Raw genomic sequence first — 52,500 nt, 5'->3', positions numbered from 1 at the left:
TACATATATATATATTATATATATATATATATATATATATACAGCCTTGGCCAAAATTACGGAGCAGGTACGAACAAATACAGAATATGATTGAAGCACATTTACTTTATAAGTGAAAACAGCATAATAAACATTCTAGAGTTTATTGCATCAATAATTAGCATTTCATGTGTGCTTTTGATTTTATAAACGCTTGTATGCTTCTTTGCAAACTTGAGACTACTTTGGTGCAAGTGGCTGGGTCAATTTTCTGCCAGACTTTATGAATTTTGGCTTCTAATTCGCTCTCTGAAGAACAGTTGTGCACCCTCACTCGTGTATCTAAATGTGACTACAAATATTCAATAGGGTTGAGGTCTGGTGATTGAAGGGGATGAATTTCATCAACCTCATCCCATTCTCCTGAAACCAACCCATTGAGTCACTGGATGTGTCATATAGAGCTGTGTCATTTTGAAAATTACACTGTCTGTGATGTTATCATTGCAAATGTTTGCTAAGGAACGTTGATAAAATTGGTGTAAGTATTGGAATTCATTTTGCCCGCAAAAGTAAACAACAGTTCGAGACTTGAAGATGACACGTAACTGCAATCAATTACGCTTCCGCCTTCAAATTTGACTTTTGGTACCACACATCCAGGATAATAATTCTCCCCAACTCCAAGGCGAACATAAACAGCTCCAGGGGTTCCAAAGATCTGAGGAGGAAAAAAAATACCGATCACTTTTGGTATCCAATAAAAATATGTACAAATGTCAGAATTTCAATTATGTCCTGTAAAGTAGTGGAAATGAATGTGGAGAACTTGCCTTAAAGTTATTTTCATCAGACCAAACAGCTTTAAACCAATCATCATCAGTCCAATCTTCATACTCTTTTGCCCAAGGCAATCGCTTCTTTTTGTTCACCTCAGACAGCAACGGCTGTTTCCTGACCATACATCGTTTGAGCCTAGCTTCAAATATCCTTCTTCTCACAATTTTGTATGTTGCCTCCGGAAACTCAGTACCTACAGCAAAAGAGGTATTTTTCCAATCGGCCATAGATGTCCTCTTCAGCAACCTGTTTCCACCTCGCTGTTGTACACTTTTTGCGAGCTCGTCTCTTATGGTTTTGGAAGAATTGGACTCATTGTACCTTTTGATGGATATCTTTTCTCAAGCATTTCTTAAAATTTCAACTTGGGAAAATGCTTCACTAGATAATTCAATGATTTGTGCAGCTCGAGCTTCAGTCGTTTTCTGAGTAAAAGTTTTCAACAAATATTATCCACTGATAAGTTATTTATAAGATATTCACTGAAAACATTGAAATAAAAAAAACTCAGTATCACACATATGAATGGCAGAAAATTGACGCAGACACTTGCACCAACTTAGTTTCAAGTATACAAAAACGCGCGAAAGTGGTCGTATAAGCAAAAGGAGGGCATATCAAATACTAAATTATTGATGAGATAGATTCTAGGATGTTTATTATAGTGTTTATAAATATTAAGTAAATTAGTTTCAATCATATTCTCTATTTTTTCATATGTATATATATGTATATATATATATATGTATGTATATATATATATATATATATATATACGAATATATATATATATGTATATATATATATATATATATACATATATATACAAATATATATATATGTAAATATATATATATATATATATATATATATTATATATATATATATATATATGCAAATATACCTATCTGTATATTCATATATATGTGAAGGGATATATATATATGTGTGTGTGTGTATCTCCTCTGTGTCAGTGTACGTGTGGTTCTATACATTATATGTCCTATCTATGCGCGTGTTTGTGTGAGAGTGAATATGCGCGTGAGTGTGTAAGTGTGTGAATGTGCGTATGTGTACATGCATGTGTGCATCATGGTTTTTCCGCTAATATGATCCGAGTCAAACTTTTGGCTAACAAAGTCGAAAGGAACGAAAAACCACCCACCCTTAAGGAAGGGATCATTTCTTCCTCATGATTATGGCCGTCCCCACACTGTACAAGTATTCAATGTTGTCTCAGAGGAACTTGGCTGGAGAAAAATTGCTCTAAATAACATAATTTAAATACTCTCAACACTGTATTCATTTTTGACGTATAAATATATACGACAGTGGTACCTCCGATAATGTCTCTGCGTTCTTGCTTGACCAGCAAGGAATAGTTGCTAAAATCTCTTCAAATTCAACCCAATTTTCATAGAAATTAGGCGACACATTATTTGAAAATATGATGCGATGGTCATGGCTGGAAAATCTCTGAGATCAAACAACAGCAGAACGAAAACATAATATAAGGCCGTTGTCTAAAGACTCCAGTGTATTTCACAGTGAAATATATTTTAACATCATTTACTTTGCACGAACCAATACATATCTGATGAGAATGAACTAAAAAAAAAATCATCTAATCATTACAAAGTACAAAAAATAAATCAAAACGAAATCTAAATAATGTTTTCAAAGTCTTCTTTGCTTTAGAATATTTTTTTCTTGAATAAAGAACCATTAAAATATCATAATTATTTAATTTTCCAGTGCTTCTTTAGTTTTACTTTCATTTTTATTTATTTTTTTATTTTCCTTTTCAATATGTTATTTCACTGGTTTAGGCTTGGGTTTAATTTTTCAGTGGTTTCTTCATATGTATTTTTTTGTCTTTACTATTTTTTGAACACTAGGCATTGTTATTGATTTTGTTGTTTTTCCTCTTTTGCACTCCGCTTGTATTGTTTGTCATTCCGAAACTAGAGACTTCTACTGTGTCATTCCCCCCACCCGCTGCTACCGTTAGTTCATTATTTGTTATTTTTGATGAGTTTTTTTCTTGTTTCTTTCTGTTTGCTTTATATTTATATTTATAGATTTTTGTTGGTATGAGTTTATCCTCTATTTGTTATGCCTCTGCGCTTTTCCTCCCCACTCTTTCTCTCTTCATATACATATATAAGCACAAACACACACATCTATGTGTATATATGTGTACGTATAAAAAAATTATATTTTTTCCTAATTGTTTCTTACGGTGATTTGTTATTCTACTTGTGTAATTTCGGTTTATTGTCATAATAATAATAATAATAATAATAATAATAATAATAATAATAATAGCAAATATGACCGTCGCCATCATCACAGGAAGAATTACAATTAACAATAGTAGGAGTGCTGAAGCTACAGCAACAAAAGCAGTTTTAATGGCAGTAATAAAGATGATATCAAATTTTGACACAAGGCCAATAATTTTAGGGATAGGGGTAGGTTTATGAAATTGACGCTAATTCTCAACTGGTACTTATATTATTGTTTCCGAAAGGATGACAAGCAGAGTGGACCTCAGCAGCATTTGAACTCACAGCCTGAGGCCGTAACGAATGTTACTAAGCATTTTCTCCGGCACGTTAACACCTTATATATAATTGTAAACATAGGTCATTACATAGATACGTTCATTATGTGTATCGTTAAAGCATTGGAAAGACATAATTCAACATTGCTCCTGATGAAGTTGTAGACGTAGTAGTATACTCCAGCGTGATGTAAAGTCCGCAACGGTAGGTTTTAGATGTTAATTATATATAAATAATGAATGTCAAATATAAGTTTTATCGATTCAATAATATCACTGTCCTACTGTTAATTGGAATGATGATAACGATTTTGAAATTGAAGCAATGTCCCAAAAATTTATATTTAACCAGAAGTAATATTTACATTATTTACATTTGACGGATATTTGTCCTCATTTTGTTTGATGTGAGCACAACGTTTCGGCTTATATACTTTCCACCCTTTACTAGGTGTCTTGGGGACATTTCGAACCTGGGTTCTCATTCCTTTTTTTTTTATTCTATATTATTATCATTATGCTCACGGGCATATGGCGTAGTGGTTAAAAACGCGGGCTACTAAACCAAAGATTCCGAGTTCGATTCCAGGCAGGGACCTAAATGATAATAATGATAATAATAATAATAATAACAACAACAACATTGAAAGATATTTGCTGTTAATTCAAGATATTTCACTTAGGAATCGATCTTTTGTTCTCTAATAACGCCTGGAACATATTTTTGCTCTATTGCAGTATTCACACTTCACACACACACGTATATATATATATATAAATTCAACAATATAAAGGAATGGCCCTGGTAGGCCATTCGTCTCACCAGAGCAGCCATACTCAAACCGCTAAATAGTAGTAATTCAGAAATCAAAGGAAAATCAAAAACATTTACTTAATCATCCTTGGACAATGCATTGTTTCGACGTACTTTATGGCAAACCAGCCTAATTAAATTAAATTAAATTTAATCAAGTCAATCTACCACTGGCTCGTCTCATCGGCAAGGAATATTTATTCCTCCTGACTTCCTTGCCGATGAGACGAGCCAGTGGTAGATTGACTTGATTAAATTTAATTTTATTTAATTAGGCTGGTTTGCCATAAATTACGTCGAAACAATGCATTGTCCAAGTATGATTAAGGTAAATGTTTTTGATTTTCCTTTGATTTCTGAATTACTACCATTTAGCGGTTTGAGTATGGCTGCTCTTTCTGGTGAGACGAATGGCCTACCAGGGCCATTCCTTTATATTGTTGAATTTATATATATATAGTCTATGACTATTTTCTCTTTCTCACTGGACCGCTGGTGGCGAAAAAAATTTCTATTGAATTTTTTGCTACCCTTATATTGATTAATATGTATATACAAAACGGGCTTCTCTCAGTTTCCGTCCACTTGCAAAAAACACTTGCCCAAAGTGCAAGACAGTGGGACTGAACCCGGAACCATGTGTTTGAGAAGTAAGCTTCTTACCAAACAGCCACGCATAAGCCTGTGTACATGCGCGCGCGTGTGTGTGTGTGTGTACATACATATAATTTGAGTATTAGTAATATATCTTGACATTTCTGATTTCATAGTGTATTGTGACAAAGTCTGCATGATGCAACTAACTATATTTTCCAAAAGCTGTGAACAGAACTACGCAAGATATGCATTCGTTATGTAAAAGAAACCTAGAATTAAGTATCTAATACTTGATACGACATATCAGTTTTTATTAACTTACATCTCTATTTCTAAATATCACCAAATAAAACACTTATTGAAACAGTACACAACACTTTTATGGCGGAATTAAAAGTCAAAAACATCCAACCGATATCTGATAACTTAGGTGCACAATAGTTATATACTTTATGCATCTGACATTGGGTTTCAATTTTTGTGAGTTACTTGATACAGTTAATGTCTGATTTTCGGCATTCATCAATTCATTACAAAATGTATTACCTAATAATCTGCAAAATAGCTAAAGTAAATCTAAATACTCAGTGAAATAATTAATTATTTGGCGCCCACCAGCTTGTAACTAGGTTTAGAAACAGCTCGCTCATAATTCCAGACAATCAGGCATGGTTATCCATTTAACAACTCGTTTATTACAGAATGTGTTAGCTGCTGTTTTAAAAACGCTATAAACTAGCCTTCACTGAGAGAATGAGATTATTTATCAATTTTTGGTTGAGTCATATCAGTATAAATGGTGTTTACATGTGTCATTATCTTGCCAGACGGCTGTCATCTGTCTACATGGAGATACGAATGATATGTTGCTGCAGCTATTTTTAACGTGTAACATCACAGTCATTTTTATTGTTTCAGCACATCCTGCAAAGCACACAACCGCTTCAAAAAACTTATACGCACAACCAGATACTCACATTTATACACACACGCACGAACACACACACGCACGTACACACACACACATACACACACATGCTCACACACACACACACACTCTCGCTCTCTCTTTCACCGTATTAATGATAATACTATTAATAATAATGATAATAATAACAACAACAACAACAACAATAATAATAATAATAATAATATAATAATAATAATAATAATAATAATAATGATAATTATTATTATTATTATTATTATTATTATTATTATTATTATTATTATTATTATTATTATTATTATTATTATTATATTATTATATACGAATTCAGAAAGCTACTATATCATCTTAAATGTAAGAAGACATCTGCTCGTTACAGTAATATAGGAGGGAGTGCGATGGTTGGAGATAGCACGTATGTATAGACATACACATTCGTATACACACACACACACACACACACATATTAATATATATATACATACACAGAAACAAACACAAAACCTTATACCATTCATATTCAGTAGCACCATTAGTCCAAAACTACAATGCAATGATACTTTCTAACGAAGATTATAGCAAACGAGTATTACTCCCCAATATCTGGTCGAGTTAAGGCGGCGAATGGCAGAAAGGTTAGCAATTTTCGAAAATTTTTTCCAAAAACTTTTGAAAATTTTTCCCATAAATTATACCCAAAAATTCTTCGAAATGTTTCCCCAAAATTTTTTTTAATTTTTCCCATAAATTCTTGAAAATTTTCTCCGAAAATTTATGAAAATTTTTCCCAAAAATTATTGAAAAATTGCCGGAGATTACCGGAGATTGACGCAAATTACCAGAAATTTCCGGAAATTTCCGGTGATTTCCGGAAGTTGCCGGAAATTGCCGGAAATTGCCGGAAATTGCCGGAAATAGCCAGAAATTACCGGAAATGGCCAAAGATTGCCGGAGATAGCCAGAGATATCCGGAGATCGCTTCCAAAATTCTTAAAAATTTTTCCCAAAACTTTTCCAAAATTTTTCCCAGAAATTTTTCAAAATTTTCACCAAAAATTTTTGAAACTTTTTCCCAGAAATTTTTGAAAATTTTCCCGAAAAGTTCTTGAAAATTTTCCACAAAAATTATTGAAAATTTTCTCCAGAAATTTTTGAAACTATTTCCCCAAAATTATTGAAAAATTGCCGGAAATTACCGGAAATGGCCGTAGCCGGAGATATCCGGATATTGCTTCCAAAATTTTTGAAAATTTTCCCAAGAGTTTTTTAAAATTTGTCCCAAAAATTTTTCAAAATCTTCCCCAAAAATTTTACAAAATTTTTCCCGAAAATTTTTCAAAATTTTTCCAAAATTTTTTCAAAATTTTTCTCGAAAATTTTCAAAAATTTTCCCTACAAATTTTTGAAAACTTTCCCCATAAAATCTTGAAAATTTTCCCACAAGATTTTTAAAACTTTTTCCCCAAAATTAGTGATAAGTTGTCGGAGATTACCAGAATTTGCCGGAATTTAGCGCAATTTGCCGGAATTTACCGGAAATTACAGGAATTTGCCGGAGATTGACGGAAGCTGCCGGAGATTACCGGAAATTAGCAGAAATTGTCGGAAATTACCAGAAATTGAGGGAGATTGCCTAAGTTTGTCGGATATTGCCGGAAATTGTCGATGATTGCTGGAAATTGTCGGAAATTACCGGAGATTGACGAAAATAGCCGATGATATCCGGAGATTGCCTCCAAAATTTTTGGGGTAACTTTTGAAAAATTTTTCGGAAAAATTTTCAAGAATTGTTTGGAAAAATTTTCAAAAATTATGAGGGTAAATTTTCAAAAATTGTTAAGGAAAATTTTGAAATTTTTCAAAAATTTTCCCCCAAAATTTTGGAGGCAATTCCCTAAAAATATTTGAAAATTTTGTCCAAAATTGTTGAAAATTTATACCAAAATTTTTCAAAATTTTTCCCAAAAATTTCTCAGAATTTTTCTCAAAAATTTATGAGAATTTTTCCCAAAGATTTTTCAAAATGCTTCCCAAAAATTTTTCAAAATTTTTCCACAGAAATTTTTGAATATCCTTCCCAACGAAATTTTTCCCCAAAATTTTTCAGAATTTTTCTCAAAAATTTTTGAGAATTTTTCCCAAAGAGTTTCTAAAATGCTTCCCAAAAATTTTTCAAAATTTTCGCCCCGAAATTTTTTAAAATTTTACCCCCGAAATTGTTTAAAATTTTAACCCCGAAATTTTTCAAAATTTTACCCCCGAAATTTTTTTTAATTTTCCCCAAATATTTTTGAAAATTTTTCTCAAAAACATTTGAAAATTTTTCAGAAAAATTTTAAAATTTTCCCCAAGTATTGAAAATTTTTCCAAGAATTTTTGAAAATTTTTCCCAAAACTTTTCCAGAGTTTTTCCCAAAATGTTTTCAAAATTTTTCCCAGAAATGTTTGAAAATTTTTCCCAAAAAGTTTTGACAATTTTTCCCAAATTCTTTGAAAATTTATCCCCAAATTTTTCAAAATTTTTTCCAAGAATTTTTCCAAATTTTTCCAAAGAATTTTTGAAAATTTTTGTAAAACTTTTCCAGAATTTTTCCCCAAAAGTTATTTCCCAAAATTCATGAAAATTTTCCCTTAAAATTTTCGAAAGTTTTTTCTAAAATTTTTCAAAATCTTTCCCAAGTATTTTTGAAATTTTTTTTCCCAAATTCTTGAAAATTTTTCTCAAAAATATTTCAAAAGTTTGCCCAAAAATTTTCGAAAATCTTTTCCAAAAGTTTTTGAAAATTTTGCCCAAAAACTTTTGAAAATTTTTCCCAAATCTTTTTGAAAATTTTCGCCAAGAAATTTTGAAAATTTTTCCCAAAACTTCTTCACAAGTCTTTCGCAAACGTTTTTTAAAATTTTCCCTAAAAATTTTTTAAATTTTTCCCAAAATTTTTTCAGAATTTTTCCCAAGAATGTTTGAAAATTTTTCAGAATTTCCCAAAAATTAAAAATTTTTTTTTCTTATTTGCCGGAGATTACCGGAAATTACCGGGGATTTCCGAAAATTACCTGAAATTGCCGGAGACGGCCGGAAATTACCGGAAATTGCCCGAAATAGCCAGGAATTACAGGAAATGGTCGAAGATTTTCAGAGATAGCCGGAGATATCCGAAGATTGCCTCCAAATTTTTGAAAATTTTCCTAAGTGTTTTTGAAAATTTTTCCCCAAAATTCTTCAAACTTTTTCCCAACAATTTTTCTAAATTTTCCCCAAAAACTTTTCAAAATTTTTCCCAAAGATTTTTGAAAATTTTCCTCTAAAAATTTTTCAAAATTTTTCCCAAAACTTTTTGAAAATTTCCCTAAAAATTTTTGAAAATTTTCCCCGAAAATTATTGAAAATTTTCCCCGAAACATTTTGAAACTTTTTCCCTAAAATTATTGAAAAATTGCCGAAGATTACCTGAATTTGCCGGACTTTAGCGCAATTTGCCGGAATTTACCGGGATTTACCCTAAATCGCCGGAGATTACAGTAATTTGCCGGAGTTTGCCTTAAATTACCGGAAATATCCGGAAATTACGCGGAATTGGTCGCAATTTGCCGGAGATTACCGGAATTTGCCGGAGTTTGCCGGAAATTCCCGGAGTTAACCGGAAATTGCCGGAAATTACCGGAAATTACTGGAGATTTCCGGAAATTACCGGAGATTGCCGAAAATTAGTGCTCTAGTGCCAAACTTCGATACCAATATTTCGCTGTTACCAATATTTCATACATTAACCCTGACGACTGCAAAATTAACTATAGAGTTGGTTAATTACAAGAAAATGTTAGAATTTACACAATATATCTAACAAATTCCGATCTAATATTGATGACCTCTACTAGGAGAAAACGCAGTATAATATGGAAGATCTGTTTGTGCATAGCATTCACTAACACGACCAGCAACTTATGTCCGATGCTAGACCAGTGCAATAGCAAACCATTTTCAAATGATAAAACGTCGTGTGATGCAATGAACGTACCTGCTGTCTATTGAACACTATTTACAATATATTAAATACGTCAGTTGTGGAGGCATATGACCTAGTGGTTAGAGCAGCGGACTCGCGGTCCTGGGATCATGGGTTCGAATCTCAGACCAAGCGTTGTGTGTGTTTATGAGCGAAACAATTAAGCTCCACGCGGCTCCTGTAGATGGTAATGGCGAACTTCTGCTTACTCTTTCGCCACAACATTCTCTCACTCTTTCCTCCTGCATCTTTTAGCTCACCTGCGACGGACTGGCATGTAGGTGGGGAACCTACACGCCAAGGAATCTGGGAAACCGGCCCTAATGAGCCAGGCATGACCCGAGAAGGAACAAATACGTCGATTACTATAGAAAGGTGAATAAAGAGTGTTTTACGGAAGCAAATATATCCTTTTCTACTCTAGACACAAGGCCAGTAATTTCATGGGAGGGCGCCAGTCGATTAGATCGACTCGAGCACACAATTGGTACTTAATTTACCGACCTCGAAAGGATGAAAGGTAAAATCAACCTCGGTACAATTTGAACTCAGAACGTATATACAGAAGAAATACAATTAAGTATTTCGCCCGGTGTGCTAACTTTTCTGTCAGCTCGTCGCCGTAAATGATGATGATGATGATGATAACAATAATTAGTCAAGCAAATATATTATTTTGCTGTTTTACTTGCTTTGTGCATCGACATCGACCTCAACTCAAAAAAATGTTTGTTCCTTCTGGAGCCATGCCTGGCTCCTTAGGGCCGGTTTCCTGGTTTCCATGGTGTATAGGTCACCCACCTGGATGGGGACGCCGGTCCGTCGCAGGTGAGCAGCAGGATGCAGGAGGAAAGCGTGGGAGAATGTTGTGGAGAAAGAGTCACCAGAAGTTCGTCATTACCTTCTGCCCTAGCCGTGGGGAACTTAGGTGTTTCGCTCATAAACACACACATTGCCCGGTCTGAGATACGAACCCGTGATCTCTCGACCGAGAGTCCGCTGCTCTAACCACTAGGCCATGTGCCTCCACACTAAAAAAATACCGATAAATATTTGGTCCAGCAACTGTAACAATTCTTTCATTTCGCTATCACAACATATGTATTGGTTTCAAATTTTTGTACAAGGCCAGCGGTTTCAAGGAGAGGCTAGTCGATTACTTCCATCCCAGTATTCAACGTGTACTTATTTTTTTACTTCGAAAGACCAAAAGCAAACTCGACCTTGACAATATTTGAACAGAGGACCTAAAGGAGAGAAATACTGCTAAGCTATTTACCCGGTGGGCAGGAGGCTCTGCTAGCTCACCACCTTTGCTTTAATATATATCGTAATATGATAAGTAACTTAGTGTTATGATTCTAAATTCATTGGCGAAAGAATTTTAACATATTTTACCGCGATTGTGAAGATTTTAAGAATTTTATGATCGTTTGCGTCTCAGACTCGAAGTTAGTAATTCCGAATCTTTTATCTATCGGAAACTTATCCTTACATCAACCGATTCTTTACTTTATATCCTTCTAGTCACATTACCAGCAACAGTATCTATCTCTCTCTCTCTCTCTCTCTCTCTCTCTCTCTCTATCTATCTATCTATCTATCTATCTATCTCTTTCTTTTTCTTTCTCTCTCCATCCCTTTCTCACCCCGTCTCTCTCTCTACCTCTCTATCTATCTATCTATCTATCTATCTATCTATCTATCTATCTATCTATCTATCTATCTATCTATCTATCTATCTATCTATCTATCTATCTATCTATCTATCTATCTATCTATCTATCTATCTATCTATCTATCTATCTGTCTGTCTTTCTCTCTACTTTATTTTATTCCGAAGGTTTACAGAGTTTTCAGAATTTTCGGTGACATGCATCCTGTTTTCAATACACTAAACACTGAGGACACCATGTTATGATATTTGTTACTTTTAATATATTTTCCGTTAAACTGAATTATAACGTGTTGTTATCATATGTATTAAAAGAAAAAAACACAAGTCATTTTCGAAACCTAAGATTATCCAGATTACTCTGAAACATAATTCTCTTTTGTTATTTTTATATGTTATCAGCCAACAGCAAACTCAGTTTTCTAAGTGGAGTAACCAATAAGCATCTCAATCGAAAATATTTTCTTTCTCACATATGTATGCCCAAAATATTTCAATTTAGTTCCTGCTATATTTTTCGTTCGCAGTAAATACTTCATTTGTATATATTGTTGAGATCTCTTATAAAAACTGACTGAGCCGTTGGGCTTTTCAACAATTAGTTTTCTTTTTTCTTTTTTTTTTAGTTTGTGCGTAATTTCTGGCATCTTTTCCTTATCATTTCTGTTTTCCTATAGACTCCTTTTACTTTCTTAATTTTTATCTACATCTATCCAATTTCTTTTTTCTGTTTATTCATATTCATAAGTCCTTCGCTAATTTGTTCGTATTTATATTCTTTCTATAAAAGTGTCTGCTTTTTCATACAATTACCTAATATTTTTCTAGTTCCCGTTGAGTATTCATGGCTACAAGTTATATTTCTTCTCTACTGAATAGAAAATTATAATCACTAAGACTTTTCTCAACGTAAAAATAAAGCATGAATAAATACCTTTTTCAAACAGGAATATATATATATATATATATATAATATATATATATATATATATATATATATATATATATATATATATATATATATATGAACATGTATTCTGATGTCCGTAAAAACAAGACTATGCATATCCACAATGGATAGCAAGGCTACTAACTCGGAGATCAGCTAAAAGATAATTTTTAACTTCGTAACTATTAATAGTTTATCCAGCAGTCCAAGAAATATATACACTCAAATGTTTGTGTGTTTGTGTGTGTGTTTGTGTGTGTGTGTGTGTGTGTGTGTGTGTGTGTGTGTGTGTGTGTGTGTGTGTGTGTGTGTGTGTGTGAAGTAGCAATAACTGAAATAAGGCAACACAAGTAGGACAAGTTTTAACCAGCGCTCAAAATAAAGGGTGTCTTAACGTATCGAACAATAGCCATTCTTCTGAGAAATAGAGGGAAATATTAGATTGAAACAATGAAAATATTCTTCGCTCTACTTCCAGTAGTCTTGTATTTGTTCTCCAATGTTTTCTCTATAAGTGTATCCAAAAAGAGCAAACTAGCCGTTAAATGGTTCTGAGCTTCGTTGAGCAACTCAGAGACATCCAACTTGGGTTAAATACCTGAAGACATTTCCGATCCTCCAACCATTCCATCCAACATCTTTCCCACATCCCTTTCCTGCATCCCATCTATTTCCTTCACTAGCAACACTGCGTTTATACCACCCTCACTACCTTCATTGCTACACACGTATCTTCAGTAGGCCAACACCGTTTCCAAATAAACACATTTTCCCGTACATCGCCTTACTTGCAATTTCATATCACTTACACACATATATATACAAACCTGATTTCCTTTACCAACTTGTCCCCCGGCGCACACACGTCCAGAAGCATGTATGTGTCTCACATACCCCCATACACCATGTTGTTGGAACATGGCTGTCCTCATATATTTACTCTTCGCACATTTATAACCACAACACATATCACCGTTCATACAACATCTCTCTTTGACACATGCATACGAACACACTATCACGCGTTCCTACATTTTCTCTGGCTATACGCACAAACATATACATGGACTCACAATGCGTAGGAATTTAGCTCCACATACACACCTCTGCACACATACGCGCACACTTAAGCACACTCACACACACACACACGTATTTTCATTCACTTAGGCACATTCTTCCTCCATTTGCGACTCTCAAATATCTCTACAGTCTTCTACCTCTCCCGCCTTCGCTGTGTTTTCTTTAGAGGTTTCCATCTCTACACCTCACCATTTTCCTTAACTCCATGTGAATCTAACATTTCCATATCTAACGTTCATACTTTATTCTCCGCAGAGGTTTTACTTAATTCTCTTCCATGTGAGTTTTACTCATTTCTCGTCCTTATTCCCTTCGGGTTTTCTACTACTTATGACTTATTATTTAAAGGTATCTTTCCTCTTTTTCCATGAAAGCACGCCTTGCACTCCAAACGTGCGCACACATCTATTACGTTACTCTTAATCTCCAGATAACCCACCCGGCTAAATTTGTTTTAGCATTTCCTCAACATTATAAAACTGCTCCAAACATTTTCCACCAAATTTGAGTAATTTATAAATGAGTTTTTTCTAGTCCTACAGAGTTCTTAATTTCCGTCTTCTTTTTCACTGTTTTCTACCATGATTAATTTTCTGAACTCTCTTGTCTTCCTCAACTCAGATTGTTTTCTTTCACCTAAGTTTCTTTTGTTCTTTTCTTCCTTCATGTAAGAGCATTTCACTGCCATACTTTTTATGCATATCTGCATTGTAAGCTCCACATTCGCATTGGCTTCCCTTCTACCTCACTCTGGTTTCCACTGCTATTTCTTCAGACTGAATCTTCCTGCACCCCCGATTAAGGATCGCACGCACACATCATACACAAACACACACACACACACACACACACACCACACACACACACACACACACACACAAACACACACACGCACACACGACCAACTCACACCCAAACACCTTACGACAATATACTTCTGCACATTAACTCTTTACACACATACACCCGCCAAAACATACGCAGGCCACTACCCTCGTATTCTCGTCTCTAAATATATATACACTTCTATACTTACATATACATCCCCAACACTACTGCTATAGAACCACATTACTCGATGGTTGTTGATCCCTTACTTCTGCTTGCCTGTGATTTTTTCTTAGCAACTTTTCTTCATTATTGCAGCTATGCATTTTCTTTTCTTCAGATGAAGGAGAAATGTTAAAACTCTTTCCCTCCATGCAACTTAAAATTTTGCAAGGTCGTTAAAACTGACCAAGCTCGTCAGGCTTAGGTAAACGGATGGAAAAAGTTCAAGATGTCTGATTGAGATTCGTCACGGCGGGTCACATGGTGCTGTTGATATTGATATTGATATAGTAGCGACATCAGATGTATGGCTAAACTTAAACGTGGTTGTACAGGAATTTGGTGCCATAAGTACAATAACCTTTTGAAGCACATACTCTTAATGTTTCAATTCCATCTTAGACAACGTCGCTTCTAACGTCATACGCTATAACAGACGTAAACATACACGTACATAGCCTCCAAAATCCCCATTCTGTACATACCGAAATCTTACTAGCTGCCCTCTGGTAGGATCCTACTTCTAAATAAGTGTAGTTTATAAAGCCACTCTCATCACGAGGAACTACACGGGCACTACGGCGAATGCCATCAAAGGAAAGTATACAGAGCATATGCATTCTCTCAGGTTCCACCTACTTTTCCCGCTTTGACTGGAGACTGTGGGTTCCTGGAATGATACGCACAACATCGAATGGAACATCCTTGACAGGACCCCACCTTATTCAACCAGAGTCCGCAACTGACTGTTCTCCTTCCGCGAAAAAGCCTGCATATTCTCTATCAACCAGGAGGGTCATTAATCAATAGGAAAAAAGAACTATCATAGTGCTGCCATAGTGGTTCGCCTTGTCAATGAACTTCCAGCCACTGCCTGTTGATAACCCACCTTAGATCTGTCCAACCCACACGCAAGAGCAGGATATTTAACATCCGCTGCTCGCACTTATCACAGATGATGTATCCAGACATTCCAGCGATATGTAGTTTCTGCAATCTTCCACGATTGAAATTATACTCGTGTTTGTATATGCATGCATTCGTGTACATATATGTATTCGTGTATATATGTTTTACGCAGGATTCGCTGTGTGGTAAGTAGCTTGCTTACCAACCACATGGTCCCGGGTTCAATCCCACTGCGTGGCACCTTGGGTAACTGTCTTCTACTATAGCCTCGGGCCGACCAAAGCTTGGTAGACAGAAACTGAAAAAAGCCTGTCGTATATATGTATATATATATATATATGGGGGGGAATGTGGCTGTGTGTGTGTTTCTGTGTCTGTGTTTGTCCCCCCACCAACAACGTTTGACATCCGATGGTAGTGTGTTTACGTCCCCCTAACTTAGCGGTTCGGCAAAAGAGCCCGATAGAATAAGTCCTGGGGTCGATTTGCTCGACTAAAGGCGGTGCTCCAGCATGGCCGCAGTCAAATGAGTGAAACAAGTAAAAGAGAGTACCTTTGTTCCCTCACACTGTAACGTCTTACTTCAACAACAAACCCGATTGTGCATATGACACTCTGGTCACTGCGTTGTACCATACACAACTCACCAGTACATAAGTTCCCACATGTAATCACGCCGCAATCACATAGTGCACATACCAAAGAACACATGAGAGGTACCCACATACAATATATCTGAGGTATGCATATATATTTACATACCACATGTAAACATACACACACCTTTCATGCAGATACGCACGTACACGAATGCATGTACATACACAAATACAGAGATACATATATACACACATACCAGATGCTTCATACGTACGCACTCATATACGCATGGTAAATACCTACACGTGCTTACACACACAGAACATATTCCAACGAACACGTAAATGCTGGCATGTGCTAACAGCTGATATACATCCACAGCCTTACGTGTACATATATCACATACATACGCTAAGGTATACTCGCACATACGCACAAGCTAGCGGGTACTGTCAAATCACACACACACTGACACGCTCGCTCACACACAAATGCACACAGAGACAGCAGATTCACACGTACTCGCACAAGATACGCACTCACAGACACACATGCAACAGGTATACACACACACACGCACGCACACACGCACACACGCACACACACATACGCACACACACACATACACACACACCAGTAAACTGCTTTCGCTAGCACTTCCCAAGTCATTTCCAAATGAAGGAGACGACACCAAACGAGCTTGGTCAGTTTTAACGACCTTGCAAAATTTTAAGTTGCATGGAGGGAAAGAGTTTTAACATTTCTCCTTCATCTGAAGAAAAGAAAATGCATAGCTGCAATAATGAAGAAAAGTTGCTAAGAAAAAATCACAGGCAAGCAGAAGTAAGGGATCAACAACCATCGAGTAATGTGGTTCTATAGCAGTAGTGTTGGGGATGTATATGTAAGTATAGAAGTGTATATATATTTAGAGACGAGAATACGAGGGTAGTGGCCTGCGTATGTTTTGGCGGGTGTATGTGTGTAAAGAGTTAATGTGCAGAAGTATATTGTCGTAAGGTGTTTGGGTGTGAGTTGGTCGTGTGTGCGTGTGTGTGTTTGTGTGTGTGTGTGTGTGTGTGTGTGTGTGTGTGTGTGTGTGTGTGTGTGTGTGTGTGTGTGTGTGTGTGTGTGTTTGTGTATGATGTGTGCGTGCGATCCTTAATCGGGGGTGCAGGAAGATTCAGTCTGAAGAAATATCCTAGCTATGTTGGTTGAAACTTAGTTAACTGAAGGTTTGAACCAGATTATTTTTCTATTTCTGGTTACCTTCGGCTGCAGGGTTGCGAACGGGTCGTCCTTTATATATGTTAACTTTGCGGTAAATCCGTTCCTCAGTGAAGTCTAGTTATAATAGGGACGTCTCAATTGAAGATCTCTATATCTGCTAAAAAAATTAGATATTTTCAACCGATACCTAAAACTAGGCTTCTATTTACGTTGGGATTCAGGCTTAGAGCTTCTGTGGATATACACAGTTTTCTGGTTTGACTTCTTGTAAAAAGTTATACTTTTCCGTTCTCAGGTGTAGGTCTACATCAAGGAAACCGAACGTTGTCAAGTTAGAGGTAGCTCTAATCTATTGGCCGAATTCTTTGAAGATCTTTATGAGATTCTTCTTGAAATTGCACATTGTATGGCCATACATATGACCTATTCAGCAACAACATGTGGGGGTATCTACGTCTCTTAAGGGTATCCAAGTTAAATTTATCCGACAAGATCAACGAACTCAGCACCGTCGTACCTCCTCATAGATACGTCGAACAGTGAATCGCCTTTAATTTTTACCCTGTAAAAAGATCATGATTCAAAGATGATTTTCTGGCGTTCAAGATGATGCTGACATTGAGGTATCTTATTATGGTGAATTGTTGTCGCTATCAATTCTTAGTGTATTTCCGAGATAAACAAGTGCCACCAGCATACCGTTCAACCACGGGATCTTATAAATACAGATTGGGACTTCAACTTTATGTCTCTACTACACCGATATCACTCTAAACAAGATCATGGGAACTGTTATTAAACAAATAGTATATGTAACACCTAACAAATATGTTGAGTGACACATTTTTCGTTTATCCACCCATCCATATATGTACGTGTGTATGTGTGTGTGCTTGTGTGTGCGCGTGTAAATTATTGTGTTTATATAGAAACATACCTTACTGAGCACATGAAATGAAAATAGAATTCAATACATCTGCTTAATCTTGTATTCTTGCTTGTATTTAAGAACATTCTAATTCAACTCCATAACTTAAGTTTCGCAAAAATCTTAGGGGATGTGAACTATTGTACATATATATATATATATTTACACACACACACATAATACATACATACAGATAAAGTATATAACGCTTTTGCCCCACCCTTGTTTCCGATTATCAGTATTTGTACATCTTCACATATCTTGTAAACCTTTCTTGACCTCAATGTCAGCATCATAATGTGTGGTTACTTCAGAATTGCTTTACCTCTACATATATATTTGTGAGCTACTCCATCGCTTCCACTTTCTGTTTCGGAATAAAATTTCAGTTGTCTCACAAATATCTGATTCTCTCTCGGTCAGGTCGTAAAGCATTCGATTATCCGCCAAACGGAGCTAATACTAAGATGAGTTTTATTTGAGCTGTGTACCTGAGCAGACGGTTGTCAAAGTTGATCTCTGTCTTATTTTTTGTGATGTCAAAGTGGATGATAGGAGAAATAAGAAGAAGTTATCATTCACTAATGATTACAAAAATAATTTCCGTTTGTAGCAAATGTACCACGGGAAAATATTTCGGTGAAGTGTTTAGTCAATCATATACACAAAAGTATTTAATTGCTACTCATTTTATACACCAACTGCAGGAAATTGAAATGCGTAGACATGAACGAGGATTGAAACTAAATTCTAAAAGGCCGAAACGATTAGAGCCACCCCCTTCTTGCAGTAACGTAGTATTGTATCGTAGTATTTACAGATAATTATGAAACTCAAATTTGTCATCGACGTTGTTTAACCTCACAGCATAGTGGGATAAAAAATACTTTTCCTAATATGAACACATAGTTGCATATTCACAAATCGCTCAGGAATCGTATTTTAGAGAGAATGGCCAGAGAAACTTGGCACCCTCTAGAAATGTAATCAAACATGATATCAATGGCATTTAAACACAGAACGGTAAATATTTTAGGGCTTCTTGTTAGGGCCCCGATCGTTCCTGCCATTACATCGGGCGTTTGATATATTATTACCTACTGTACTTAATAGAATGAGTGGAGTCGCGGAATTGCAAATAAATCAAATAAATAAAATATAGCCCATATCCATCGGTGGCGGTATGGCCACATGGGTAAGATGTCCTCTTTGCAAGTACGTAATTTTGATTCAGTCCTACTGCGCCCGCATCTAGAGATAGTGAATTCTAGTATAGCCCCGAGCTGACCAATTCCTTGCAAGTAAATTTGGCAGAGAGGAATCCGACGAGTATACATTCACACACAAACACATACAGGAGGTTGCACAATTAGGTATACAGTAAGTATCACATCTATGTTATAATATTGGGTTGTCCGTAAAGTTCGTGCCGATCTATAGTAGCTTAACTTTCGATTTATTTTAAATCATGTTTGAGTCCATAAAGTAGGATTTAACTATACCCCCATTTAGAGCACAGTTTAAGCTGTCTTTTCGTGGAAGGTTTATGTTCCTATAAACTGTAAATTCAGTAACCCTTTAAACTGGAAGATAAGAAAGTTCATTTTCGGCACTTGAGGCTTTTCTTTATCCATGCAGGGAAAAAATGCCCCACAAGCAACCAAAAAAAAAAAATGCGCAGTTTACCGTGATGTTTCTTTATCCGAAAGAATTGTACGGAAGTAATTCGCAAGGTTCCGAGCTGGAGAATGTAGCCTTATTGATAAAGAGCGATCAGGCAGACCATCCACTATAGATGATGACCAAATGAAGTCATTAATTGAGAATAACCACATTGCACAACCCAAGAATTGGCAGAAAACCTCAACCTATGAAAATCCGTCGTTCATGAGCACGTGGTAAAGCTTGGGTAATGGCAAGTATTTAGTGACTTTTTCTTTCCTATAAAAAAAAACGGCACGAACTTTCCGGACAACCCAATACTTAACTCATTAAAATAGCACATTAAATTAATAAGCCTAATTCTTGATATTTTCAGTGTCATTAATCATAATAATACATCTATCATAACTATAATAATAATACTTTTATCGTAATTTTTAACGTTTTTTATAAAATTGAAAGAGTATTGTACGTGTTTTCTCTATCCGTAACTGTATACCTACTTCTGCACCACTCTGTGAATGTGTGCGCGTGCGTGTATATTTGGGTGGTTGTGTGGTGTGTGTTCTTTTGTTTGTGTTTGTCCCCACCACGTAACAATCTTTGTTTGTTTGTTTACATAGTGGCTCAACAAGAGAGATCGGAAAAATGCATCAAACTAAAAGATAATCATGTAAGTCGATCTCATCTATGGAACCCTTCAAGGCGGTACTCCAACGTCTAATGACTGAAATAAGTAAATAAGCTGTAATCGAACCCGTGTCGTGCAATTAGTTTTCTGTGATCCAACCACAACGTGATTGTTGTTGCACAGCAATAATACTATTGCGTACCTCACCTCCGAAGATACAACGCAAAAGCAAACAAAATATAACGAAGATAAACGTCACTCACACTGAACAGAATAACAATTAATTTTTTTAATTATTTAATTATTTAACGTAATTAGATTGCCATTTGTTATATAATAAATCAATAATGTATTTTTTCTATAATTACTAGATAATTAAAATCATTGCAGTTGGTTTTTATTTTCATCTTCTTATTTTATTTTGGATTTCGGAATATGTGATTTTAGCCGTTATGTTATCTTCCTCATCAGTATTATTATTATGACCGTCTCGGCCAGCCATTTACAGCTTCTTGAATCAATGGCAGAGCGTTACAGACATAAAGGAATTTCATGTAGAAAGGAACATTCGTTTATTTGAAGAGGAAATAATTTTTTTCTTTTTTTTTTTTTTCACTTGTTGCTTTATTCATGGCTGTCTGCTGTCGACATCATTGTTGTTGGTATTTTTGTCCGTTGATGTATTTTAACGATAATACTTCATCATTTTAGAGATTGATTTAAAATTCGGTGCTAGAGCGGTTTTTCAAATAAGGTGACATTTTCATGTGGCTCATCACACGATTTCTCAGGGACTGCAATTTGGGGTAGCTGCTCAACATTGATGTATCGTCAGTCAGTGGATTTTCAAGGGCGCAGTAGCACATCAGATCGGCCATGGTCATCTGGAAGATTAAATTAGAAGAATCATATAGACAGACAGACAGACAGACACACACACACACCACACACACACACACGCGCAGATAGATATATAGATAGATAGACAGACAGACAGACAGACAGACAGATAGATAGATAGATAGATAGATATAGATAGATAGATAGATAGATAGACAGATAGATAGATAGATAGATAGATAGATAGATAGATAGATAGATAGATAGATAGATAGATAGGTAGATAGATTGATTGATTGATAGAAAGAAAGGTAATTAGATATATATGCTTCTTTATTAGCCACCTAGGGCTGAACACAGAGGGGACAAATTACAAAGTAGAGCTTTTCTTTTTGGTAATTAGATAGATAGATAGATAGATAGATGATAGATAGATAGATAGATAGATAGATAGATATAGATAGATAGATAGATAGACAGATAGATAGATAGATAGATAGATAGATAGATAGATAGATAGATAGATAGATAGATAGATAGGTAGATAGATTGATTGATTGATAGAAAGAAAGGTAATTAGATATATATGCTTCTTTATTAGCCACCTAGGGCTGAACACAGAGGGGACAAATTACAAAGTAGAGCTTTTCTTTTTGGTAATTAGATAGATAGATAGATAGATAGATAGATAGATAGATAGATAGATAGATAGATAGATAGATAGATAGATAGATAGATAGATAGATAGATAGATAGATAGTTAGAGAGGGAGGGAAGAGAATGAATGTTCTGTTAATGAAAGGAAAAATTAAAAAGTCTGAGATTCTCGCACCGACATGTAACCGTCTTTAAAATGGGTGCTATATGGAAGCATTGTGGCGATATGTATACAAAATAATTGCAATTATGAAATTACGACGATCCATTGGTGTTTGGCTATTCGCCCAAAAATCATCAGGGTATACGTTACGTACAGAACACGTGCTATATCAAAACTATGTAAGAATTCATATTTTTGTCTCCTCAGTACCAAGTTGGACAGCAATTATTAATGAAGTTTTAGCATTGTTGTATCATGATATAGTTATATGTAAATTTAGACATAGTGCTGGGCAAGATATTAAACAGCATCCGCTGGAGTTTGTGAGAGTACGGAAGTATCCCTTAGCCATTACTACAACCAGATACACTAAGTCTCAAGTGTAAGTTCACCTCAAAATGTTTCCAGATGTGGATCAATGTAGTAGTGATTAAGCCATGCAGGACGTGAAACTCAGCTGGCGAAGAGACTTGTGTTACGAGGGTCTGACTATGTTTGGACATGTTCTGATGAAACGTGAATCAATTCCCCTGGATACATCGCTCATGTGCCGCAAAAGTTTGCTCGAAATAACAGAAGACCAACTGATAAATCAGTAAATAAACCGATAGTAGGCAACAGAAAGTCCCTTTTATTTCTTTTGTTCTTTTACTTGTTTCTGTCATTTGACTGCGGCCATTCTGGAGCACCGCCTTGAAAGGCTTTCTTTGCTGAAGCAATCGACCCCAAGACTTATTCTTCGTAGGCTTGGTACTTATTCTATCCGTTTCTGTTGTCGAACCGCTAAGTTACGGGTACATAAACACACCAAAATCGGTTGCCAAGCGATGGTGGAGGTGGTAGGAGGCAAGCACAGGCACAAAGACACATAAATACATATATATATATATATATATATTATATATATATATATATACACACACACACACGACGGGCTTCTTTCACTTTCCGTCTACCAAATCCACTCACAAGACTTTGGTTGGACCAGGGCTATAGTAGAAAACACATGCCCTCAGTGGTCCTGAAAACACTTGCCACACAATGGGACTGAATCCGGAACCATGTGGTTAGGAAGGAAGCTTCTTACCACACAGCCACCTTCAAGAAAAAAAGCATGACTTTTCAGACTACGGCAGGTGGTCTTTGATCGCAGACGTCTTTAGGACATGGAACACAAAGCAAAGGAGAGAAAACGGAAGAGAGAAATGAGAGAGAGAGAGAGGGAGGGAGGGTCAGACAGAGAGAGAGACAGAAAGAGAGAGAGAGAGGGAGAGAGAGGGAGAAGGAAAAGCTACCTGAGTGGAAACTGTTATTGTTTTTTTCCCCATTAGTTGCAATTTCCAGCTACCAAATATGTATTTCTTTATTACCCACAAGGAGCTAAACATAGAGGGGACAAACAAGGACGGACAAAGGTATTAAGTCGATTACATCGACACCAGTGCGTAACTGGTACTTAATTTAACGACCCCGAAAGGATGAAAGGCAAAATCGACCTCAGCGGAATTTGAACTCAGAACGTAACAGCAGGCGAAATACCACTAAGCATCTCGCCCGACGTGCTAACGTTTCTGCCAGGTCGCCGTCTTTTCCAGCTACTAAATATGGTAGTGTTAAAACTTTATAATACATAGATAAATGGCTGCAAATTTCGCCAGTTGGGTGCTTAGTTCAAAATTCAAACGAGATACTGTATTTTTCAGAGAGACAAAGATCGTCACATTTTGATTAATTAGTGTCGGTAAAGGAATGTTCTATGATGGACAAATTGTTTTATAATTGCTCATGCTATCATCCTTTAACATAATTTAGATATTTAAATGAATTCTTTTCTTTTTAGATGTTTGGAAATATGCACGTGATGAGAAAACAGTTTTCAAAAGATTTACACAAACACTAATACAGCTTCGTGTTTTGTTTATATGTTTTAGAGACAGACATTAATTCGATAACTCAACCAAACACAGAGTTGTGGTTATTAATGCGACGATGTGCGTGAGAATAATCGGTTTATATAGTGTCAAGCTTCTTCTCTTAATCAGTCGTTTCAATAATCCACAAAATGAATTCAGATACATGATTTATGAAGCTTAATCTGATAAAATATTTCTATCTATCTATCTATCTATCTATCTATCTATCTATCTATCTATCTATCTATTATCTATCTATCTATCTATCTATCTATCTATATATCTATCTATCTATCTATCTATCTATCTATCTACCTACCTATCTACCTACCTATCTACCTACCGACCTACCTACCTTCCGACCAACATATATAAGTGTGTGTGAGTTGGTGTATGGCTCTGTGTGTGTGTGTGTGTGTGTTGTGTTTGTGAATTTATTCATATATGCATATATATAATTCTCAATTTTCAATTAATTCTTTCTTGAAATTTCATACCATTCAGTTCACTTCGTAAACATACTTAAGATTTCTTAAGAAGGTTCTTTAATGAATATTATCATGAGCTAATATTTTTGTGGCTTATAAATACCAGCATCAAATCTGACTTGTCATATGACGTTTAATCTTGAACTATATATTTAAATATCCTCAGAAATATCCAAAGATTGACACACCTGTTCCCGAGGAACATTCTAATAATTACATCTGCAAGAGACTGGAGATGTGAGAAGGACTTCTGTGCCAAATCCAAACAAAACCCCATTGACTGTAAAGTAAGGAATCGTCATTGTTTTAGGGGCGTATGCAGTTGTGGTAGAAGCGTTGGTGTAGTTTTTGGTTGTGAGATAGGTGTTATTGGGGATAGAACTGAGATTAGCAAGCTTAATATAATTGACAACTGTAATGTTTATATTATTGTCAATCTGAGACGCTGAGTTGCGATACGATCACGTGTATACATCGCTGGTCACAATGCGCTTTTGCATCATTGTTTTAGCATTAAAAACAACGCCAGTTCGCTGGCTAGCCGAGCAGGGCAATTTTACCAGCGCCCCCTCATCGAAAATGGGGATTAGAGCATCGTGAAATGAAGATTTTTTCTCAAGAACACAACACACCATCCACTGTTGGGAATAGAACTCACAATCTAGCGGTCGTGAATGCAACAGCCCAACTACTATGCTATGCGCCTTCAGAAGTCGCGATATACGTGAGAGAAACATACTGCCGTAATAATAAGGATTAATGCTCAATTACTTTACCGTTCGTCGCTTTAATTTTTATAGCACACCTCAGTATCGTTTGGTAAATTACAAAATTACATACCTGGTCACCCATGAAGAATTGGTTGCCACCGTTACGCATCTCTAGTGTTCTTTCCATGAAAGGAAGGATTCTGCGGCAGGTTTCTTGGAATCTCGTACGCCTCTCAGACTGTGACAAAATACAAATATCAATTAATTAACATTAGTTTATCTCACGCAAGTCTGATCCATATAATCAATTATTTTCAATTTCCTTAATTAAAAAAGAAAATAATATTAATCGATAGAAGATTATAAACTTATAAGGGAAATGATTGATTTTACGATCTATAAAAACTAAAATGATAAATATAGAAGCAATAAGTTAAAAACAACACAAAACAATCGTTATGTGAAACGTAGCATATCATGGTAAAAATGGTGGTGGTAGTGGAGGGTGCTGTGATATTTAAATCATGTAATTAATCGTGGCAGATGGACGTTTGTGTCAAATATTACTATTGCTGCTGATGATGACGTTGCCGTTGCTGTTGTGTTGTTGCTGTTGTTCTTTATTGGCTGTTATCATGCAGACCTAGAAGTAAAGATACTACCAACGTTTTTTAATGCAGTATTTATACCAGACTACGCTATCTGGCGTCTTCTATTTTAAGAATGTAATACTTGATTTAAAGCCGATTTGCCAACTATTTCTAGCGACGGCCTAGAGACTTCATTGCTCCCTATATTGGCTTGATGGTAATTGGTTTGCTTTCCACCTTGTAAGTCATCTAATAACATCACCTCCTTAATAGCGTGATTTTTACTATAACGGTTACAATTTATTTCCTATTTAAAACTTGTTCTGAAGTGTCGAATGAGCCTCTTCCTTTTTTCGTTTTTAAGTGGATTTTGATGGTATTCAGAATATATAATAAAACGACAGATTATTAAAAAAAATACAAGATCCTAGTTCCTCTAATCAGAAACATCATAATTAAATCCTGTGTGCTCTTTAAACTATTATCTGAGTATTAAAAATCGCTAGAACACTTATTAATTATATAGCATTCTCAGGTTTTAGCGATGTACGATATTACTCCGAAATGGCTTACTGTTTAAAGTAAGCGGAATCGTACAACTTATGGATATCTAATTGCCTTTAATGAGCTGTCTTGTGACCGTTTCTTCTTAACTGTGAATTATCATCAGCCGAGAATAATACAGTAAATCACTGTGCTAAATATCAGTGATATTTCTAAATATCTACAAATCCACAATAGTCTATATTAGCAATTCTCAAGTTGTTGTTTTTTTTTTTGTTTTACTATCACCACTTTTAAAAATTGCTATCGACAGGTTTATATCGCCATTAGAAGACGGCTTTCTTATGATTACTCAATAAAATATGAAATGTCGGAACAATATTTTGACAATCAATATCAAAATATTCTTGTATTGTCATGTAGTACGCCTTTGTCTTCAATACCAATGTAAATTATCGAGGGAATGGTACTGCCTTCTTCGAGTAGTGCTGGTACATATAGAGTCTGTCTAAAGAAGTGAATGATTGCAATTGAGTTTTCGTTGTCACGTGACAAGACAAGAAATTATTTTATGAGAAATACCCTAATTTTATGAGGAGCGGTGTATACTTTATATTATGGGGTTCTATTCAGTCAGTGGCAGAATTAAAATGTCACTTTCAAAGCTTGGATTGAAACATAGTGAGACCCGGACAGTAACAGTATCATCAGCAGAAGAAAAACACGTTTGAAATTGTTCATTTCGATATTTGCCTTTCGGGCTGGTTTCTAGGAAAATATCAAAAAAGAAAACTAAAGCATAATTACTTGAATTTACACTTCTTTTACGGATAAAATTTTACATCAAAACAAATTAAATTAAATTTGATATGATTTGAATAGACCAAATATACGATGAATCATGTATTTGAACCATGAAACTATAGAAATATAAGTTTGAAGACAAATATATATATATGTATGTGTGTGTGTGTGTGTGTGCAGTTCCCATGGTGATGAAGATCGATCCGAGTGCAAGTTAGTGGAGGTGGTGACCTAAGCATCGACAGGAAGTAATGGTGAAATTGCGTTCATTCATGTTAAGTGCACAGCTTCGCTTTAACATTTAGTGAAAGGGCAGAGAAAATCTATTACCAAGAAGGACTGTTCACATCGATTAACTGATATGCTGATATGTACCTCTATGCAATATTCCTACAACAATAGCAGGACTGATTACAGAGTGAGTTCCATCTCCTCATTCTACATATTCTCAATAAAGTATATAGAGATTCCAACTATCAAATGGACTTATTATGTATACAGCACAAGCCCGCTTGCAACATAAGGAGAATAGAGCTAACAGCCTATTTACTAAAAACATTAACTGCAATGTAAATAGACGGTATAACAATGATCTATTACAAAATTATATCATAGAAACATAATTTACAACGGATCGTATGCATTTTAATAACTCTATTGAAGCTGTTTCAAGCTCGACTATGTTGGGACAACGATGGAACAGTAGAATAAATAACAGATTGTCTGTGTGTAAAATAATCTCGAAATTATTTTAAAATCAGTGTGCTACATAATTGTCGAATCACAGACAGATTATCTGAATTTATGCGAAATGTTGGCGGTTAAACAAGGTTTTGTATATATTATCATTTTATTTCATGAACATTATGGAGATGTGCTTACAGTAACAACTTACTTTCTACTCTGGTTATTTGATTATAATAAAAACTTTCTGTGTTATGTTAATGTAGATACACTGTGCAGATTGATATCTACCTTTTCAATACGTAAACGTCGTGCATTCCACAATTAAACGATACAGGCCATACTATTTTAGATAAAATAGTAATAATAATAAGCACACAATGGCAATATATGACAGCTTTTTAACATGAAAATACTCTTAACGTTTCATGTTTCAAGGTGCAAATAGTAAAGAAACACATGTTAGTAAATTAATCTTTTAAGATTTTCGTTAGGTATATTTTGTTATATTAGCTGCAAGAATGAAATTAGGCGACAGTAATAGTTTTCCGTAATGTTATGAGGCTACTGCAACGAAAGCTGTTAAAGGTATTAAATATATTCACTTACGGAGCTGCCATTGTCATAAGATCTTTGGAACTGAAATAAAGAAGAAAAGAAACGAATAATGTGTTCAATATAAAGCACAGACGAATAAATTCTTGCTCATATAGGTGTAATTTTGTTACATAATTTTATTTCTGAGATAAATGATTTAATATCGTACTTAGGTATCTTATAATTAAGTTTTGGTTTGCCTAATAGAACTTACTGTTAGTTACTCATTGAATAGATTAAAGTTTTCAAAAGTATATTCCTAAAGTTGTCGAATATATATCTGGATTTTAACATAAGCTTCGAAGTTTCGGCTTTCCAGCTGTCATCATATATGTTGAAAGTATAGGTGACGCTGTAATTTTGAACTTAGGGACAACGCAACAACTATCTTTTCTCTCTTGTTTTTTTTATATTCCCCTTTATATACAAGTAATAAGGATTTTAAACATAATCTTATGTTCATACACTTGAGATCGAAATATCAATTTAATTTACCGTAGTACTCTGTGCCGTGCAAATTAGACACCATTAGGATTTGAAAGAAAAGAAATATATAAAAAAAACATCGTAAATATATACTGAAAAGCTATACTGACTCTCTAGCGATTTGAAATCAAACACCATAATTTAATAATATAGTTGCGGCAACTAATTTAACGATCTTCTAACGCAACATAACCTGTCTTTGTGCGGGGACTAATAAATCAACTTTACTGACCATCATTCTTCCATCTTTATCGTGATACATCCTCATGTAGTCATCCAAAATGTCATAGAAACAGTCTGTGATGAAGTCAACTCTGGCCATATCAAGATTGTTTCTACCATGGAAACCTAGAAAAGAAGATATATAAAAAAAATTAAAATGCTCATGACTAGGTCTTTAATTTCATCGGTACTAACATTCTAAGAGTCGACCTAACAAATATATAGACTTTGTTAGTGAAATTTAGCAAACATCAGAACCAGAGAAAAGTAAAGTATCGCTGAAAACTAGGCATTTAATTTCGCCAGATTTCAGTATTTATGTATAAAGAAAGCAAGTGAGAAATGACAACGGTTCTAAGACCCGAAAAGAACGTACGAGCGTTGCAGTATCAAAATTGACCTCAAAGTTTTGATACAATGCATTTATTTTCTATAACTTTACTACCATTGTACATTGTAAGATAAACGGATAACCTAGCATAAAATATTTAATTTGTTAATTTATCGAGTTCGGTTAGAAGAAACGCAAATATGATCTCGGTAAGATTTGTACTTCGATCATACAGAGCTAGAAAATTCGCCTCTAAACATTTTGACCGAAATGGTAAAGTTTCTCATAACTCGCTGCCTCAATAGGACAAGGCCAAAAATTTAGATTCCAATCTTCAACTGGTACTAATTTCAACAATCCCGAAAGGATGAAAGGCAAAGTCGACGTCAGTTAAGAATTTCTAAGGTAAAGAACTGAAAGAAATCCCGCTAAGCATTTTCTCCGGTATACTATCACCGCCTTAACAATAAAATAATGAAATGCTAGTTTTTCCTACAATGCGCATTACATGCTTCTAAGTCATGACATAGACAAGCAATGAACGAAATCTACTGCTTGGAAGCAATACGTCATTCAGACTATCCATGTTATTACTGACAGATTTTCACATGTAAATTCCAGTATCAGGAATAATAATTGATTGCATTAAAATAATCTTCTCTAGGAATTTAAATAGAATTTATTTCTGATGGATTTGCAAAAATATACCCTTGATATCAAGACTTCAGTTGGGTTTGACATGATATAATGGTCGTTATTGGTTCATATGTACAGAAAAACTGAGCTTGTTACTATGAATTAGGTAAACACGCGTACAGTTCTCAGTATTTTTGCTTTTCAAAGCAGCGACCTATAGCATTCATTGGTCCCTGCCTATATCTAGTTTGAGTGGAACATTGAAATCTAAATTTCATACCCAAGGACGCATCACAGCATCGTTGACATAGTACGAAGTTTTTACTACTGAGTTCGTCATTTCATTTTTACAAGAGTTGATAACTCTCCGTCCGTCTTTTTGTTCTAAGGTCAAATTATTATTATTATCATTATTATCATTACTACTACTACTACTACTACTACTACTACTACTACTACTACTACTACTACTGCGACTACTACTACTACTACTACTACTACTACTACTACTACTACTACTGAGTGAGCGGACAGTGCATGCTATCCAAGTGACACCGGGGAAAATATAAGAAGCCCAGTATAATAAGGGTACACCAGGCACATGCATCACAACCCAGTGTACGCGACATGGTGATCTTATATGAAGATATACAGTGCATGACCTTGCAGGTGGGGCGAGTTGGAATTTTTTTTCTGTTCGAGTAACCCATACCACACAAAAGGCCCCTGAATAAGGGTTGTTTAAGAATGTTGAAGAAACTGCCATGTTTCCAGTGGTGAATTATCCAAACCCCAAAGAAATCCTCTCAACGCATGTCTATGATGCTCACCCACTTCTTCTCCTCGTGATCAGAGATGCACATGTCATCAGTCACTAAGGCTTATGCTCAACTGGTGAAGATCAAACAACTGACCAGAAAATCTGTGGTATTGAACACAATATTAGCTGTAACCCATCTTTTATACCAAGACAAAACAAACAGTTAAGATCAGAAGTCATGAGAGCCACTACTTGGTACTGCATCAGGGCATTTATTGTTGTTGTTGTTGTTGTTATTATTGTTGTTGTTGTTGTTGTTGTGTTGTATTAAATTTCACAGCTTATATTACTGGGTATGATGGAAAGTACCAAAACCAGCAGGCTAAGGTGACATTTGTTTTACTGGTCATGCTTCAAGAACCTTGCGAAGAATTCTTGCAGTTCCAAGCAATGTTGATTTTTGTAGGTGTTCTACCTTTACACTTGCACAGATCTTTTTCCGCTATGCTGGTAGCTGTGTGCAGTACTTCTAAGTGCACCAATTAATATTGGTATCACGTCTACTCTCTACATTGAACCCCAACCTTCGTATTTCCCACTTTAAATACTCATAGTTGTTTTCTTCTTTCACATTGATCCTGTTGTCACGGTGGGCATGCTATGTCGATTATCAGACATGTTCTTTGTTTTTTACTCACCATAGCAATGCCAGGTTTCCAATGTCTGGTCAGGTGATCGCACTAGATCATTGCATCCCACGGGGTTTTGCAATTCTCATTTTTGGTGAATCCTTCTGAGGTTTGCTGATTACCCCGTTATTATTATTATTATTATTATTGTTACTTTTTTTTTCTTCTTTCAAATTTGCTTCCATTTCTTGCCGAGTGTCTTCCCGACTCCTAGGGCAAAGAAACTCATAGTAGGCCATTAAACTAAACTCAATAGTTCGTTCATTTTATTATTATTATTATTATTATTATTGTTGTTGTTGTTATTATTATTATTGTTATTATTATTGAGTGAGAGAACAGTACATGCCATCAAAGTGACACTGGGATAAAATATACGAAGCCCAGTTTACCCATCATGACTACCCGTCTGATATGAGTACACCAGGCACATGCATCACAACCGTATGTGCACGACATGGTGATCTCATATCAAGATACACAGCATATTATTATTATTATTATTATGAAACACGAATACCGGTTGTCAAGCGGTGATGAGGGGTTGACAAATACTATCATAAAGACACTGTCTACCAAGGTTATAGTAGAAGACACTTGCCTAAGGTGACACGCACTGGAACTGAAACCAGATCCCTTCCAAGTGCTCGAGAAGCATCCTTCTTACCACGTAGACACGCCTCCGATAATATATGTGCGTGTGTGCGTGAGTGTGTGCATTATGCATATTATGCGTATATGCGTATACATAAATGAGTGCGCGTGTGTGCAAGCACGTTTATGTGTGTGTGTGTGAGTGTGTGTGCGTGCGTTTGTATGTGTATGCTTATACGTGTGTCTATAGGTGCATGAGTGTATTTATAGAGCTCATTTATGTGAATGTTTATTTTCAAGGAGAGACTAGATATAATCTATATTATTCTTAAACCGTGTATACTTATTCTCATTTCTTATCCACTGTTGATCAAATAAGAACTCCCTAAGGGTTTGCATGGGATGATTGATTACAGATATCTAATAATTCATCCACATATAGTCTCTGTTCATTGTATCAATCATATTTTATCCAATTCATCTTCATTCTCAACCATCCGAACTGTTGTTTATATTCCCCTGTATCTATCTATCTATCTATCTATCTATCTATCTATCTATCTATCTATCTATCTATCTATCTATCTATCTATCTATCTATCTATCTATCTATCTATCTATCTATCAATTTATATATCTATTCATCTAGCTATCCATATCTCTCTCTCTCTCTATATATATATATATTATATATATATATATATATGTGTGTGTGTGTGTCTATCTATCTATCACTTATAGTTATCTGCACGTATACATATAATGCATTTATATATATATATATATATATATATATATATAGATAGATAGATAGATAGATAGATAGATAGATAGATAGATAGATAGATAGATAGATAGATAGATAGATAGATAGATAAATAGATAGAGGATTAGATATAGATATATAACACACACACACATAGAAACATAGACACACACAAACACACACACAAACATACGCACACACATATTTACATTTTCATTCACCTATCTACGTGAATATATATTGTGAATATTAGTGAATTTCCTCCAAATATCCAATCAGATTCTCATATCTGGGTTGTGCGTTCATAAACACTATAACAATTTAGGCTCAGAATACACCCGTGCGGCCTATGTTTTCTGCCAACATATATCAATCACCGGTGAAATTGATGAAGACATATCTGCACTAAATACTTCCTATAGAGAGTTACCAAAACTCTTCGTTAAAACACGTCAGCTATTTAATTACAACGTAGCCCACAGATGTACACTATAATTATGTATATCTACTACAGTTGGTGTGTTTTACATTTATGGTCCAGGTTGTTAAATCTTCAAACCAACATATTACAATCTGTCTGCACGCTCACTGGCCATAATTGCTTTTGTTATATGTTTTTTTAAAAATATTTTTTACATTTAAAAGAAATTTTTTACCTGTCTCAGTTTTCAGACTGTGATCATGCAGGGGCATGGCCTGGAAAGGTTTAGTTCATGTCAGTACTTTTGTTTTCCCTTTTTTTGTTAAGTTCGTCGTTTATTGTATCTGGCAACTTTACCGAACCGCTAAGTCACGTGTACGGAAAGAAGCCAACTGCAGTTGTCAAAAAGTGAAGGACGTCGTAAAGAAACACACAAATACACACACATACAATGGCACAGTGGTTAGAGCAGCGGACTCACGGTCGTAGGCTCGCGGTATCGATTCCCAGACCGGGCATTCTGAGTGTTTATTGAGCGAAAACACTTAAAGCTGCACGAGACACCGGCTCCGGGGTGGGTGGCGAACACTGCTGTACTCTTTCACTACAACTTTCTCTCACTCTTTCTTCCTATTTCTGTTGTAACTGTATTTCAAAGGGCCAGTCTTGTGTCACTCTCTGTCACGCTGAATCACCCCGAGAATTACGTTAAGAGTACACTTGTCTGTTTGTGAGGGCGCGTGTCTTAGTTGTTAGGGCATTCGGCTCATGATCGTAAGGTTGTGAGTTCGATTCCCGGCGACGCGTTGTGTCCTTGAGCAAGACACTTTATTTCACGTTGCTCCAGTCCACTCAGCTGGCAAAAATGAGTTGTACCTGTATTTCAAAGGGCCAGCCTTGTCACACTCTGTGTCACGCTGAATCTCCTTGCGAACTACGTTAAGGGTACACGTGTCTGTGGAATGTTCAGCCATTTGCACGTTAATTTCACGAGCAAGCTGTTCCGTTGATCGTATCAGCTGGGACTCTCGTCGTCGTAACCGACGGAGTGCTCCACACTTGTCTGTGGAGTGCTCAGTCAATCGCACGTTAATTTCACGGAACAGGCTGTTTCGTTGATTGGATCACTGGAACCCTCGTCGTCGTAAGCGACTGAGTGCCACAATGTATATATATATATATATGTGTGTGTGTGTGTGTGTTTGTGTGTATGTATATATGTTTGTGTTCATGTGTGTGTGTGTGTGTGTGTGTGTGTGTTTGCATATACGTCGATCTTTCACACAATGCCAAATTCAGTCATAAGGCATTGTTCAGGCCGGCAGTCACTTGCCTAAGATGCCATATAAGGGCAGTAGGTTGGGTTCCCGAAACAACAGAGTGACGAAGCGAGATTCTTAACCACACAGCCATGCCTACGATCATTTTAAACAATATTTCCAGCATACATTACGGAATATTTAGAATCAACTTTACCAATTGCTTTTACTTACCAAATTCTCTGGCTAGGTATCTAGCAATAGCCATACTCTGGGGAATTTGATGTCTGTTGTCAATCTCCAACATTGGCAGCATGGAACATGGCATTTCTTAAAAAGAAAATATAGTCAATTTGTTAGTTGATTTAATTTGCAATTCATAAAAATCATAGAATATAAGAAATGTGTTTACTTTCTGTATGACAGTATACGCTATATGCAATTTCGAATAAAAAGTGCTTTCATTTGTTTGAGTACTTTCGAGTTATGGTTTAATCGTTTTAGGTTTGTGCAATAAATTATGTTCGGTAATACATGGCATACACCTTTTATCTTTCTGTTATGGTTTACATGTTTCAGTTATTGGACTGTGGCCATATTGGGGCACCTCCTTGAAATGTTTTCTTTTTGGCGGGAGGGGGGGGGTCGAGCGACTCGGTTCTGGTGGTTATATTTTTAAGTCTGGCATCGATTTTATTCATCACTTTAACCGGACCTCCGATGTTACGGGGACGTAAGCGACCCAATGGCCAACATCAGTTGTCAGGCGGTGATAGGAAGCAGACAAGCACAAACACACTCACATACATACATACATACATACTACATACATACATACATACATACATACATACATACATACATACAAGCATGCATGCAAACTTTTATATAAGTATTATGTATATATGTATATGCCCGCGCACACGTATACACGCATGCTCACACATACACACGCACACACACACACATACGCAACAATCTTCTTTCAGTTTCCGCGTAGAAAATATACTCACAAAGTTTTGGCTGGTCCGTGGCTATGGTAGAAGGCACAGTAGGACTGAACCCGGACCAATGTGGTCGGGGAGCAATCTTCCACCATACGCCACTAAATATGTTTGTAGGATTAATTATATCAATATCACTCTCAAGCGTTCGCAAGTAGTAACGAATATGAGGACAAAACAAAGAAAAATAATAATTTTTTGCCAAACTATTTGGAGGCAAAAGGAATAGATATGTAAACTTAGGATAGTAGCGGTAAAAAGCAAAATAGTTCTATAACGTAGATACGTGAAATATAAGATATTTATTGCATGCTATAACAAGTAGCTACATAGAATTGTTTAATGATGAGATTAATTAAATTCAATGAAATTTAAGAATGATTGATTTAATGAAATTGAATAATTCAATGGAATTTAAGAATAGATTGTTTTAGTTTTATTAAAATAATTCGTTTATATATTTTGTTTCACTTGTACATAAAATTTACATTGTTTTTCTGCTTTGTTTTTCCTTGAACACAAGTCTTTCTAAAAATATATATATTTTATTTATTTGCTTTCTTCTCAGAATTCCAATAAATAAATAACAATTGACCCCCACAAATATCCAAAACATAATTAAACGCTTGTAATTCGGTGATTTATCATTACAGATATATCGCTACGTTATTAAAACTTTTAGAATTTGGCTTGGAAATGTAGTTTGCGCTAGTTATCATAAACGAAATTGCCTTGATAGCTAACTAAAAGAAAGAAAACTCATGGAAGCTATACGTATGGGTGCATATGTGTATGTGTTCGTATGTGCATGCGCGCACGTGTTTGTGTCTGCATGAATATAAAATACATACATACATATATATATATACATATATATACATTTTCGTTTTATTTATGCACATCACGTCCATGACATCCTCTCTCATGAAGAACTTTGCAGTGTAAATTTGGTCTTTGTGATGTATCTACATTAAGTATGATACCCACATGTCTATTTTGATCTAAATAGTTCTGTTCATATATCGGGGACACGCATAAACACGCATGTACAAATGCATGTGTGTGTATGTGTGTGTGTGAGTGCATGTGTGTGTGAGTGTGTGTGTGGATGGGTGGAGGTATGTGGCCTACTGGCTAGGGTATTGCGCTCATGGGCGAAAGATAGTGGTTTCCATTCCCAAACCAAATGATGCATTGTGTTCGTGAGCAAAACACTTCATTATATATATATATATATATATATATATATATATATATATATATATATATATATATCCCAAAACGAAATATATATATATATTTCGTTTTAGGGATTTGGTTTGCAAGATCCTTCATATGAGTTCGTGTGTTGAAGCATATTCTGTTGTGTCTAGGGAGAGTCATTTTCTTTTTGTGCCTTATAATGTAACACACTTACCGGTAAAATTCCACGTATTTATTTTTATTTTCCTAAAATTTTCGTTGCATCTTACAACTTTTTTAATGGTTTTACGGTTGGAAGATGCAACGAAAATTTAAGGAAAATAAAAATAAGACGTGGAAATTTTACCGGTGAGTGTGTTACATTATAAGGCACAAAAGAAAATTACTCTCCCCAGACACAACATTATCTATGTATGTATGTATATATATATATAATATATATATATATATATATATATATCTATATATATATATATATATATATATATATATATATGTGTGTGTGTGTGTGTGTGTGTGTGGACGTTTATTTGTATGTATGTACATCCACTTGTATATCATAATTCATGTACATACGTCGCGAAAAGTAAATTTAGTGTGGTATTTTTCCAGAGGTGCTATTTCTTATGAACATTGTGTGTTTAAAAATACAATCTCTATAACGGATGTGGCAGCGGTTGGTGAGAATGCTAGGTAAGCATTACTGCTACGTTCGGCGTTGTCAGTAGCATGTACTTACAGCCTCTGCTACCGATATAGGAAAACAGTGAATGGACAATCACTCGTATTGCAAGCGGCCATCCAGCTCAACAAAAGTCTGTTATATGCAATAGAACCGAAATATTATTAAAGCTACAAGGGCGATTTTCGTTTTATTTATGCACATCACGTCCATGACATCCTCTCTCATGAAGAACTTTGCAGTGTAAATTTGGTCTTTGTGATGTATCTACATTAAGTATGATACCCACATGTCTATTTTGATCTAAATAGTTCTGTTCATATATCGGGGACACACATAAACACGCATGTACAAATGCATGTGTGTGTATGTGTGTGTGTGAGTGCATGTGTGTGTGAGTGTGTGTGTGGATGGGTGGAGGTATGTGGCCTACTGGCTAGGGTATTGCGCTCATGGGCGAAAGATAGTGGTTTCCATTCCAAACCAAATGATGCATTGTGTCGTGAGCAAAACACTTCGTTTCACGATGTTCCTGTCCACTCAGCTGGCAAAACTGAGTAACCCTGCGATGGAGTGGTGTCGCGCTCTCTACATGGGAAATATACACTTCACAAAATCCTGGAAACCGACCTTATGAGCCTCTCTTTTTGGAAGGCTTTGGTCGACCCTTGTTTATATTACATAACAGTTGTTCGACTGAACCCGGAGGCATGTGATTAGGAAGCACAGCCCTTTAAACACAGTCGTCACGTATGCGTTAGAATATTTCATATTTCAAGCAGATGTTCCTGTAGCACCTTAGTATTCAACCCAGAGCTACTTATATGCAACTAATAAAAAGGTGACATAATTCTGATATCTGCTTCTGAACTGGTATGACGCTGAATTATCTTTACTTTCAATTACAGCTCATGTAGCCCCTTGTAGCAATAATATATTCATCAATAGCAGATAGCCAGATTATCTCAAATCATAAAAGTGTGTTTTGTTTGTGTGTGTGTGTTTACACTCACAACACACACACACACACACACACCACACACACACACACACACACAAACACACATACATAGATATATACACAGGGTACGGTGGGTAAATTGTCGCCATTTTATATTTTCTTTCGTGTGTGTGCTTGATTGTTTTTGATTTTGTAGGGTCAGTTAGGTAACATCTGCCAGAAATTTGGAAACGACATGCTATACTTGGCATTAGTGCCGAAAGTTCCAATACAAACATTTCAGAATGTTTGGGTGCCAATCTAAGGACAGTGCAATCCGAGGACATGTACCGAGAGCGATAAAATTCAAAACATTCAGTCAACATCATTGTGTTTGGAGTGATCACTAGTGATGGCGACGTTATGCTTCCAATCATCTTCCCACACGGCATCACACTCAACACGGAGACCTACATCAAGTGCCTCGAGGTTGTAGTGTCGTCCAGGTTGAAGAAGATGGCTGCTGGAATACCTAAGTCTGGCAATAGGACCCTGCCACTCAAGCAGGAGAATCCAGTCATGGCTATCAGAAAATTTCTGCGACCACATCATCCCTAACACCTGGAGTCCTAACTCCCCAGATTGCAACGCCCTTGGTTATTATGTGTGGGGCGCAGTTGAGCGGGAGCCCAACAAAACTCCTTGTAACACCAAAGAAGGCAATGATTATGGCAGCATTTACAAAGTTAAACAAGAATACCGTCTAGGATAGATGCTGGAGATTCCGAAATCATCTAAAGGCCGTGGTTGATGCCAATGGCAATTTTATTGAAAAGATTTACACTATGGCATTTCAAGAGATTTTATGTCATTAGGGTAACTATATCTATTAAAATATGATGTCAGTGTCAGTTTCATTTTTGCGTAATTTAGACGGCAATATATTCACCTCATCATGTACACACACACGCACATGTATGTAGGCCTGTATATATGTGTTATATATATACATATATATATATATAATATATATATATATATATATATATATATATATATTATTCAAAGAAATTCCAACTCTGTTTTTTGTTTTATTTATATTCTTTATGATATTAATGTAGAATATAGAATATATAGTATAAATAACATATATATATAGTAAAATGAAATGAAGTATTGATTGCCTTATTGAATACGTTAAGAAGCCATTGAAGTCCAATAACTGAAAGTATTGAATATAAAATATTAAAGGACTTATATACTGTCTTGCATTATAGCAGTCAAGATTGCTATAATGCAAGACAGCTAGTAAAATAAGGACTTAGAATCTGCTAGTAAAGACTGCTAGTAAAATAAGTAAAATAAGGACTTAGAATCGGGTAATTGAAAATATATGCACCAGGTAGGGTTGGATGAATCTATGGGTCCGGCCTATGGTTGATTAGTATTAAATAGGATATTTTAGTTGCGCTCACAGAGAAAACCAGCCCAATGAGTATTTAGCGCCTAGGAGCTAAACCGCTATAATGATCTGACGCTTATTATTCATATATATAAATATATATATATATCTTTGTGTGTGTGTGTGTGTGTGTGTTTGCATATGTATGTGTGTGTATGTATGTGTGTGTATGTATGAGTATATGTATGTATGTATGTATGTATGTATGTATGTATATATATATATATATATTATGTGAAATAGAAAGATGAATAATCTTGTAGTAGATTAATCAAAAGCTCCATTTCTTCAATTCACCAATAATGTTATATAAACATATATATATATATATATATATGTATATATATATATATATATATATATATATATATATATATATATATATTATATATATATATATATATATATATATATATATACAGATAGATAGATATATACATAGTATATACATATAAGCGCAAATAGACATGAATGTATGCATGTATGTATATACACATAAACACACACACATGTGTGTATGAGTGTGTGAGTTTGTGTGTGTGTGTGAGAGAGAGAGAGAGAGAGAGAGAGAGAGAGAGAGGAGAGATAATAATAGTATCATTATTAGACGTGATGCGGGTGAAAGTCGATGTTTTTAGGATAATCAACGAATACTTACGGTTTCTCATACCAGTCCATTCAGAACAATCGATTCTGCGATCATTGTACTGGACACCAGCAGCTGCAAAGAGCATACGGCAGATCTCAGCACGGCCACGGTGGTTGAAGTAGTGGAGAGTGTAGGAAGGCATGGTTGTTTGTTAGGAGTATTGGTAGAGCTGTTTGCTACAAGTGAAATCGTCAGAGAAAGAACTTCTCGAGATGCAACAAATCTGCAGACAATGAGAGTGTAAAGACAACTGAAATCTACTGAATATGGAGAGCTTTTTATAGTGTGTTCCACATGTGTTTCAGACAGATTTAATTATTGGTTTCCACTGAGACGGTGATTATACCTGCTTAAGAGATGGTTCAGAACAATGATGATGATCAGAAAGAAAGTTCAGTGTGGTACACATTAACTAATGTTAAAAGCTGAGATGTCCTTGCCAGGGGTAAACACGTCGCGTCACAAATCTTGACCGTCAGGAATGCTATTTCCATCCACTTAATTTTAAGTGTTTTTTTTTATTGTGTTTTTATTGTGATTTTATTTAGTGTTTGTGAGTGAAGGGTGGAGGGAGTGTTTCTCGTAAGAGAATTGCATGAGAATGTTTCGACATTCTGTGATGTAATTTTTTGTTAGACGAAAATATTCTCCCCCACCCCCGAACAAGAACAATAACAACAACAAGAACAACAGCACCAACAACAGCACCAAGATCACCGCCACCACCAGTAACACCATCATATCTGCACACATCGGACGAATACTGCACTGCAATGATTACTGTCATATATCCAAATCGTCAGTAACATTACTGTAATAAACAGTATATTTTGCCAATATATCATCATCACAATTTTCTTTTTCTTCTTCTTTTTCTTCTTCTTCATCATCTTCTTCTTCTTCTTCTTCTTCTTCTTTTTCTCCTTCCTTATCATCATCGTTGTCGTCGTCGTTGTCATCGCAACCGTCACCACCACCACCACCACCACCATCACCCTTTTTATCTTCGGCTTCATCATCGTACGTCGTCGCCATCGTTGGAAGCACTGTAAAAATTCATGAATGATTCATGATTTCCAGCAGCTGACTTAAATCTTTCTTGCATGAAATATCCACTACAAACAGACTAGCATCTCCAAGAGCATAATGTTATTTTTTATCCTCGTATCAACTAAGAAGCCAGAGACAGGCACCAAACAAATTACTGACGATTCTGTTGTGCAGCCCCAGGCCTCAGCTTGGACTAAATGGTGTTAAGGTACGAATGGCCAGGTGCAATCCACAGATCTGTTACACTAGAGACCGCATGATTTGCTGCCTGAGATATTAGAACTGTTCTTTAGGTACACTTTGATTGCTGATTCTAAATATGCCACCAGCTCTAGTTATGCAGATATGTTATATCTCCATAAGCTCTAGTTATGGTGATATGTTATACCCTTAATTGGTATGCACACCGGCGGTCGGGTACCAGAACTATTACTAAAAATCATTATTGTTGCCTATGGAATAAAAGAAAATGGCTTCAGACAAGAATGGATCTAATGCCTTATGATTAAATTGCATCTGTAGAATCGGATAATAGTGAAAGGAGCGTACAACGTCATTGATATGAAGTCTGTCTACTTAGACGTTCCAAGAAAGCGACGCTTCGTAGATTTTTGTGGTCACTAACCCCAGAACAATGACGTTAAATGGCCCAGCAGTAATCCACCATCATAGGGGCGTCCCAATTTCCCCCATATCTTTCTTCTATTGTTTTTAAATATTGGATACATTCACTCTGTTCATCAGTTAAGTCACTAAGGTTGCCAGGAAAGTGATCCCAGTGACTGTGAAGGCAATGCACTTTGATGTTCATATTACAGCCAATTCATGGAAAGAAAAGAGCATGTTCTTCACTAGTTCAATGTAGCTATTTCTTATGTCTGCCAAGAAAATCTCGTACGATCAGAGTAACCGATGACCATGCGTCTCCCCCAGCATTGTTCATTGAAACTTGAAATATGGGTCTGTCATGCGTTTCCTTTTATGAGTTCTGCGATTACATTCTTTTCTCCAATGACCATGTTTTCTCCCATTGGTCATTGTATTCTTGCCCAGTGTTCATCCTTAGATCATCCATCCCAGAGACTTAATGTATTTATTCCGCTGACCCAAGAAAAAATTCACCAGCTTAAAATCCACACAGATTAGCCATTGGTGATCACGGTAAGATACCTTCTGTAAGAGCAGGAAGATTGTTTCATGTCCCTCAGTCATCTCAGCTGAGTGACCATTTGAAATCGATCCATATTTATCGCTATTGTATAGGAGCACACATTTAAGCTCCGCTTAAAATTAACTACGAATAAGCGCCAATCATTTGGTACATACTTGACATGCCCACTATCATCAACAAGCCTTGATCATTATTGCAACAAATGAAAACATTTTTCTCCGAGCAGTGTAGTAAATTCACTTCTCTATTGCGATAGGACATGATTTTGGCTGACCATATTATCTCAAAATTTAGAGTTACTAAAAACAAATGTGTCATTTCTCATTTCTAGTTTTCAGTTTTCAGCAACATCAAATGTTCTTTATTTCCATAATCCTTGATTTTTTGCATGAGTTGGCCATAAAGTTCTACATCAATTTCTTCTGTCGTACTTTCTTTTCTGTTTCAGTGACTACTCTTATATCTCTAGGCGTAGAAAATAACCTTCGCTACACAATACATTTTCAAATCGCATATCCCAATATTGATGATGCTTTCTGCTTTTAACACACTTCTGCTTCCTTCTTTTCCTAATAAAACGGATCCTGTCGATTTAGCATTTAGGAAGGCAAGTGTTATGCACTGTAAAAATCGTCCTAGTTCTTTTACCCAATTCCTGTATCTCTAAATTTATACACTTTAAAAATTACGACAAAATATCATTATCGCAACATTGACATGGCCCACGTATTGATTGCATTGATGATATTAACCTCCATTGAGTTTCGTTGCAAGCTACTTCCTAATCCTTCTAGTATACGCTTTCGAGCTTTTCTATCTCATTTCACCTTTCTGATAGGTTATTTTCCTGTAGCAGCTTCTTCTACCTGTATCTTTTATTTTCTCTCAATGGTCTAATGATATCAAGTTTTGGTAATTTTAGCTCATTAGATTTAATCCTTCGTTTTCACTTTATAATCAATACCACGCACTTGTTCGCCAGAAGTAAATGATAATAATAATGAAGGTACTGATGATGATGTTCATGCTACTGGTGCTACTGCTGCTGCTGCTGATCATGATTTTCATGCTGCTGTTACTGCTGATTATGATGATGATGATGTTGAGGATTGTTATTGTTGCTATTATCATTATCATTATTATTATTATTATTATTATTATTATTATTATTATTATTATTATTATTATTATTATTATTATATTATTATTATTATTATTATTATTATTATTATTATTATTCCCTACCGAGCGCCGCTCTGTGTGCCTTGGGTATGTGCTGTGATTTGTTGTGATGCTCTGATTGTTATTGTATGGAAAGTGTTCTGCGTAGGATGTGTGCAGTGCCCAGTAGTGCAATTTTCTGTATGTTATAAGTGTTTGTAAGTCTTGGTGTTTTTGTTATGTATTTGTCTGAATATTTTTTATCATGCCTAATGCACCTACTATAATAGGAATTGTTTCTGTTTTTAGATTCCACATTCTAGTTACCTCTATTTCCAGGTCTTTGTATTTTGAGAGTCTCTCCATTTCTTTTAGAGGCACGTTGTCATCTGCTGGTATTGATACATCAATTAGAAAGCATTCTTTCCTTCATAATCTATATCAGATAACCATATCTGATCTGTTGGCCTTAATTTCTCTATCTGTGTGTATTGGCATATCCCAGAGTATGGTTGCTTTCTCGTTTTCTGTGACCTTTTCTGGTGTATGCCTATACCATCTTTTTTCTGTTGTTATTCCATAATGTTGGCATAGCTTCCAGTGTATATAGGTCCCAACTCTGTCGTGTCTGTGAATATATTCCTTCTTAGCCAGGACTAGGCAGCCAGAGATAATATGATTTATTGTTTCTTGTCCATCTCCACATATTCTGCAGTTACTTGTTATATTTCTTTTCATTACATGTTTTTGGTAATTTCTGGTGGGGAGGCTTTGGTTTTGTGCTGCAATTAAAAATCCCTCTGTGTCTGCTTTGAGTCCTGAGCTTCTCAACCATTGCTGGGATTTTTCTTTATCTATTTCTTTTGCATTTAGTTTAGTCCAGTATTTGCCATGAAGGGGCTTTTCTTGCCATCGATTTATCATGGTTCGTTACTGTTCTAGTTTTAGTTTGGATTTCATTTGTTTTATAGCTTTTGTTGTTTCTTCAACTTCTTCTTCTTCATATTTGTTAGGTGGTATGATTTCTTGTTTGTATTTGTCAGCTTCCTTCAATACTGAGAACAGTTTTTTTTGTTTTTGCTCGTGTTTTGCCGCTATTTCTTTCAGTTTTATTCCTTCTGAAGTAGATATTTTTGAAGTCCTATGGTGGTTATTTTATAGTAGTTTTCTAGCTGTATAAGGCCTCTACCACCTTCTATACGTTGTATATATAGCCTTTATATGTCAGATTTTTTGGGTGATGCATCCTAGATCCTGTCATTATTTTTCTTGTTTTCCTATCTATTTTGGTCAGTTCATTTAGTGTCCAGTTAAGGATACTGTAGCTGTAACTTATAACTGGGACGGCTAAAGTGTTAATACCTATTATCTAGTTTTTAACATTGAGCTATGTATTTAGTATTGATCTAACTCGTCTATAATATTATTTTTTTTATTTTCTCTTTCATCTGTATGTGTTGTGTCTTATCTAGTTCACGGATTCCTAAGTATTTTAATGTTTGGCTTTGGTTTAATTCTTTTATTTCATTGGTTTTATCTAGTGTGATGTTGCTACTCTAACTAGTTTTCTTTTTTTCAGGGTTACTTTGGCGCATTTTTCTAATCCAAATTTCATATCTATTTCTTTGGTAAATCCATGAACTGTCTTTAGTAGTGTTTCCAGCTGTTTGCCATTTGTAGCGTGTAGTTTTAGGTCATCCATATATAAAAGGTGGCTGATCGTTTTGCCGTAACATTTATATCCGCATCCAGTTCTATTTAGCACATCAGATAGAGGTGACAGTGCCAAGCAGAAAAGGATTGGAGAGAGCGTGTCTCCCTGGAATATTCCTCTTCTAATGGGGATGGCTTTGGTTTTCATGAGTCCCTCTTTTGTTTGGAGCTCTAGCACTGTTTACCATTTATTCATAGAGTGTCCTATGTATTTTATAAGTGTTGGTGCTACTTTGTTAATGGCTAGTGTTTCGAGGATCCATGTGTGGGGGATGCTATTAAACGCCTTTCTGTAGTCGATCCAGGCCATACTGAGGCCTTTCTTCCATCTGTAGCTGTCTTCAGTTATGGCTTTATTGATCATTAGTTGATCTTTACAGCTATATGAGCCTTTGCGGCATCCTTTCTGCTCTTCTGGAAACAGATTGTTTTCGTCCAGGTGCTTGTTTTATCTTTGTGATATTACTGCAGTAAATGCTTTGTACATTGTAGGGAGACAGGTTATAGGTCTGTAGTTTTCTGGTTTTGCTGTCTCATTTGATTTGGGAATTAAGATGGTTTTCCCCTTCGTGAGCCGTTCAGGCTTTGTCTCTAGCTCTGCCAGTATGTTGATAAATTTTTCAGCCAGCTTTTTGTGCATTCCTGGTAGATATTTCAACCAGAAGTTGGGGATCTTGTCATGTCCAGGTGCCTTCCAGTTGCTTAGTCTTTGCAATGCCTGGGTGACCTCTTCAGTTGTTATGGGGGTCCAAAGTTGCTCAGATGCTGAGTTTGTTGTTTTAACACTCCTTTTCTTTTGGTTGTTCATTCGCCGACCATATTCCTTTCGAGAATTCTTCCACTTATTCTGCCGTTGGTGCTGCAGTGATGTCGATTTTATTTTTGTCAAGTTCTTGGTAGAAATTTTTGTGGTTGGAGTTGAACTGTTTGTTTTTTTCAAAGAAACGTTTGCGTTTCTCATACCGGCGGATCCTTTGTGCTTTGGCAAGGTTATCTTGCTTTAGCGTTTATTTTTATCTCAGGTAAATCTTTTTCTGTGATGTATTTTCGGAGTATTTTTGTTTTCTTTTTGTTGCTTAGTAGCGTTCATTTTCTACTGATCTCGTTAAGAATCGACAGATCTTTTCTCATATTTTTTATTTTCTTTTGGATGTTATTTGTCCACAGAGTTGGTTTGGGTGGTGGTCCTCCTGATTGGATGGGTTTGAGGGAGTATCCAGCTTCTTTTGTGGCTGCAGTGGCTGCTGCATATACTAAGTCATTTAGCTCAGTGATATCGCTCTTTCGTTTCAGTGGCTATTAGTTCCGTGACGGCTAGGTTTATGCTATTTATAATTGATGTTGTTTTTTTGTCTATTTTGATTTTTGGGAGGTATGGTCGATTGTCCATTTTGAGATCTGTGGTTTTCAGTTCTTTGATTATTCTACTTTTTATAGTGTCATAATCATTAGGCTCCCCTTCGTTGTTTCCAGGTTTTGGATTTGTGTCGCTTTCCTTCTCGTTCGTATGTTTGTCTGTCGTGTTTTGGCTTGCTGCTTGTCGTGCATTATTATGCATCCTTACGGTCTGGGTTTGTTGTTTTTTGTTTACATATTTTTTGTTGGGAATATTACGTTTGCCTTCGTGTTTTACTATCTCAGCGTTCATATTATGTGGCATTGTTGTGTGGCTTCTTTCTAGATTTTCCTGATGTATTTTTTCTTTCAAATGTTCTATTTCTATTTCTGATATTTCTATGCGTTGAAAATTTATCTTCGTACGTTAGCTAGTTTATTAGGGTTCATTGCTGTATCCAAGTCTTTATTTATGTTATTTTTCTTCCATATTTTATATGTATATGTTGTTGTGTTTTCGTTCTTTGGGTAGAGCACTGCTATAAAGTAAGCGTGTAGGATAGAAATGTATATACCTCACGTGTCCATTTATGCCTTTTTGGTTTTATTTGCGGGACATGAGGAACAACGTCCGGCCCATTAGTTTGACGGTCGTCATTGTCGTAGGGTACCGGTCCGTTCATTTCTGTTGTCACATTGTTTTGCACGTGTAGTTTTTCGTACTTTCTGTGTAACAATTTCAAAGTACGCATTTCCCGATTGTTATTCGTGGGTTGAATAAGCTGTTCACATCCAATGCCAAAAAATTCTACAGAGAAATAGGGAAGGAGAAAGTAACCGTTAAAGACCCCCCTCCCATGGAAGAAGTTCAAAAGTTTTGGAAAAGGATTTGGAGTGACAAGAAGACGTACAACATAAATGCAGACTGGATTATACAAACTGAAGGATCCTACCAAAATTTACAACAACAAGCATGGGAAGACATCACAATAGCAGACCTAAGAAAGGTACTCACGAAGGCCCATAACTGGAAATCCCCCGGTAAAGATAGGGTGCCGAATTTCTGGCTCGCATCGCTCCCATGCGCACACGGTAAGCTAGTTCAGGTGCTCAATGGAATTATGAGAGACCCAAAGAAAACGCCTGAATGGTTAGCAGGTGGTATTACTTACCTTCTCCCAAAGAATAACGAAACCAACCTTCCAAAAAACTATCGGCCTATAACCTGTCTATCCACCACGTATAAAATCCTAACATCTATCCTGGCGGAGAAAACATATGCATTCATGAAGAAGAACGATATTTTCCCCATTGAACAATAAGGGTGCCGCCGAGGCTCTTACGGATGCAAAGATCAACTGCTAATTAATCGTATGATCCTTGAGAACTGTCACAACAAGCGCAGAAATCTCGGCTCCGCATGGATTGACTATAAAAAGGCCTTTGACAGTATACCGCATCCATGGATCTTGAGATCGCTGGACATCTTCAAAATTTCCCCTGTGATTTCAAACTTCCTGAAGCACAATATGTCGTTGTGGAATACGAATCTCCAATTATACCACTCTAATGGAGTACTTGCCTCAGAAAATATAAACATCAACAGTGGTATTTTTCAAGGTGACTCACTTTCACCTTTAATATTCTGCATAGCCCTTACAAGTGAATTAAACAGAACAGGGTATGGGTATAAAATTGCCAATAAAAAAATAAGCCATCTATTTTATATGGATGACATAAAACTTTATGGTAAAGACAATAGTGAACTTGAAGGCCTATTGCGCTCTGTGAAAGCATTCAGCGATGACAACGGGATGGAGTTTGGACTTGAGAAGTGTGCCAAGGCCACTTTCCACAAATTCAGTCGTGTTAGATGTTGACACAGTCATAAGAGAGCTTGAGCAAGAACAAACGTACAAATATTTAGGGATAAATGAAAGCTCTGGTATTCAGCATGCAAGCATGAAAGAGAAGATCAGGAAGGAATGTTATAGGAGAATTCGTGCAGTCCTGAAATCTGAACTAAATGCACGTAACAAGGTGTTAGCTATAAATTCCTTAGCAGTTCCAGTTGTTACTTATAGCTACAATGTGTTGAACTGGAATATGAGTGAAGTAAAGAATATAGATAGAAAAATACGCAAGCTGCTGAGTTGTAATAGGATGCACCACCCAAAGGCAGACGTAGATCGGCTTTACCTTCCCAGAGCCCAAGGAGGTCGAGGCCTAATCCAATTTGAACTAGCTTACAAAACAATCACAATTGGACTGGCCAAATATCTCGAAATAACGAATGACTGGATGCTAAAGCTCGTGGAAAATCACGAGAGACGAAAGAAGCTTCATTATATCATAAAGGAAAGCAAAAAATTTGCTATTGATCTCGTGCAGGATACCCAAACTGAACAACCCGAGGGAAGTACGGCAACTATTGTTGCAAAGAAGCTGAAAATAATGGCAAAGAAAAAAGCGCACGAGCAATTGGCTGATAGGTGGGAGGAGAAACCTCTGCACGGCAAATATGTGGCCCGCAGCAAACAAGCTGATGTTGACCAGAAGCAAACCCATCAGTGGCTACGGAGCTCAGGGCTAAAAGCAGAGAGCGAAGGTTTCATCCTGGCTGCTCAAGATCAAAGCCTATTAACCCGGAACTACCAGGCCAATGTGATGAAAAATGGAGCAGACCCAAAATGCCGATTCTGCAACGACATGATTGAAACAGTGGACCACCTAATCTCTGGATGTAAAGTCTTAGCACCAGTGAAGTATAAATTAAGACATGACAGAGTTGCTTTGCGGCATTTCGTCCGTCTTCACGTTCAGTGTTCAAAATTCACTGAGTTTCACTTTGTCTTTCCTTCTTTTAGGATCGATAAAATAAGTACAACTTGAGTATTTGGGTCAATGCAGTCGACGTACCTCCTCCCTCGAAATTACTGGCCTTGAACTAAAATTTTAAAATATTTATTATTACTTAAGTCGGCGAGCTGGCAGAAACGTTAGCACGTCGGGTGAAATAATTAGCGGTATTTCGTCTGCCGCTACGTTCTGAGTTCAAATTCCACCGAGGTCGACTTTGCCTTTCATCCTTTCCGAGAAAGGTACCAGTTACGCACTGGGGTCGATGTAATCGACTGAATCCGTTTGTCTGTCCTTGTTTGTCCTCTCTGTGTTTAGCCCCTTGTGGGTAGTAAAGAAATAGGTATTTCATCTGCCGCTACGTCCTGAATTCAAATTCCGCCGAGGTCGACTTTGCCTTTCATTCTTTCCGTGTCGATTAAATAAGTACCAGTTACGCACTGGGGTCGATGTAATCGACTTAATCCGTTTGTCTGTCCTTGTTTATCTCTGTGTGTTTAGCCCCTTGTGGGTTGTAGAGGAATAGGTATTTCACCCGTCATTACGTTCCACGGTCAATTTTCGCCGAGGTCGACTTAGCCATTCATCCTTTCGGGGTCGATTAATTAAGTACCGTTGAAACACTAGGGTCGATGTAATCGACTCGCACCCCACCCTCCTACAATTTCAGACTTTGCGTCTATAGTTGAAAGTATTGTTATTATTATTACTACTATTAGCAAGGCTGTAATCTAGAAGAGTCAGTGGTGTATCGGACAAAACAGCATTTCTTTTGGCTTTACGTTCTGACGAGGTTGACTTTCCTTTCATTCTCTCGGTGGTCAATATCATAGATACCAGTCGAGCTCTGGAGTTGATGTAATCGACTAGTCCTCTTCCCTAACATATCAGCCATTGTGCCTGTCGTAGAAACGATTATTATTACTACTACTATTATCTTATTATTATGTTTCTGATAAGAGAATAACAAAGTAAAATCTACATGAATATCAATGAAGCCTATACGACTTATATCCCTATTCATTCATAAATTTTAAACTTCTCCTCCTACTCCGCTTTCTACTACTACTACTACTACTACTACTACTACTACTACTACTACTACTACTACTACTACTACTACTACTACTACTAATACTACCTTTTCTGATTCTACGTCTACTACTTCTTTTATAACAACCTATTCTACAACTACTTCCACAACTACTCTTCCTTGTGTATTGAGACTTCTGTATTTTTACAGACATTTTTATTGTCATTTTTGCTATTTGTCTCATTAAACTATGCATGTACACACCATCTTGGCTATTGGTTCTGTCTGTGTGTGTCATTTATGGGAAATTACCTTACGTATTTCTTATAAATCGTTACATCACTGATTGTTTATATGTGCCAATCTTGGGCCAGAAAGCATGAGTGAAATGTCTTATATGGATAATCAATATGAAAGGCCAAATATGGGAGCCCCATTTTAAGACATTTATATTACTTGCCTTCTCAGCCAGATTGGATAGAGTTAGTTAATAATTTCTTTTCGCTACGGGAGCAAAACTTTCATTAATATTAAATTTACATTCCAGGTAGCGAGCTAGCAGATTCGTTAGTATGCCGGAAAAAGCATTTTACAGCATTTCGTTCGGCATTACGTTCACATTCTAGCGAGCTAGTCCCCATTGGTTAGCCTTCTAAAAGTGGTACTGAGATCCTGTCCTTTCCACTTGTTAAATCCTTTCGCTCATATTTCTGATACTGACTTCCGTGAAGTGGGCTGCCTCTTTCTAGTGATAAGAAGCTGTTTGCATCAAGCTGCAGAGTCTTTCAACCGCAGTATTATGTTTTTCTTGCTTACTGCATATCTTACCCGCAAAACGTTGACTTTCATCAAAATCGGGGACAAATCATTCACGTTTTTTATCGTCATTGATCACTTGTTAAAATCTGTTTTGTTGATTCTAAACAATTTGATTTGCGGGTATTGCTTAGTCCGTTGTTCAAACCTAGTTAGCTTTGCTTTCTTTGCATATACGCGGTGCTTTAGCTCTTCAATTACAACATTCTGGCCTTTTGTATATCTACACCAAACGTCTTCCTGACTTTTTCGAATTTTCATTCATTCTTATGTTCTCCATTTCTTTTCCTGTCAAGTATTAACACTACACTGTTCAAGGAGTTTATATCTTTAGAAATTCTCATTTTCCACTACGGTTGTTTATTTCCTCTTCTATCTGTCATTGTTCTATTCTCAATAGTTCTCAATCCCATCCTTTCCGACACAATCCTACTAGCAGCTTTGATAAGATTATTTGTTTCTGTGATGTTCTTTTGTTTCAGTGTGTCTTAGTATAATATTGGCTTTATTCGTCTCTTGAGCTAGTCTCCATTGGTTAGACTTCTAAAAGCGATAGAGAGATCCCGTCCTTTATGTATTTCATAGGTGCAAAATTCTATCTATTATTAATCGATCTTCATTGTTTGAATAGTCACTGATCTCAATTGTTTCACAATTCACGGTATTACATTCTTGCGAACAATTCTCCATCTCTTCCACTATACCTCTTTCATTTCTTGCATACCCGGCCTCACCTGATATCCTGTTAACCATCCCTTCTTTCGCATTGCACTTGTTTGGTTACATGATCTCTTTGCCTTCCATTCACTGTGCACTGGTTTTCTGTACCCTCCGACAGTCCT

General features: G+C 36.1%; 1 protein-coding gene across 1 annotated transcript; it reads right to left on the bottom strand.

Moving 5' to 3' along the window:
• Window positions 1-20,866: 20,866 nt before the first annotated feature.
• On the bottom strand, window positions 20,867-40,770 carry LOC115211988 (S-crystallin 3). The gene is made up of 6 exons (XM_029780763.2): window positions 40,530-40,770; window positions 34,815-34,910; window positions 29,135-29,250; window positions 28,429-28,458; window positions 25,368-25,475; window positions 20,867-21,350 (listed from the first exon to the last, which is right to left on the bottom strand). The coding sequence occupies exons 1-6, from the start codon at window positions 40,660-40,662 to the stop codon at window positions 21,186-21,188; spliced, it is 648 nt and encodes a 215-aa protein (XP_029636623.1). The 5' UTR covers window positions 40,663-40,770; the 3' UTR covers window positions 20,867-21,185.
• Window positions 40,771-52,500: the final 11,730 nt, after the last annotated feature.

This window comes from Octopus sinensis, linkage group LG5 (assembly GCF_006345805.1).
Source record: "Octopus sinensis linkage group LG5, ASM634580v1, whole genome shotgun sequence".
NCBI classification, from domain to species: Eukaryota; Metazoa; Mollusca; class Cephalopoda; order Octopoda; family Octopodidae; genus Octopus; species Octopus sinensis.
The sequence above is the reverse complement of the archived record's forward strand: the minus strand, read 5'-3'. Positions and strand labels throughout refer to the sequence as shown.

What these genes read in the sequence shown, in the direction of transcription:
- LOC115211988 (XM_029780763.2), bottom strand. Translation starts at nt 40,662, where the DNA reads ATGCCTTCCTACACTCTCCACTACTTCAACCACCGTGGCCGTGCTGAG. An exon ending in ATACCTAGCCAGAGAATTTG is followed by an intron (nt 29,251 to 34,814) that starts GTAAGTAAAAGC and finishes CTTCTTTTCTAG; the next exon opens with GTTTCCATGGTAGAAACAAT. An exon ending in AATTCTTCATGGGTGACCAG is followed by an intron (nt 21,351 to 25,367) that starts GTATGTAATTTT and finishes TTAATCTTCCAG; the next exon opens with ATGACCATGGCCGATCTGAT.